Here is a 72,089-nt window from a genome sequence, read left to right on the forward strand (position 1 = left end):
CAGTTTTATTGCAGATAAGTAAGCAGCTGAAACTGCATAAGTTCAGAAGCTGCAGTAACTAAAATAGCCAATCTAGAGTAGGAGAAAATTGAATGCACAGTTCTCGGCAGCTTTGTCTCAAAGGAGAGAATGGAATTATTCTTCAAGTATTACCATGTGCCAGAAGAAAGCATTACTTGGGACTGACTATCGACTGTCTAATTGCAGCACTGAACCAAATAATTTGAAATGATAGCTATCTAAAGCCAAATTGTAAAGTGAATAGTGAACAAAGCAATAAATAATAGAATTACACATACTATATGTGATTGCTCATTGAATCAGATTGCCGGTAATAGTAAAAGCCAAAAGTAACAATCAGCCTCATAACTTCATAAAAGAGGAAATGCCATTAACTCCTAACTCCTTCTAACTCCTGTCATCAACATACATTAAGAAAGCAATGTGGTAAATCTCCTTTTGATTATACTGGACCTAACCTTAACTTTATTCCTTTCTTATTCCTAAGGGTGGGCTTTTTCATACTTTAAAATGACTTCATCACTATTTGGTGTCTCAGAATACTGGCTGTTTTCACTCAGAAAACAAGCTGCAAAGCACACCCAAAAGGAAAGAGCAAAGGCACTGGGAAAGAGGAAAGAGGAGTGTCACTTAGGTTGGGGAAGGTGGTCTCAATTTGTTCTGGGAGATGAGACTGGATGTCTCCAGTTAGATTTTCCCCAGGGACTTGGATGAGCTACAGATATTCAGCTGATATTTGCAATATTCATATGTCTCTCTCTCCCTCTGTCTCTCTCTATATATATGTGGGTGTGCATGTGTGGGTACATGTGTGTGTGTGTGTGTGTGTGTGTATACACAAAAAGAACCCAAATTCTGTCTCAGTTTGAAGGTCATACTTCATTTGCATTAGGTTTGAAAATGCCCGATTCAAATGCAACACAAAATAAATAAACTAGAGATACACTTTTCACATTGCAGCATGTGCAAATGGAATTCAAGTTTATTTAAGTCTTTCCAGCACAGCAGCAGGGTTACTTGAAAGAGGATAATTTTTCATTTTGCTGTCTGAAGGTTTTTTCTGTATAATTGTTAGTATGTGTGGCAACTGACATTCCAGGCACAGCAAGTCTATTCCTTCCACTGTTACAAGCAATGTCAGAGGAGGTTCATATGCATCTTTTCCTGTTCTCACTGTATTATTTATCAAGTGAATATGAAATCAAAATGTTGATGCACAGAACAATATGTTAAACACTCTAATGTGCAATCCCGGCTTAACCTTGTCAACCTTCCACCATCGGTCAAAGGTCAGTTTCCTATTCTTTTAACCAGTATTTACCAGTCTTCCTTGCCCTATTATTTTTTTTTAAGCTTTCCCATTTTTTCCCTACACTTCATGTTCAGCCAAAAAAAAAAAAAATACCCACATAAGCCCTTGGTGGTACACTTTATTTTATAGCTGATGACAACCATACCCAAGAGATTTCAGCATATACACCCTTGCTCCCAACAAACCTGGAGGCAGGCTGAATCTATAATTTACTTCTAACCTTGCCTGAATCCTGTGTTTTTAATGAAGTGCTTTTTCTTACTCCCTAATATTTATCTATCTATTTCCTGACATCCCATATCTACTCCACACTCGGTTTCACATTCAGGTTACTTTCTGAGCAGATCAGGACCTGTCATGACTAGGATAACCAGATTGTAAGAACTTAGTGGACATCTTAACTGAATAAATTATATTCTCACTACACTAAGCATACCCTATGACCAGGTTCTCATGATATATAGGTTTAAAAATCCCAATCTTGAAGAACAAGTATGCCAACATAGATTTCTCTAGTGGTTGTTGTGCAATTCCTCTTTCTCATCAAACCCTGTTTTACTGATTCCTCATACCATGAGTATTGAAATTCATGAGGACTGGGGCCTCATTGTTACAGGTCTTGGGGGGAAATAGAAGGCGGCATCACTGACCCAAAGACCACATTACAGATGGCAGCTGCATTCAAAGTCCCACAAGAAGCCAAGAAAAACATGTGAGAGAACTGATTGTGATTATAGGCAATGATTTCAGATGATTTGCCTAATAATTTGTGGTGGGTTGACTTGGATGGACACCAGGTGCCCACCAAGCTGGTCTATCACTCCTCCTTCCCAGCTGGACAGGGGAGAGAAAATAAGATGAAAAACAACCATAGGTTGAGATAAGGCACTTTACTAAAGCAAAAGCAAAAGTTTGTGCATGCACAAAGAGGAAAAACAATAACTTTTTTCTCTAATTTCCATCAGTGAGCAATGTTCGGCCACTTCCTGGGAAGTAGGGCTTCAGACGTGCGGCAGTTGCTCAGGAAAGCAAACATTGTAAATAACTAATACTCTCCTTTCCTCTCCTTGCCTTAGCTTTTATATCTGAGCTGAGGCCATACAGAATATCCCTTTGGTTAATTTGGATCAGCTGGCCTGATTGTGTCCTCTCCCAGGATCTTGCCCTTGATGGCAGGGGGAGGAATGTTGAGAGACAGTGCTTATGCTGTGCCAGCTCTGCTCAGCCAAAACACTGGTGTGTTTTCAACACCTTTCTAGCTAGCAATGCAAAGCACAGCACTGTGAGGGCTGCTGAGGGAAAATGAACTCCATCTCAGCCAGACCCAATACATAATGCCAAGGGTTTTGGGAGGCTTCAAATCAAATTAAGAATAAAGTGGATTAAAAAATGCCCACTATTTCTCTGTAAAGTATCCACTTCTCACTGTACCTGTTAATTTTAGTCCAAAGTTACTTTGTCCAAATAAAAGTTCATACAAGCTCTTGTCTATAGACTTTCCGAAATTGCAGAGTTTGAGTTTGTTTTTTTCATTTTATTCCAATATAGAATGAATGAATTGCCACCATCAGGTAATTTTTACCTTTAGCTTGCAGAGCTAAATGCCTTGTTGTGGCCCTTTCTAGGCTAATTGAAATAAGCTTCCATTTTCTCCATACTGTTTGAACACCAAAGACTACCTGATACCATGTCGTTGGCATTCAGACTATACTGAGAGGTTCAGATAATACTACTGTTATCTTCACTAGGTGAACATATTCCTCTTTAAGTCCTAGGCATCAGTGATGTCTAATTATTACTGGCATAAATTTTGCCTGCGAAATCCCAAGATGCATGTCATTTAAAATTGCCAGTGTCACAAAAAGGCAGTGACAAAAAGGAAATTAGGATAAACCAATTAGAACTGAATGCTAGATTACAAACTGTTTGGGAGAAGGAACAAAGAAAGCTTTGATCGTGTATTGCTTTGAGAGAGACCTAAGGAGGATATGGGCTCATCTCGGACACATTAGCACTATGCCTGTGACTTTAATAAAGTTATGTTCACTGAAGGCAGTTCAGAATCTGCTACTACATACTTCCTAACCCAAATTTTAGGTAGATTTGCATTTTAGATGCTTTTAAATGTGCTACTTCCCGTGTATGCTAAAGGCAGTCCTTTTATCATCTGACTATACATAAAAGCAAACAAACGCAGGAAAAAAACAGGTATATACAAATGGCCTTAGAAAACATGGATAGAAAAAATCCAAGGGGAATTCATTGCACTAGCCAGGTTTCACAATAATTCATTAAACATCTACCACTTGTCCTGTCATTGACTATCAGTCTGGAAATTGACAACATTCTAAATGTGTCTGCTTTCATCACATATTCTCCCCCTACCATAGTTGGTAACATTAGCTGTGCTCAGGAAGCACTTTGCAGTCTCCATAGCTATCTTATCAATACCACCACAAAACTAAGGAAATAGATGGGGGAAAAAAATAATCACAACAGTCTACAGTTATAGTTGAAAGCATAATGCTTCTGTCTAGAAGATGGAAAAAAAAACCTTGCCCTATAATCCTACATGACTATGGAAAACTGAGCTTTAATAATCAGGTTGAGACATGCCATTTAAGTTTACAGCAGCAAATCTGTCATATTTGTTGTTAACATTTTGAATAATCCTTAAAACCAGTAATCTGTTTATCATTTATCTTTTAATATAGCATTATTATTTCAGGAAAGCGTGCAAAGAGGTTGAAATGGCCTTATTCCAACAACAACAACAAAATCAATTCCTTTCTACAAATTTGATATAGGCAGGCTGTGTACTATTTGGAAAAGTTCACTGAACCATGAAGACTGGCATATGCACCATAAAATTCAAGCTTTATTTGATGAAGTTATTGAACATTGCATTTACCTCAACTAAGGTTTAGAGCAATCATACATGTTTTTACTGTCCCCTCAAGAAGGAAGCTTTGAATATGAACCAAATCATATTGCTACTTCTGAGAATTTCAAAGTCATCTGAGGAGGGGCATAGAAAAGATCCATGGTGTTTAATGAAAAGTATCTGTTCGGTTCAATTATGATACTAGAGGCTCACCACAGTGCCAAAAAAAAAAAAAAAGATGAAAAAATATAAAAAATATATAGTGCAATAATAACATGAAAGAATTTCGTCATCTGGCTTTCTGATTAACAGTGTATTTTCATGTCAGCTTTAGGAGAAATTATGTACAAAGTCTGTTTGCAACAGAGTCTGTTTTAATTTGTCAAAGGTTTACACTGTATAACTCAATCACATTAATTGCAAAGATTGCCTCCTCTATTGTTCCACTCCACTCTTAAAGACAAACAAGGAGAATCCAGCTCCTGTAGTATCACTAGGTGTGACAAGTTGTTTTCTTTAGACCAATACCTGGTCATCACAACCTAGTGGTAACTAATCATAATGGGAGCCTTGTAGACTCCAATGTTTTATTATTGTTAGTGTCAGCCAAAACACTGGAGGCATCAGTTTTTGGGATCAAACTCAGAGCTCAGGAGATGTGTCTTCCTCATGTGACCACTTGACATTGACACCAACCTAAGTGAGAGAGCAGAGGAGTGATTTAGAGATTATATTCCCCTGCATTAGAGTGTCATATAAAAGACTCATCCCTCAGATGGTTACAAATAAGCTTATATTAATTGAGTCTTGCACAGGTTTAGATTCAACACAGTACAACAGGGCACAACAAGGTCAATGTGCCTTCCAACACCCTCCTCAGTAACAAATTAAGCATATTAGGGAGAACATGTCTAACAGCCTCTGATAGCCCTGAACAAACATCATCTTTTCTCCAATAATCTGGTCATTTTAGCAATCGCACATGAGCCCAGTTTTAATTCACTGCTCTGCCAGAGGAGATTCTGAGTCACCTCTTCCTTCTACCTTTTACAAGAATGTCCAAACCACCAAATGATACAGCAGGCTGAAAAGGGCTGGGACCATTTGTCTTTAACCTTGTTCATGACAATCTGCCATAGAACTAAGAAGAACTACAGAGATCTAAAGGGAATAAAACATAGGAGAGTGAATCTCTCTAGTATAGAGGCTAGAGACATATTATAGCTAGAAACTTTTTGTGTCCACTTCCTCTAATGTTCCATACTAAATAAAATTTTGGATTTTTCATCAGAGCCCAGAACTCAGGACTCCCCCTCTGTATTCAAAACACTTAAGCAGGCATTTGAGCACTAGCAAAATCCCAGTACCCCTGTTAGTAACTGGGCCTCTGGGAATTATCACAGTATCACAGCAATAATAAATCATTGTACAGCAATGCCTTTTAATTTTAAGAGTGACAGAAGCTTTGAAGTGAATTTTATGAACCAAGAAGGTAAGGAGCAAGTGAGGATTTTGGTAATATAGTAGTGCTCAAAGTTGAAGAGTTCACTAGAAGCCACAGTAGCTCTGAAATGACTTTTCATAGACAATATGTTTTCATGGTAGAAACTCCAGCAGGCAAACAGAAACATGACTCTTACTGAGAGGCTTTGTCCACTCTGCTGAGAAAAACAAGACTGAGCCTGAGTGTCCATCTAATTGTCCACATGACTTAGCTGCTAGTTACTCCTTAGTACTACACCATGACAACTAACTCCAAGAATTTTCTAGTATAAGGGTTGTTCTAAATAGTGTTGACAGGAACTGGTCAGTGACACTTGAATTGGGGGTCAGAAGTCAGCCCAACTGTCTTTTTTGCCTGTTGATGCACTCAAGAAGTACCCATCAGTGATTGTGAGAGCAGAGTCCTGTGTCCCTAGAGTAGTGTAGCAATGGGAACTTTCTGAGTGAGGGAGTGCAAACGAGCAGACTCCAGAAAACTAACAAGAATGAATTAGGTGGCAGAAGAAGGTTCAATACAAACATCAGTAAGTAAATAAATGGAGCTGCCTGGAAACAAAGTTGTATATCTGATGGCCTACATTGTAAACCATCAAACCTGTATCACACCCTCCCCCAGATCCAATACATGGAATAAAGTGTTCCTTCGAGCTCAAATCACTAATTTATCAGCTGACAGGAGCAAGCAAAAGCAGATACAGCTCATGACCACATGTACATTGGGACTCTGAGCTAATATTCTATCCTGAAAGATTACAGAATATGGTAATGTCTCTGCGGAAAAAAAAAAAAAGTTTGTTTTCTGACTACAGCCAGTTGGAGAAACAGTGCTTTGATGTTGCTGTCCCATCATGAATTTAAAGGATATGGATAATTTACAACCTTGATTAACAATCTCAGAGCTGAAATAGCTCATCCTCTTCACATCCCATCCTTTTTATTGAATGTGTTTAAGTATTCATGAACACATGATGGTAATCTTGTTAACACTATGAAAAGCAATGACATCCTCATTATAAACTGCTTGAAAATGCTCATGATCCTTTCACTAGAATGAGCTTTGTACAATTAGAAGCCTGAAAAAGTCACAGGTGCGCAACACAGGGTGATAAAATTGTAATTGGAAGATACAATGGCACTGTAATGTCCAGGACAGTAGATTTTGCAGCTACAGACAGAGGGCAGGACACACCAGTGCTCCTTGTAATACTAATTTCTCTTTGGTGCTGTGCAACTGCATCTTCCTTGCACATTCAGGCTGAAAAAAATCACAGATTCAGGAGCAGGTAGGTCCTTCCATCCAAATCCAACAGATGGGAGCTATTTAAGTCTCCTTGCCTTTCTTATCATGTTGGTAAAAGGTTTATATCCTGGGATCAAAAATTACCTTAGGATGGTTGACCATGATCTATCTCTCTTGGGTTCTCCAGAGAAATACTATATATTTGTGACCTTTTCATCTTTTCTATTGTGGTCTTTTCATCTTCACTATAGAAATGGGTCTGGTGGGGTTTTAGTTGTGGAAATGGTTTTTGGGCTACGTTCAACAGGAGGTTCAAGTGGAGTTGACATTCTGTCAGTCCTTCTGCATACCTCATATATAGCTGTTCTAGAATTTCAAAATATCTTCCTTTCCCTTCCTTTATTTTTCTTACCTTTGTGTATCAGATCTCTGAATTGCTGGATATCGATGAGTAGAAGAGGCTGAAGTAACGTATTATAGTCTTCCACATTCTCTGGGCCTACAACTCAAGACAACCAGAGGCTGGCCTTAAAAACACACACATGTTGTCACATGCACCTACACAGATACATAGGAAGATAAAGACAGCAGGCATGGACTAGATTTTAAGAAACACTGAACCCAGGTAGTAGTTGGTTTGACATTTTGTGATGCCAGTGAGTCTCTGAGCTATGAATCCCATTTATCATGTTGGCTTTTCAAGAACTGATAGGAAAAGAGAGGATTTCAGCTACAGTTCAGCGTTTCTACCTAGTCAGTTAATCAAGACACCGTTAAGTGAGATAAGTGACAATGAAGGAAGAAAAGGTACAACAGATGTGTCACACTCAGCCTGGAAGTCATATTTGACTTAAATACCTTCACTGCCCTGAAAAGGGACAGTTAGGAAAAGATTTCATTTACCTCACTGGAGACTTTCTGCTTAACAATCTCTGCAGGCAAATCAAATGAGACAATGTAGTATAAAAAAATGTAGTCTTTTAGAAAAGACCTGCTTCTCTGCTGTCAAAGAAACCTGCATAAGCATAAACACTTCTGGAAATAGGTGGGGATGTAGCAAACACTTCTGCAAATGTGTTGCATGTTGCATTTTTTTGGCACTTAGCCTGAGTGGATGTACACGAGCACATAAAGCAGCGCAGAATTCGGCCCTGCACTTCCGGTAACAAGAATATACTTTGCATTCAGGAAAGCTTTTAAGTGCACTTTTAAGGTTAAGTGTGGGATTCATCACTCTTCTTCAGCCTGGAAGTCATTTCTAGCAACATTTGGGTGCATCCCTGCCAATATAATCTGCCAGAGCTGGGCACATTTTTCTTCCGTGAATGAACTATTCATATCCCCAAAAAGCAATTTCATCCATTCCAAAACAATTTTATGAATTCAACATTAATTTGACAAATAGTTTCAGCTGAGAAGGCTTTCTGAAACTTAGGTTGGCATAAAAAATACCTGAAAGAACGACTTCTTTCCTCCAGTTGTCACCAACCCAGATACAGAAAACCTGGAGCTCTTAAAATGGACTAAGACCCCTGTCTTCTACCTCTAAAGACAAGTTCCTACACAGCACAGGGTACATTATCGAAAATTATGGGCTCAATATCTCTTCTTCATACTGTTTAGCCTTGCATAAACTGCTTATCAAATTCCCTGGAACAGGGGCTGGAAGCCAGGTGTCAGATCTGTGTGCTGGCTCAGAGATGCTGCCGAGTGGTCTACTGCAAACCAACATCCAAAGAAGGAAATTAAAAAAGAAGAATGAATGCTTCAGTGTACCTCCACCCTCATTCCTAAAATTGGCCTTCCTAGATATGTAGATGTTTCACGCCTTCTGTCAGGACCATCTCCAAATAGCATAATTGAATTCTGTTATCTCCTTTGTTTCTCACATCTGTCTTCTTATTATTATTCAGTTATTTATTTATTTATATTCATTTTATCCAAGCTGGTAAGCTTGGATCCTAAAGCAAACTCTGATGTCACTGACCCTTGAGAGGGAGATCCATTTAATCAAACAGAACTAAACATAGATAATTGTGCAAAGTTCTTATTAGCCATTAAATGGCTGCCTACTTCACTCCTTAGGTACTTGCCCTAACAGTCACTAATTCTTTTACATACCTAAGATCTTTCCAGAGGGATCATCTGGATTTATTTTCCTCAGTCATTAAATACTGATGTAGAGTGATTTCATTAGGAAACCATTTTGAGTGTGGAGCTAGAAAGCAATGTTTAATAATTACAGCTATCCACAAGGAAGAGAATCTGTATTTAACATGTTTACTGAAAAAGAAGATATTAATGTATTTGATTATCTATTTTAAAGGGAAGTCTTTATCTAGAGGATTGTTCTGTTAGTTGGTTTTGAGGTTTGGGCTTGTTTTCAGGATTTTATTCACAAATTTTAACTTAACCTAAAAGCAGTGAGACTTCCAGAGAACAATAAGTTGAAGACATAAAGACATCTCTCTGACAAGTAGGTGAGAGGGAAATATCTCCTCTGAGCTAATTCAGGGTCACATTATGCCAAGCACTCACAGCAGCTGCTGTGGAGAAAAGCCCCTGTTAACAGAAGGTGCACATCCAGAGCCGAACCTTTTTCAATCACCTCTTAGTGTTGTCCCTAAGATCTCTTGTAGCAGCCCCACCTCATCTCAGGCTGGAAGTCAGATTGCATAGGATGATTAATTCACTGAAAGTCTGTTAAAAAGAAAGTGCGAGTTTATAAGTATGTCTGTCCACCGACTTTTGTCTTTTCCTCTTTAAATCGAGCACCTTATTCTGGGCAAATTTGGAGTTGAAGGTAAGATGCATTTCAGATATTATAAAGCCAGCAGGCCCAGAATAAAGAAGTTTCTCAGGTGAAGAAACCAAATCTGCTTATACAAAGAAAAAAAGTCTTATCCTGCAGTGTCAGAGTAATATATTCTTCAAGTCCTGACCATTATGCATCGCATTTATACCAGTTCTTTAATCAAAGCTGAACCTGGTGAATTGCAAATAAGAACGAAAACATTAAATGTGAAAGGCCAACTCGCTCATCTATATTTTTTGTCAAAATGACAGTTTTAAAATTACATAGGTAAAATACTTCACTAAATAGGGTTATAAATGTGTAATTCATCATGGCAGAACATTTTTATGTGGTTTAAAACTACTCTTTTATTTTAAGAGGTGAGGACACAAAATGGTAGGCTCATTCTTCATCTTTTCATTTTGCAGTTTATTTTTGACATAGGAAAGATGCAGCACGGTTGGAAAAGCTCTTGGAATGGTATTTTTACCCTTCTCTTTCTAAGTTGTTGTTTACCAGAGAGCATATTTCAAAGGTGAGTGTAAGTTCCTAACCTGGTTAGTGTATGTACATACACACAGCAAGCCTGTTACTAGATAAAACCCTCATTGCTTCACAAAGCCCTTATGCTGGTAAAATAGGGACACTATTCTATATACTGAGCTCTCTGCCTGCCTAAGTTCCCCCCTCGCCTCCTGCACCTCTTTCCCCAATCCTCTAGTAAAGTACTGTGTTGCTGAAGCAGGAGAATCAGATTTCTTATCCCACTCTTTATGGGAATTCCTGAGTAATTGTTTTGCAGCATAGTGCTAGGTGTACAGTTCCCCAGTGGCAATGGATTTGTTACCCCTTTAAACACGAATCACTGGGAAAACTTAGAGGAAAAGGTAATCAATAAAGTTGAAGAAATAAGGCAAATGCTTTCCTAGGAACTCTCATTGTTTTGATGTAATTTACCTGGAATCCTTGTTCTTCATTGCAAGTGTGAATTCACATGCTGAGATTGCAACAAAGGATTAAGATAAAACTCCTGGCCTGGAGTAGGGGAAGAAAAACATCATTGCAAGGTCATATAGAGAAGAAGATCACTGCATCCAGGTAGTCTGCTGCATATGATGTTTTTGAGAGGCTGGAAAGTACAGAGCTTGAGGCAGGAGGAGGAACTGTCAGAAAGAAAGAAGAAAGGAAAATGTGATCTGACTCCTATTACATCCTGGGGAGATTGTCTCCAAATTCCACACCGGTACTGGGTCAATGACAAAGACAGTGACCCAGAATAATGTACCTCAGGTCTGACATTAACCCCAATGCCTCATGGGTCATGGTTCAGAGCATTTCACCCATGTAATTGTGAACATCTGTCAAGGAACTAATTTCTTCCTCTCATTAAGTTCCCTGAGTGTGAGATTGAGGCCACCATGGAGACCTGAGCAATAAAGTTAACCAACTGCTGCACTTTGATTTCAAGAGTTTTCAGTTGCATATTCAGTCCCCATATGGCCCCAGTCACAGAGGGTATCCACCAAAAAAATCCCAGGTATAAGAAGACTGTGAATCCCTGTGCCCTTTGACATACATTTAGAGAAAGATGATCTCAGTGCTGCTGCTTTGAACCCTCTGCAGGTAGTCATGATGGCCAGGTCTTTGAGGAACCTACTGCCATTCCAAAGTCACCCAATAGTTTGCTGCTGACCATGCTTCTTGCCTCAGTTTCCCCTTAGTTAGGAGTTAATCACAAGAGTGGTTTCCATTTCCCTGTGGACGCATTCTTTGGCTGGACAGGCAATCTCAGGTGGACAGGATTTTCACTGTAGGTAGCAAGAGCTTTCAAAGTAAATGGGTTGACATCAAATGTTTTATTATGAAAGGAAAACAAAAATATTTTTTGTGTGTTTTCTGATGCTTTTTTACTTACCTCTGGTAAAAAAGCAAAACAAGCTGTGATGAGGGAGTTGCATAAACCCATAATTTGGCAGCCAATTAGTCTTTGATTTAGACAGTTGCTTTTTGAATATACTTTTTTTTAATGTGATTCCTTGCAGCTGAGAAATTTACATTTGAAAAAGAGCTTAATGCCAAGGCAGTAGTGGAATCCCACATTTGTCAAAGAAGTAAACCGAGATGAAATCCAGACCTTGTTAACACCCTAGGCTGGGACTTACAGCAAATGAAAGAGAGGAGGGGAAGAATTTTTCCTCTACTGATACGAGGTTTGTGGAGACAAGCAGGGGAGCCAGATTCCTTGTTGCCTTTTCACCTGGACTACAATGGGACATACAGAGACATGCACAGCAGGCAGAAATAGTCCCACATAGCTTAGAGCTACTGTGAAAATTTGTTACCAAAGGTGGAGATTGGGCAGTCTAGAGCAGAACAGAAAGGAGGACAGTGTGACTGACCTCCTCCTGATGACTGTCCAGAGACACTGCAGACACAGGTGTGACACTTGAGCTGTCTTTACCATCCCCAGAAAAAAACAAGGCAGCCTCTAAATTCAAACAATACCAGTGCAGGCATCTCGTTTGTAGTCTGGTTACAGTCAGCTCTTTAGGCTGCATATAGATCTAGTGGCAAGAACAAACTGCAGCTTCTTTCATAAATGCAGATGCTAGGGCTTGCTTCATTTTAAACTCAGTCATGTCAGAACCACACTGCTTTGTGCTGAATACAAAAGGAAAGAAAAAATACTCCCGTTCACTCTAATGAGACCAGTTGCTGGAAGAAACACTAGCTTTGCTGAAACACAGGAGAAACACCATGAGCGTTGAACCCTGCTAGAAATAACACTTTCTGAGTATGCAAACCTATCCAGAGCCAAACAAAGAACTTGGCAGCTTTTATAAGGGTGTACAGGTTGGTGAAGAATGTAGTTAGGAGTCAGCCAAGTCATAATGGAGGTGGATTAGGCATTGATATCCCTTGAAAATCTCTTAAGGCACATATCTATCTTCTTTTTTAGTTTCTTAACTGCAGGCCTGACACTAGAACACTCACAAAGCTTAGTCTTGATCAAGGCCAAAGTCTTGGTTCCTCACAACTGGGGCACATAGCACACATTGTCTTCCATGCTTGAAAATTTTGAAGAGGAAAACTAGAAGTCTTACAGACATAGAGATACTTACCTTAATAATTAGCCTGTCAGCTGCTGTTCTTGCTCTGCTCCTCTGGGAGACCAAGCAGGAGATCTGTGGTCCTTACAGCATCCTGGATGGGGTTACTGGGAGTCCAGCTCCTGTTAGTGTGTGTGAGAGATATCTTGCAAGGCTGGACATGGGAATCAGTAACTCCCATTCTGGTACAGCAAGTTCAGCAAGGGGCTGCCGTGATGGTTGGGGTGGAGTACTTGGCCTGTGAGGAGAGGCCAAGGAAGTGGGTTTTTCCAGCCTGGAGAAGAGAGAGCATCAGAGGGACCATACAGCAGATCCCAGCACCTTTGAGGAGGTCACTGAGAAGATGGAGACAGGCTGTTCACAGCAGTACATGGCAGAAGAGCAGGAATTTCTGAGCAGGTATGAGGAAAGCATTTCTCATTCCCAGGGGAAATTAGGCAGTGGAACAGGTTGTCCACTGCAGATTTTCCAGATCCAGCTGGATAAAGTCCTCTGCAACCTAGTCTGACCCCACAGCTAGCCCTGAGTTGAGCACTATGTTTGACTAGAGATCTTCTGAAGACTCCCAGTCTGAAATATTTTATAACCTACCCAAGAAATTCTGGAAGGATTTTCTTTTGTGGTGATTTAAGAAGCAGAGGGCGGCACCACAGAAGTGCCAATATCTCTGGAGTACAGCTATCATCTAGGGGATATTTTTTTTTTTAATTCCTTTACAAAGACAGTATGGAGTTCACCTCACTGGCTGTGACACCCTCAAAGTTAAACTTGCAGTCTCAGACAGCTCTGTGAGCCCCCTTCATAATCAAGCAGAAGAAAGGGAAATTCATCTTGTCATAAAACAGGGTCTGAAATGAGAAACTAGATAGGCACCATCACTTTGGAGGTGACAGTGTCTCTTGTCTAGAAAGAGGATGCCCTTGAGCATCTACCTTTTACACAGTTAAAGCTAAAAGAAATGAGCCCTGTTCTAAATCTGAGGGAGATGCTGGCTAATTTCATGCTTGGATTTGATCAGGGTACTGAGTTGGCTTTGACAGGAATTGCAGGAGCTCAGAGACACTCTGAGACAGCGGCAGCATTTGCTAGAAGTCTGAAAAGCAGAACATGTGAGGGCATGACTCCTGCTATGATCCCCTCCAGCAACTGTGTGCAGAGTGACGTTCTGGTTAAGCTCCCAGAATTAGGCACGGGAATGTCTACACAAAAAGCGAAGGGGGAGCTAGAGAATGCAATTTCAGTGAATTGGCTGGGATGGGATTTGTCAGATTAGCACAGCACGTATAACTAATTGTGTTTATCCTGCCCAAGCAGCAGGCATCAGTGTAATGTGCCTGGAGTTGTTATGTACTATATGTTTCTCATCCAGGTTTCCCTAATCCGTCCTACACACACATCCCTTAGGGAATCTGTCTGCTCTAGGTGTAATACGCTGGTCTAATCTCTGCTATCCTTCTGCCAGACCATGCAACCCAAGCCCCTCTGGAGTCTCCTGTATCTTCATGAGCTTCCAAGTAAATAGGAGGGAATGTCTGAGTAAATGTCTGCTCAGTTCTGGTTAAGCATATTCATTAATTTCTTCTGAGTCCTTATGCTAACCATTTAGGACTGGTCCAAAAGAGAGCTGTTGGGTGTCTGCAAGAATCAGCACGTATACTGTAGGGTGGAAAGACAAAACCTTCCCTCAGTTTCTCTTGGATTCTACTGGTTACAAAAGTATCCAAATGCTTTTTTACATCAAACCTCCCTCAGTGCCTAAAGATCTTCTGGGCGTGCACAGATAAACCTTCAATTCTGACAGCACTGATGAGCTCCATCTCACACTCAACCTCAATTAGCATTTAGAAACCCACTCTAACTCCCCTTCAGTTTCGTGTTTTTCACCTAACACACCTACACAATTAGGGCCTTTATAAAACACTGTTGTTTCCACAGCTTGTTTTGAAAAGGCACCCAGAAGAGGAGGGTTCTGTTCCTGCCCTTGCACAGTACTTACAGCAGGTCTGGATCAGAGGCAACCTGCATTCAATCCCCACCATTGCCCAAGGGGGTTCAAGACTAAAACAACATCCCAAAGGAGATTCTGAAAAACACAGCCTCTTGTAGTCAGGTAGTTGGCTGCTTATAGTCCTCAGCCTGGAGGTTTTCCACTGCATAGGAAATAGTTAACTTCGTAAGTGCTGGAAGCAGAAAGAAAGACTGGCATGCACCCACTTAGCAGAGCACCAGAACCCACATCTCTCAGGGATTGTACTCTTGTTCCTGCTCTGACCCCAGTGATGTTTTTTGCTGTGCACCATCCACAGAACAAGTGAAAAGAGAGTTTCCACACTCAAGCACCCCACAGTCAGGTGTTCACAGTACCTCCAAGGAGCAGTGAAACATGGATTGCAGTCTCCCCAAGGAAATGTGGGAGCTGAGTGTGGGCTGTTCCTTCTTGGGTGACTGCACTGGTCTGTTACGTAAGAAGGTGACACAGTTTCAACAGCATATTTGGATCTGAAAAAATTAAAATTAAAAAGAAGTGTGAGAACAGTATACCACTTTGGAAAATAGAGGTAAAAACATTCTGAGAGTAAAATAACAAAATGGAGGGTCCAAGTGGATGAAGGCACCTGATGCTATAGTAGCATATTAGAGGGGACAAGACTGATTCCTGTTCTCAAATTGTCTCTGTTGGCTGGTTCGCAGTGCACTGCTTGCAGAAATAATAGCTCAGGTCTTGGGAGCAACTTCACCACCCAACCCTTTGAAAGCTAATTTCCCCAGACAAAGCATTACATGAACTGTGGCCACTCTGCTCTTGCTTCAGAGCTAACCCAGCTGTCTCTAGCTGGAACTTTACCTGCTCCAGGTAGACACACTCCTTCCTGGCAAATAAGTTTTAGATGTGATTGTTAGGATCCTAAAGACAGCTAGGCTGAAAAATGTCGCTCCGTGAAAAACACTTTTCATTGATTTCAGGGAAGTCAAGCCTACTTTCCTGATTTCTTGCTCTAGACAGAGCACAAGCATCCAAGAATGAAATCGATGTTACGAGGCAATAATTTTCTTTGCACCCATTTTTACTCACCTCTGTAAAAGTATTTAAAAGGGCTCACAGAGACCAAAAAAATGGCAGGTTTGTGATATTAGACTGAAAGCAGCACAGAAGTGAAAAGCACCTTTGTCACATATTTTTAAATCAAGAGACATTTCTCTATTTTTGCCTTTTAAGTATTCTTTATGTGTTAGAATATTTTTTTTTATTGCCACTACCTGGAAATTGGTTTTAGAAGTGTGTTCTTACTCATTTATGTTTTGATTCCCTTTTTATAAATGGCTTTAATAGACTTTTACTTTCTTGTATATTTTTGCTTGTAATTTGAAACGATGAAACAAAAGCTTTAAAGAAAACTCTTTTTTTTCAGCCAGTAGTTTTTATTTTGTATAATATTTTACACATAGAAAACTTAAGAAAAAAATGAAAATACTTTCGCAAGAAGCAACACAGAACATTACTTTTTTTTTCCCCTCATAAATAGCTCAAATCTGCCACCTACCGATATAACATAGAATTTAATGGAACCAGCCATTTCAATTTTTCTCTGGAAAAATCTTGCTTACTGTCCAGCTATGTAAAACCAGTGCCATCTAGTGGCCAGTCCCAAGACTACTCAGGCAAAAAAATTATATTTATCAAAATATCTATTGCTGCTTGCTGCACAACAAGCTACTTAGCCATTTTGAAATGGATTCAATAGGCTTAGTGTCCTGTGACTCCAAATCTTTGCAGCTATCCTCTGCGGTGACATATAAACCCCTACATTCATTTGTACTTTAACAGCAACAAAACACAAGGCACTGTGCAAATTGCTTTCCAGGTTAAATGCATCCTTTATTCTTGCTTATTTTGTACTTTTGTCTTTTTGCTACTTTTATAGTCCCTTTATTGGATAATCTAAACTTTCAGGGATCTTGGAAGGATAAAAAAAAAATTGATTGTCTTTAAGCTTGCTTTAAAAGGAGAGAGACCTAGCTCTTTTTTTACAATAGTAGATATAATTTGTGAAGTCAAACAATCTGTGCTTTGTAGTATGCCACAATAACAAACAAAAGACATAAAAATATCTACAATTTTGTTCAGTTTCGTATTTCCTTCACCATTTGCTGAGTACTGCTTCAAAATCTCAAATGCATCCTGTCGAGCTCAGTAAACATGAAAAGAGTAATTTATATTTATACACAAGTCCCACGCTTTGAAATACATTGTTAAAAACAGGGAAAAGAGGCATTGCCATAGACGAGGACTGCCCCTGGGACTCGATGCCTAAGTACCTGAAGAATCAAGTAGTCAATCACTGGGATTTTCAGATACCTACCTTCAAACATGCTTTTAACATTTAGGCCATCTTGCTTAAGGGCAAACAAATTCAGATTCAGGTCTGATGATACAGATCTTTTAAATGCACTTTGGTAATGATTCCTATGGAATCCAATGTGCAGGGAGCCTTCTATACATGTGTTGATTTAGAGGCATATGAAGATTTCAGATTACTCCCTAGTGTGCCTCTGATCACAAAGAGAGGCTCACTGCTCACATAAGAGTGGTGTGAGGTTCATTCTACAGTTAAGATAAGAAAGGACTCTTCCCTGGATTCATTTTCCTTAGCTTCAAGCTTGCAAAGAGCCAGATTCTCACATCTGATCCAACTGCCCAAGCGTTCTTCTAATAGTTAAAAAAATAAACAGGTATTTTGAGGGACTTTTCACCTAGAATTTATATGCCTTCTCCTTCATGTCAAAGTGAATTGAGGCACAAAGGTGCTTACCACATCCCATCAACTACAAAAGAGTGTAGAAGCAGTACTCAGACATAAACACCTCCAGACAGCCACAACTGATCAGGTGAAACTCTGTTTGGGCATAGACCTAATTGTTGTCAGGAAATAATGATATTAGTTTTGCTCTTAACAAGTTCTCATCATTAGTCTCGGATAGTTCCACTGCTTTCCAAAATCTTTCAGTGTTGTACATGAGGGACACTCTAGATAAACACTGGACAGAAAATCTGGAGCCTTTATATTGGTAAACAGTTTATCTGGATACAGAAAGTATAAAATATGATAGGTCCCTCAGTAGGAATCACCCAACATGTTGAATGTCCCTTGAAGATGATTGTGAAAGCCAAAGAGATATACAAAAAAAAAAAGGCATTTTATCTTACCATTAAATAACCTTCATGCAACACGAAGCAAAAGTGCATCTTTAATTCCACCATCAAAAAGACTTTTCAAGCTCACAGGAACTGATAAAACTGTATGTCATTTAAACAAGTGTGATGCCTCAGTAACACAGAGTGGGATGTGTGGGGCAAGAGACTATGTGACCATGTGCCTTCACTCCCATGGAAAGCCCATCAGCATTTGGAGAATCCAAGCTGTTTCCAAAGGAAGTAGTTTGCTCTGTCTCAAGGCAGCCAAGAAAACCTTCCAAAGATGACCTTGGCAGAAAACAATGCTACACTGAGCTCACACCAGGCAGGCAGACTAATACAGCTGCAGCATGGGGATCAGGACTCTTTTCATCCATCTCATGAGTCTCATCCTAGGAAATACTTTCTTTCTGAGCAACAGATACTCGGAATTTTTCAGGCATTTGTTGACAGTGGTGACAACGGTGTCAAAGACATTTAAAATGTGGTCTCACAAAGGCACAGCTCATGGGCAAGACTATTCAGAATGAACTGGTGGAACATACTGGTCAAGAATTAGGAGATGTGAACTGCGTCAGCAGTCAATAGTTTGGGGAGGAAGGATGTTTGTATATGTAATAGTAATACCAAAAATGTGAAGGAGAAAAGACATTTGTGATCTGCACACTCCAAGTACTCACACAATGTTCCATCAGAAGGTTGTGGTCCAGAACACATGCCACTAAGGTAGACACTGAAGTGAGTTATGGCTGTTGTGTGCTTAGCCCTGGCATATAAGAAAGATTTGACTGGATCTCCAGCCCTTCCAAAGTGCTTGCCTGCTGCTGTGAACAGTGCAGTAAGACACCCCTCAGCAAGACCGTTTCAGGTAGCCAAGGCAGTGCAGCAAGCTTCCAGCCTCTCTTCAGTGGCCCTCTAGGGCTGGCAATTTTTTTAAACCAATGGGCTAACAGAAGCAGCTGTTGGCACAATTTTGGAGAGAAAACAGCCTTAGCCTGGGAGGATCTTAAACCCTCCATCCTTGGAGGGCATTCCAGACATTGTGGACTCCCTGTCAGCACAAGGGAAAAGCCTCCCTCACTGTTGAAGTTGCAACACTGGATGGGTAAGAATGCAAGTCTTCAGACCAGAAGCAGAACAAGCACTGAAGAACCTGTCTGTCATCTGAAAGGAGGCACAATTGGAGTAAAACAGTGCTTTTCATCCCTTACTTCCTTTCTTACCAGCCACCACCATCATCTGATCCTGTTTGATGCTCAGTCTTAGATCCACAGTTTTGCTGCATTTTCAAAAAACATCTGTCACACTTTTACCTGTGCCTCCCTCATGACTGTGAAATGATCCCCATAAACTTTAGGAAGACCTCTTTTCAGTTCATTTTCAAGATTCCCTCAGTCTTATCTTATCATCCTTTTGTACTTCCCACTTGTCTTTAACCACCTCTTTTCTTCTTTTTATGCAGAATATTGTTTGGGGGAGTCTTTCTGCTCTGTGCTTATATTGCAGGCAGCATTGTGTGAATCCAAGTCCCTGAGCAGAGCTCCTGGGAGGGGAGTATTTGATGAATCCATAGATATAAAATGGTCATTCTGGACATTATGGAAACATCAAGTTCATCCATATCTGTTGGATACTTTGAGATGAAAAGAAAGATTGCATCTGGCACAGAACCAAAGATGCAGATAGTCTTCTTTCAAAAACTGATGGTATTATCTCTCTTGTCTTCAAAGTACTTTTGCGTGAGATAGAGAGGATCATCAACAGACTCCACACAGTTTTGCTTGGGGCCAACTTACAAAATAAAAAGGTGAAGCATTATAAAGCTGAGCAAGATGGAGTAAAGACAAATCATTCCTGTGGTGAGTAGCTACTCGCAGAATCAAAATTCATTTGGAAGCATCTTAGCATTGAGTTTTCAGGGCCCTCTATTGACAAATGAGACTACCACCAGCAGACCCAGGGCAGGAGTTTTATAAATGTTCACTGTTTATTGAAGCTTTGCTCATGCATCTAAATGACAGAACCAGAACTTGCTTGCCATTTTAGGACATTGTTGCCTGTATTTCAAAAAATACTTCTATAGTGACCTTGATCAATCAGTTTGTCACTACTCAGTGCTTTTATCTAATGATAAGTATCACAGAGAAAATGTAATGGTACTGAATCAGTGACAAAACTACTACTGCCTTGCAGTGACTTTGGATTTTTTTGCTCGCATCTGCTAAAATCACCAGGAGAAGCAGTCCTGGCAAGGGGGACTATGATTAATTTAGTCTGACCCAATCTTTTGTTTTCCAGTGTCAGCATGTTGCACTGTTGCTACTTTGCCTGTGTCAATAATAACTAAAAAAACCTCTTCTTCCAGCTTTCTTACCTAAAAAACATATTAGCACGTAAGGGAATACTTGAGTGAGGCATGTACAAAATGTGTTAAATGTATAATAAATGCAGTTGGGAGTTTTGAAAGAAATTTGTCATGTCAAATATTTTTAACTGATTATTTTTTTTCCCTTGGCATAATGAGTTAGGTGTTGTACCATTCATCACTTTCCATGATTCACTGAGCTTATATAATATCCATTTGCCTAGCACTGCTTATTTGAATACAAGTTCCACCCCTGCAACAAAACCTGCAAACTTCAAAAATATTTGTTGCTACACTCATTTTTCATGAAATTCATCTGATGTAAGTAGGACTGTATGAAGACCATGGCAGCCTAATAGAAATATTTATTAGAACTAGTGATCACAAAATAATAGTTTAAGGCATGTTGAATTTATGTTTTGCCAAATCTTATAGAAGGGAAAAATACATAGTGGATCCTGCTTCAAAATTTTTAATTCCAGACACATTTTCACTAAAAGTGAAGTATGAAACTTATTTCTTCTGCTTTCCCTGCCAAAAAAAAACACTGAAAGTCTTTTTCAAACCTTTTTTAATTAAAATAGTGTCTTTTACATTTTCAGTTGAATCATAGCATAGTCAAAATGTTTTTCCTTTAAATCTAGATTATATGATACAGTTCATAAACAAAAAGTATGGAATTCCTGTCATATTTTTAAATCTCAGTGCAAAATTAATAGCGAAGATACTGAAGAATCTCTGTTACACCAGAAGCTTAGATGATGGACTTGGACATGCTTTTATTAGACATCTTATCAAGCTTCTCTGTAACTGCAACTGCGTAATTGCCTTCTCACATCTCTCTGGTGTAGGTGTGGTCCAGTGAGCAGATGATGAGAGCCCCGAACAGAAAGCCAGTGCTTTTAGCTGCCATTGATTGACTTCCAGTAGTTGATATGGTACATGCAACTGAAACCCCAGACAGACTATCAACTCTGAGCAGGATGTATATTTTCCAAGTCTTGAGCATTTATCTCTGTCCAGCACTGATTCCCAGTCTTCAGATACCCCAGGTCATTTGAAGTTATCCTGGAGATCTCTACTTCTAAGCTTCTTTTGGCTCTTCCTAATCCAGCGCTAAAATTGGAGAGAGAACTGGAAAATCCCCATGCAGAATTTGGACAGTTCTGTGTATATCAAGAAATATGCAGGGGTATCCTGTAGGACCTTACACAGCCCAAACACTGCTCCCTGGCAGGGAGCCCCTGCACACCACTTTACTAGGATAAATAGGCCATTCCTACCAGTGCCTGTAAGAATCCTTGCTCCGTCAGCATTTGGTAAGATCTCTAAATTACATCTGTAATAACAAGCCAAAAAGGAATAGGAAGCACTCCTGGCCCCAAGATCAAGGATGGAGTTCACACTGCATTTGATTAGCCTCTTACAGACCAGTCCTTCAGAGAACTGACTGGAGCAATCCAAGACAGAGGCAGGGACTAAGCTAATAAATGTGGATAATCAAGGTTCACTTCCTTAATTTGTTTTCAGGCACTCTTTATTGTACTGATTTAGACACACTCCTTGTTCTTGTGCTTTTTTCAAGGAAACATGGAAAAAGGGCTAGCATGTTACCCAAATTAATAGCATGGTCAAAGTTGTATTCCTACTCATTTAATTAGAATAAGCACACCAAAAGTGCATGTATTTGTTCATATGTAGGACCATGTTCAGTAGTATTTTGAAGCAGCCACAAGAACAGGGCTAGACTTCAAGTATGAGATTAGCAGAATCTGCCTCCTTGGAGGTCCTGCCAGAGTCATAGCATGTAGTATGTGCTGAGACATCCAGAGCTGTCAAGACTTGAGCACTTCCACAGATACCAGAAAGCAAAAATTTACACAATACCAAATTTAGGCAGAAGAATAAAAGATCTAAACTATAGGTTTTAGTACATGCATCCCCTCTGCAAAGCTCTCCCCCTGCTTTCACATTGCAAGCACTGTAATCTTGTTCCCGCTCTGCCTCTTAAGATCCATAATTATATTAAAGCCTATCATCACTTATTCAGGAAAGCATCTCTTTAGCACATCCAAAGTGACTGATCCCCAAGGTTAGAGTTACAATGACAGAGAGGAACGTGTCTGTTTTCACAGAAGCACTCTTAAATGAGTTTTCTAACTTTTTTAGTGAGCAAGGTCAGTTCTATTGGTTTTGTTCAGCTGGAACTCTTTAACAGTAGAAAATTAGATTGTGTAATGTATACACTTTGCCACCTGATCTCCAAACTAAGTACACTACCTAGCTCCACTGATTTTCTTTAATGAGGTGGAGATGTATATAACAGTTTTAAATATTCAGGCTAACATTTTCCTCCATCTATAATTATGCAAATCATTATATAGTTGTCTTTGCATGACAGAAGTAATAACATCTTACAGAGACCCTGTTAAAACTCACTGAAATCATCTACACAGATGGATATGATTTTACAGCAAATACAACACAGACTCATTAGTTACAAACCACCACCACCATCTCCTAACAAGCTATGTGATACGCACAAAGGTGTGTATTGTGTAATGATATAATTTTGTGTTTGCAGTAGATGACTGAAATAGTCTCCAACAGTTAATAAGATCAAAAGTAAAAAGAAAAGTCACAAGCTGTTATTATTTTTCAAGATGTAAAAGAAATACCATATATTTTTCACATATACTTCTGATTTTAAGATAAGCAAGTACCATATCCATCCTTTAGCATTTTATGGGATGTTTTCTTCCTTCCTTTCCCCACTCTTTCATTCATCAGCAGTGGTGGAGTTTGTCAATTCATTCCCGTTTTGCACCCATTTATACTTTCCAAGAGAAATACTCTACCAGAGGATGCATTTTCAATACCTCTATTTCTACCTGCATGTCCTTTAAGATAAGCAGGAAGCATCCCAAACTCTCGTGCACATAGTATACTCATTAAAATAAAAACGTCACAAATCTGTTTTAAAAAATCAACTTCATTTAAACTTAATGGTAACATTTTAGAAGGAATTTCACTGATATAAACATTTTTATAAACGCTGGCATTCAAAAAAATAGCATTCAGAATTTTTAAATAGATCCCATGAGCCCCATTTAGAGCTCACATGAGATATGAGTTGGTATCTCACATCTCTTCTTTTAACTCTTGCTTCATTTTACTCTACAAGACAACTCATGGTCCTTCACAGACTTTAGAAAAGTCCTAAAGCAAAATCACCTGATGTCAATACAAAGAAAGAAAAGACCTGCAATGGCCCTTTCCTGGCAATGGAATAAACAGCATCTTACAAGAAGCAGGGATTCCCGCTGAAGGCATAAAAACTAGCCACAGGAGAACCTGCCCCTTTCCATATGCTCACAGTAATTATATTTTCCACTTTACATTTTTTGGACATGTTGCTCACCTTTTCCTGTTAGGGGAGAGTACAATCATAAGCGTTTCTGGAGGAAAGAGCTGCTAGCCTATGATTCAGACCTTCCTGTAGCTCCATGTCTTATCTGTGCACTCTCTCACCTGGGGAGGCCATAAAAAGGAGGTGTAGCTTCTTCTTCACTGGGGCCTTCAATTCATTTCTGTTATGAGTAGATAAATTCACAGATCCTCTTGTCCTACCCTTTGGCCCCTTGACCCCCTGGCTCCCTTGCTCTTCATAAAGTTCCCAAGCTTTATTCATTACCATAAAACCCTACATATTTTAGAAACCTACTCCCCTACTTTCCCCTTTTTTTCCTGTCCTGGTTCTGGCCAGGACATGGTTAATTTTTACAGCAGGGGGCATGGCTAAGACAGGGAGGTTATTCTGTACCACCTCATGTCATTGCCAGGGGAAGAGGAAAGGAACTCTATTCCAGGGAGCAAGTGTGGTGTATGGATTGGTTGGGGTGGGGGGCACCGGCTGTGGTCTTGTCAGATTGGGCTTGATGAGCATTTGGCATATGAATCACTCTGTCTTTTGTACACTTTTGTTGTTAATATTGTTGCTGTTAATGTTAGTTTTTCTTAGCTCATTGCTGTTCCCCATAAATTGTTCTTATCTCAACCCATGATCTTTGCCTTTTGTGCCTCCAGTTGGAGAGGGGAGGGGAGGCACCTGGTTTTAACAGGACTACTAAATGGGAAAGTACCATTCTTAAACCACAACATTCCCATTTCAGATTCTCTTTTTCCTGCACACATCTCCTCTACCCTATCCCTAGTTCATCTGGTGAACTCTAAGGGCCCTTAATTTCACAGCTACCTTCAAAAGAAATGCTGTTTAAATGAACATGACATGCCTATCCATGCGACAAACATTCGCACAAGCACAAATACACATCAAGCATGTAAATGCCCTCAAAATGCATGCAAATAATTTCTACATTGACTAAATTTTATATGCGTACTTTTCAGAGCCATTCAGCAAGCTACAGGCTGTGAGGAAATATGCACGCTTGGAAGGAGGGACGTGCTCCTTGTATGCCCACCAATTCAGGAGAAAATATGGGCAGAGGAAAGAGGTAGGAAACTAATGTCTGGGGACAGGCTGTTTCTGAGGATGAGCTGCAAGAAATCACAGGAAAAGGAGAGAGTCTGCACAGAGGGCACTTATCTTGTTCTCCACACCATATAACAGTGCCCAAATATTTAATGGATGAGAGTCCCGAACCTCAGTCATCCTGATCCCTAAATTAACCTGGCAACTAAAACCACTTCTCTGGTCTACCAAAAAAAAAAAAAAATAAGCTAACTATATTTACAATTTTTAGGGGCGCTTTCCCTGGGGAAACAAGAAAGATAAATGCCTATGTCACATACCTATATATATATATTTTAAAAAGTGCAGATATTTATTTCAGAATCACCTGATAGTCTCATGGTCCAGTCACACAACTGGGATGTGAAAAACTCACACCAAAAAAAAAAAAATCACTGTGGAAAGAAAAGAGAGTTTTGTTTGTTTTTTAAGGCACAAAATTTCATGGGACAAGAAAATCGCTTCTTGCAAAGATGTATTAAAGCTGCCCTTTGCGGAGGAAAGAAAAATCCCAGAGGTCAAGTAGAAGAGAATATGCCTCCAGCTTCAAGAAAAAGAACACAAACTTAATGGAGATCTATTGGAGGACACTGAAGTCTGCTTCAGAGAGACAAAAGCTACAAAGAAAGAGCAGTCTTTATAATGAGAAACCTCTGCTTGTTCTCTAAGTGTCAGGCACTTTGCCATTGACATGCTATTCCTCTTCCTTCTCCTGCTCATTTAGGTCAAGTCCATTGTGCTGCTGTTCACAGCTTTAATACCTATCTGCTTTGGAAATCATTAAAACTGAGGCAGTAATAAGTCTCTGATCTGTTTATTAACAACAGCAATCCATAAACAAATAAGTTTCATTTTGCCTGGAGACTTGTGGTGTCTTAAAAACACATTTGAGGAACATTTCTGCTTTAAGTTTCTGATTGTGCCGAGTCCTACTAAGTCACAGGAAAATATAATCTGCGCACTGCAGTGGTTATTCAGTGGTTAATGGGTCCCCACTGTTCTCAAAAAGTCTCTCTGTAAGTGCCCTCTTCACTGTAAAACTTACATAGCTCCAAGGGTTCTGATGCAGCCAGCCAGAGTAAAAGGATCCTCAAAAGTGACAGATTTAAAGGTAGAAATAGTGAGTGGTTTGCTAGAGGCAAATTATTTTAATGTAACACAGCAATGACAGCTCTCTACGTTTAATCATCAAGCTCCTGATTTTCTCCCCAGCACCTGAATTTCACACAATTTAGGGATTTAGGTAGATGCTATTTTACATTCCCCCTCCTGGCTGTTGAGCATACCTGCCAGGTTCATGTTGGGAGCCATGTTTATAACTTTCCCGGTAATTTTAAACAAAACCCTAAATAATTGCATGCATGAGAGACAGGCCTCAAAAGAGTAGCTGATATAGGTTTTCCAGGCCATTTGACTGCTCTGGCATTTTCAGCACGGCTGAGACACACTGATTGCACGTTCTTATTCTTGCCTGTCTAATATAGCATTTTAACTCTTTCAAATATTTCTGTGATGTCTCTCAAATATAAGCACAGCTATTTATCTAACTAACAGCTGCTATGAGCAAAGGGAAACAAGAGTCTGGGGCTTCTGCTCTTGAGTTTCACAAGATTTATACTGCTAATCACTGGACTTCATCATGATTTGTTATGCCAAGTAGAATACAAGAATACCTTGGCTTGTGTACCAGTGTATGTATGTTTGTGAATCTCTGGAAGAAGGGCACACGTAGAGTCATGAAAAAAATTTAAAATTCCCCTACATTTGAGAGGCTAATCAGAAAGAAAACGAAGTGTATTAAAAATAAATCACTGTCACTTCCTCCTTTTGCAACTCTTAGAACTAATTTTTGATACTTGAGAGTATCTCACTGCTTTCTGTATTGTTTTATCTCAGGTTCCAGCTAAGTCAGCTGGAGAGGCCAAGGGCCCTAATTAGCATAGAAGAAAACACTACAATACTTTAAAAATGTCACATGAATGCATCTTAAAACCCCAAATCCATGACTTTGTGTCTTTGAGGCAGACCAGTAAACAATCCACTCAAGCCAGAACAGTGGCAGTCTGCTTCTCATCTAGAGACTCCTGGAGTCTGTGGACCAGACCTTAGCAGGGACCAGTTCCCAGTAGGAACTAGTTCTCAGCAGAGAACAATCCTTCAATATGACATGACCAGTTACCTTCTTGATTGATCATGCTCCAAGACAGGAAGATTTCTTATTTCCTTTAGGTTGATTCTATCAATTCTTTGAGCTGAAGCACTTCCAGACAAATCATGAAGCTCTCTGTTCGCAGAAGGCCAATCTCCAGACTACCATGAGTATTTTCTACCTGACACTCGGCCTCAAGGGAACTAGTCCTTTATTTCCATATCAATTCAAAAATTTTCTTTTCCTTAGAAGCATCATCATATCTTTATTGATTCTTCCACTCACCTCCCTCATAAAAAATGAATTAGTGTGATTATTTCTGGTGTCTTCCCTCTACATCCAATGTCGAAAGATAAAAACAAATTACTGAGAAGCCCTACAAGTTTTCGAGGAATTGGACTTTTTTAACTGCTGTAAAACATTGCTCCTGTAGCAAGCTGTGCAAGCCTCCTGCCAGGACATTGAAGCCAAGGCTGAGGGGAGGAGGCCATAGCCCACAAACTGTTACAATCTGGGGAGGCCCAGGAGTGAGTCTCTGGCTGTGTGATGCTTATCTCTATGTGCCAGGCCATGTCAAAGGAGGCCCTCTGTGCATACGCCCACTACCCTAGAGAAGGCCTCACTCTTAGCAGGGGTGCGTCTGAAGCACACACACACACACACACACACACACAAGCCTAAAATAACTGTGCAAAAACCAGCACCTGCAGCCTCTGACTCATTCCTGCAAAAACGGCGTGGCTGTGCAAAGACAGCACCCCCACACACACACTGGGAAGGTACCAGGAGGGTTTCTGAGGGTGTATAAACCCACTGGAGTTTTTGTTTCATGGGCTTCTTTACCCCACCACTCTCCAATGGACCAAAATACCAGCAAAAACAACCAAGTTCATTGGAGACCTCTGGGTGGTGAATATAAACTCTTACTTTTCCCCTTTCTTCTCTCTTTTCCCTTATAACTCTTATTCTCTCTACTTCTCTCTTTTCTCTTACACATTTTCTTGGGTGATATCCTTGTGCTTTTATATCGCTATATTACTATACATAATAATAACCAAAATGGCTACATACCTGCTTTCCTTTGCAACCAAGTTGTTGTAAAATAAACTATATATCTGTAAACACTGATCATCTAGTATCTATTAACATTAATTCACCTCAAGGGATTTATTAGCAAAAGCAAAAGTTTCTTCTGCTTTGTGGGGCGGGCCTTAAGTTACAAAGGTGGAGTCCATATTGCCTTTCCTTTGATTTCTGCTGTACAGAACTGTTCTGAGACTGTCACTCTGGGCTTTCTTAGCAGACAAGTGCAAGAAAACTTTATTTGCAAAACAAGATTCAACTAACTCATTTTTTTCCTACTAACTTTAAGACAAGAAGAAGTTTATATTTCTCTCAATTTTTTTTTTTTTAAGGCTCCAGTACCCATGTGTACATTTTAAAAGTCTACAGTTGGTTAGACAAATCCCCCACTGGATGATCCAAACATCCAGAGTCAAATGTGGGGCTTCAAATGGGAGTACAACTCTGGGAACACAATGAATCACTGCCAGGGAGATGAGAGAATGGAGAGGTTGAACAAAATATATATATGGGCATCAGATATGTAGTAGTCAGAGTGTGAGGCAGAGAATATAAGGACAGAAACAGCATGACTCGGAGAAGTGAATGTGAGCAAGAGAGAGTAAGTAAACTCAAATTTGAAGCTGGAGTTTGACCTTTGTCTAGAAATTTAGAAGACTGGATGATATTCTTTCTCTGAGAATAAAAAATAAATCACAAGTCAATACAATATCATAATAGAATGCAACAAAATACAATAAGACTACAATGAAAGGCTTTTATCTTAACAAATTCTTGTGGCTTTTGAAGTCTGACTTGCAAATTACTTTTTAATTTTTTGAGGCTGGTAATACTGACAGCTCTAATAGCAAACTCTCCATTTAAACAAAGCAATATGCTATTGCCAGTTGTTGAAAAACAGGAAGGAAAAATAAAACTAAAGGCAAACACCAAAAAAAAAAAAAAAAAGATAAAGAAAATCCACATGCTGAGAGGGAAGCTATGCAAAACATTGCTTGGCTGTCACTGAGCTCAGATTGCAAAATATCAATGAGAAAAAAAGTCTAAGCACTCTCTGTTTCTGGCCCTCTGTATTCCATCATTTAACAGAGAAAGCTGTCCACATCTCACCAGGGGACTCAGCAAATTTGACACCAGATCATGTAACTTTGTAAGCTTCTATCTTCACTTCCATCTCAGATGAAATATTCCCTTGCACTGGTGCTGTAAAAATGGAGAAAGCACACAGATTACCATTTCCAGTCACCACAGCCTTTTTTTAGCACACTTCAGGCTTTTATGTCTGGTGCCAAATCCATTCTAAGGAATAGAATAGGAGGGAGAATTTAGACTGAAGTTTTAAGACATTCCTTTGTCTCTCATCTCCTCTTGCTGCTAAAACCTGATGACAAGGAAAATAATATTCTTCCATTCAGCCCTGCATTCCAACATCTTAAAACTAAGCTGCCTGCCTCCTCTTTGCCTTGCTCCTGAATGAGAATAATGGCAATTAATTTTGAATACTATGAGTTAACGTCAAGTCATCATGTGAATCTAATTTTCAAATTAATACCCAGAAGAACAGTAGCCTCCAAAAAGCTTTCATACTATGAACAAGGAATAGATGTTTATGTATCAGACCCTAAATAATCAAACATGATCAACCTCAATGTCAATAATTTTTTTATTTATTACTTAATATAATTCCTTTCCAGCCAAACAGGCTGACACCAAAAGTGTCCATTTCTTTATGCTACTGAAGGTTACACACATGCAACTCACTTCACTTGTCTTTGCCTATCTAAAAGTTAGGCAACCAGTCTCAGATAGCTGCCTAAGTTTCATCGGTTGAGGATCTGGAAGATTCATCTAATCTGTCTTCAAAATTTATGTACTGTTTAATTGAAGAATCTCTACTCCCTTGAGAGGGAACATGAGTGACTATGTAAAATTAGGGTAATCATAAGAGGGCTACTGTTACCTGAGATTAATCCTTCTATACTTGAGAAAATTTGCCCAATACCTATCAAATTCTCTCATACCTAATTTCTCCTTTCAAACATAGTGCAACATGCGACATTTCAGCCTCACCAACCACAGAATGTTGAACTAGAGATGTTGTGAGATGATGAGCTGAATTATCCTGTGAATCCATGCTTTTGTGACACTGGCAAATTCTGAGCTCTTGACCTAAGTGCAGAGTCAACACCACGCTTTGGAAAATCCTGTGTCTTTGACACATCTCCCTTTTTAGTTCTATATTTATCAGTCAAAGGAATGCTTTAAAATTCATCTACTTGTCAATACACAGAGAGACATTAAGAATTACTAAACCTTGCAAAAGTCAGACTGCGTATTTAAAACTTTCATAACCATGACCAACTGTTCATGTTCACTGCATTGCAGCCTCAATATGCAACCAGAAGACTCCTTCACCAAATGAACATTTGTGAGAAGTAATAACACATTTGAAGCTTCCACATTTTTCCAAGTTATTTAATACAGTTGCCTTTGTAATTTTGATGCATTAGGAAAAGTCATTGTGCAGTAAAACTCAGACTCTTGCCTTCACCTACGGAGAAAGGTGGCCAGCTGCCAATTTCTGTCTGCTGCCTGTTGAATGATACAGAAAGACTGGCTGACTCACAATCTTTTTCTTTTACTTAGCCCTTTCTCCTTTATTTAGCTAAATGCTTTTTTTAATTGTTCCTTTCATTTGAAAATAAAGATTAAAAGGAAACTAACAAAGGTTCTCTACATGGCTGACTTTGCAAGCACTGGGGCACATTTGTGGATTGCTTTAAATAAATTCATATAGTCTGGCTGTGCTTTCAACTCAGCTAGGAACGGATGAATGCTATTTATTCATATGCTGTAGTGTCTCCCTGGAATTCTGAAACATTATTTAAATGTATATTGCTAAGTAGATGAGGTTGGTAAGTTTTCAGCTAAAGCTATGTAATACACATTAATTATGCAATTACCATCTTGGGTCTGAATTTATATAAGCAATCAATTTATTTAATTCTTTCTGCACTATTATTGACCAGTACACCACAGATGTACATTACATATGCTTGCAAAATAGTGTTATAGGTACATTAAAGGCAGATCTTGCAACATTTCCTATTCTTCTTGCACATTTTCTAACATTAAAACTTACTTTATTCAACTTGAAAAATTCTGTTTAAAATTTTCTCTGCTGTCTTAGATTCAAATAATCCAGATAATCTGACCAAGAAAAATCAGCTTAAAATAAAAACAGGGGAAAATGGGGAAGCTTTTTGTAGCCCCAGGACAGACTTAGTCTTCTAATAAGAGTCACTAGGACTAGTGACTAGGACTAGTGACTAGGACTAGTGACTATGCTATTTTAATCCCAGTTGATATCCAGGATATTGAAATGTCTCTTAACTTTCCTTCTTGAGCCATAACCCTTTAAATGTGGACAATTTTCAATGCTATGCTATGACAAAAGTACATAAAGACCTCAGTAACAGCCAGTGCTCCTCAATGTGTTACAAAATCCAAGTCTCTGCCCTGTGAACTGGCGCAGTGGAATTTCTCCTGCTGCATGGACACACTGGGACATGTACTCCCACAAATACTACACACAAGTCATGCCCTCTATGCGCCTTTTACTCCAAACAAAAATCTGATCAACTCACTCCCGAGACCCCTGACTCTGAGACTAGATCTTATCTCTCTTATCCTCTTTTATTGAACAATGAATGCTTACTTTTTAATGATTGTTAAATGCTTAAATGTTTGGGGTTTTGTTTGAATTAGAAGCATCTTACTGGATAGTAGAATATGTGGATTCAATTGCTCCCTAACAGAGGAGCCCCTGAACTCACAGGCAACCAATGTTGATCCTATGCTTTCAGCCACGATCAGTCAGGCAACTCAGGAACAGGAGTTAAACTCTGGCCAGAATCAATGGATGGATGAGAAAAACTTATCAGCCATTTCAAAACTGCAATACTCAGTAGCAGTCCCATAGATCCATGCTCAGCTGAAGTGGCAGAGTACCTCATCTACCTGAAGTAGCACTACACACCAGTGTTCAGGGAAGTGGGTTAACCCATGAGTCCTCCAGTTAGGTATCTACAAGCATGATAGGTGCACAAGCTTCTGTTAAATATCTAGTTAATAGACCTATTGCCATAAAGTCAAATGCCTGTGACCAGTATAGTCAAGAGGGCCAGTTATCTGAGAGAAGACCATTTCTCACTGACGTGGCTTGGAATGAGAATGGTCTCCACATCTACAGTCCTGCAATCTACTTCCTCCAGTCCTACAATCTGCTTCCTTCCTACTTTGGTAACTTCTTTTCAGAGACATGGGCATAACAACAGGAACCAGCAGAGTTCTGGAAAACCTGTTGTATAAGAAGTGGGAGCACAGCTCATTCTAAAGGGTGCAATGGGTGCATTCTAAAGGGCACGGTGGTAACTGACAGAAGGGTATTTTTGCACAGGCATGGCTCCTGGGATTGAATTTCGTGTAAATAAAACGTGATCTACAGATGGGCTGGTTTAGGACTGGAGCCTTGAATGTTTTTGCAGCTACAGAAAAACTCTGGTAGGGGGATTCATTCCAGACTTGACACCAACCCAAGTGTTCCCAGAGGGTCATAGCATCATAGAACTATAGAACATCTCATGTTGGAAGGGACTCATAGGGATGGAGTCCAACTCACTGCTCCTCACAGGACTACCTAAAGCTACGCCATATGACTAAGGTGCCATATGCCTGCCCCTTGAACTCTGACAGGCTTGGTGGCATGAGTCCTAGCTCTAGCTTTACATTTTAACTGAGTAATTTAAAGCCCTGGGTTTAAATTTTAACCTGGAAGTAGGAGTTTAGGCATAGAGGCATTGACTAAGCTTTTTTAAGGAACTTTTTAGAGTTCAGTAATGAGTTACGCTGTCAACACAGATGTATCCCTGAGAGAAGGGAAGAGAAACAGAGAAAAAGAGAAGGAATATATTGCAAATAAAATTTATGTTTTAGCCATTCCATTATGGCCAAATTTCTTTTCTTTTTAAATAAAAGTAGAAAGGGAGAGAACGAGTAAGGATATCTGAAAATTAACAACTTACAGTGTGAATAGAAATGCTAGCATAGTTTGCTTCATATTAGGATAGCAATCAGAATCTGAATATCTAAGAATCATTAAAGAAATTCTCTGCTAGAGAAGATCTTTGCCTCTTATTAAGGCTATGGCATAATGAGGGCCTTGCTCACAGAGCCACACATCCTAAAACTAGATTACTTGTAAAATCCATTGCTCCCTCAGGTAAGGAAAATTTTAAAGCTTTTCAAGTGGCAGAATTAGCAAGGCTATTTGGTAGTGTTTCTCCTCCTAGGAGACTTTTCTTCTCAGCTGTTGCTTCAGCTCAGATGAAAGAACAGCCTAGGACAGAACAGATGAGGGACTCTACAGGCAGGGGTAAAAGGATCATTTTCACACCATTCACAAGAATTGGATCCCTCTGCTGCACAGGGAGCTAAAATTAGCCTTCTCTACAGGCCTTCCACTTTTCAAGCATTTCTAACAAGCTCACAGACTAGAATTGTGCTTCACAGATCTGTAAGAATCACCCCTACTGAAAATCTACTTGCATTACTGAAGAAAGAAGTAGAAGGGTGTTAGGATGTTAGCTTTTCCTCTGCTTTTTTTTTTTTCCCACTAGCTCCTTGCAGAAGTTCCCTCACAGCAAGGTAAAGCTTTGATTTTTCCCTCCCTCCCTACTTCTTATTGTCCTGACTCACTGTCTCTCTCTCTCTCCAAGTGAGAGATCAAAAAATCATGAAGATTAGTTGGTTTGTTGGAAGTTGTGATCAAACAATCACATTTCAGATCTCAGCAAAGATTAACTTAATGCCCCATTCAAAAAGACATTTGCCCAGTCTTGAAAGAACCTTAATCATAAGTTTTATTAATCAACAATTAATGAACATTATCCTAAATATTTTTGACAAAATGGCACGCATGAAAGTTCATCTGTTGTAGCAGAAGAAGCAAAATCAGACTAAAATCTTAATAAAAATATGAAGAAGAGGCTTGTCGTGATCTTCAATACACTGGAAGATTCCTTTTTTGAAAATCAAGCTCTCTCTTGCTGTCACATTACACTATGTTGTTAATGAGCCTTTTCATTTCTCTGTGCATAGCAATAGATTTAATCTTAGCTGCATATTTTAAATGATTGATGTTGCCCTAATTACATTTTATGATATATTGTACCTCTAATGAGTAGCAAACATGGCATTACCTCACTAGTACCCAACCACAGAAATCAATAACTGACATTTATTCAATGAACTGCAAATTGTGATTCACTAGCTTCTCTGTGCGTTGAGTAAATTCAAAGTGTAATTAATTTTCAGGCATATCACAAATAGCAAATGAGTGTGTGGGATAACTTTGAAAGTGATTTGCTCCTTCCCTGGCTAATTACAGCACAGCAAAAACTCTCAAGACATCATTCAAAGGTCTGAGAAAAATCAGTGGCTTGACAGAAGCCATCTCCATAGATGAAGAGAGCACAGTCATGGGTTACACTTTTGAGAGGACATAAGAGCCATTTCATAAGACGTCTTATTGAATGAAGATAGTATCATTCTCAAACAATCTTGCCTATATATATTTACTTGTATACAACAGTGAGAAGGAAATTCCTTGTTAGCTTTCCTACCAGGAAAAAAATATCCTACTGTAAGAAATATATAAGTGCCTTTTTCAAAAGAAAAACCTTATCAGGTGTCATCCAGAACTTGTAACAAGAGACCTGACTTACTGCTATTCACAGGTGATGGTTTTGCTTATAAGTAACATTAATGTTTACAAAATGAGTACTTGTTGCACCTTTCAAATCTTCTACCTGTGGCTTATAATTTCTTTACTGAAAATGTCCACTAAAATCAGAGTACCACGGGACTTTGCAGCTCTGTTGGAACACCAGTTCAGAAGCAGAGGAAAACAGATCAACCAAGTGTCAAAGCTGAAGGCTCTGAAATTAATAGAAAAAGATTAAGGGACACTTTAGGATCAGTGCAATCCTTTGCACTAAAACAGAGCCCTTTTTACACGGGCATGAAGTGATAGGACAAGGGGAAATGGCTTTAAACTGAAATAGGGTAGGTTTAGATTGGATACTAGGAAGAAATTCTTCACTGTGAGGGTGGTGAGGAACTGGAACAGGTTGCCCAAAGAAGCTGTGGATGTCCCATCTCTGGAAGTGTTCAAGGCCAGGTTGGATGGTGCTATGAGTAGCCTGGCCTAGTGAAAGGTGTGGCAGAGCAGTTGGAACTAGATGGTCTTTAAGATCCCTTCCAACCCAAACCATTCTATGATCTTTTCAGAGATAGTTGTACAGTTCAGGATCTTCAGTCTCCAAGAGGCTATGCCAGCCTCTTGGCTATTCCAGTAAATGGAAAACCTCTGGGACTGATCTCAGGCACTGAGGCCAGCTGGCATGAAAGGGCCAGTATCCACATGGAGTTCCACTCTCTTGCTCTTCAAAATGGGCTCATCACAGGCAATGTGCTTCTTGGAAATACCCATGGCGCATGTTAATTCCCAAACAGTGCCCAGGAATTATGTGAGAGGCTGCTACTAGGTCTGCGCCAAACCTTTCTCAATGACTACATTGAAAATACAGACGGTCAAGTGCCAAACCCAGGAAAACACTCTGACACCACTTAATTCACCAGTAAAGATGCAGCCAATATTTTCCTCCTACAACACAGCACAGATGTCAGCTTTTTTCCTAAACAACTCCCCTTCATCTTTAAGACATCCACCTTAAACTTCTGAGGTCACCTTTCTGTGGTAGATATGATTTGCCCTTACAGTCTTTGCAGGGTTCTGTGTGTGTTACTGATGCTGGATTTATTGAGGTGATTTAACATAGAATAAAAAGGTGCTATAGAATATGCTACATTAGTATACACAAATTTAGTTGTAAATTGCACCCCAACTTTGATCTTCAGTAATTACTGCCAGTGTTATCCTAGTGTCCCAAAATATGACTGCAGACAGATGACACCAGATGACAACTAACCTGACCAACTCTAACATCGTATTCACACCTAAGTTCCAGGTGCTTAGAGAAGGAGTGCTCCTAAAGCACATGCCAAAATTCCCCACATAGTCAGCGAGGACTGGCAGGTACCTTTGAAGACCTGCCTGCCTAACTGATGTGTCCAAAATTAAGCAAGCAAGATATTTCTCTAAAGCCCCTAAAGCAAAACTGCATCCTTCCATGAGATAAAAACTTAGAACACCTGATTTTTGAGGTAACTAAAGTGAATGTGTGCATTCAGCACCTCAGGCAGAGATTCCTTTCTGCCCTAAAGAGACATTGAATTCATACCTGCTCTGGTTGTCAAGCTTGATTCTTCACTACCTAGTTCTGTGCAAAGCAAGAATAAAGACAGTAAAAATTACTTCTACTCAAAGAGTTCTTTCTAAATTCTAAAGGGGAAAAATGTGTTTATCCAAGTTTCATTTAAATCTTTATTTTAATGGTCACTTGCAACAAATAATAAGAATCCGTTGGTTTATTTTTCAGTTAATGAAAAGAACAAACCCCATTTGTATAATGAATTGACCACTGCTCATTTCTCACATTTGCATCAAGTTCAGTGATTTAGAGGAGGCTTCTGCCTCAAGTCTGTATCTGCAAATAAACCAGAATTTTCTTTCTCAGCCCATATACAACACAGAGCTATTCTTACTTTCAAGAAAGACACTCTTGATTCCTCTTGGCATCCTTTGGGAGCAAAGAAATAAAAACAGACAGGTGGAGAGGTCTAATTAATGGTGAAGTAGAGTTATCACTATGATTTTAAACTAATTGATTGGAGTTTTTTTTCAACCTTGCCTCCATTATTGTCTTCTTTTATAAGTGTCTCGAAGACAAGGATGGCTGAGGGTTGGCCAGAACCCAATTTTAGAGCTGACAAATGGCAGAAGAATAATCATCTTAGACATGTTTCCATACTATCATTGGAGCTTCCACCAATATTTAAGGCAGATGGACAAAAGAGTAAAATTACCAAGCCATAACTTGCATTCCTGATTTTTTTTTAGAGACAAATCCAGTTTGATGACAGTTTTGACACACTAATTAAGCCACAGTGAACCCCTGCCTGGCCTTCTAAAACCTGGCTGGGCTGTGATAGAAGAAAATTACAGAACTTTATTTCTAAAGATCCTCGAGCTTCTATAAAATATAAAAATAATATGAATTTATGGAGTTAATTTAACCTACCCTGGCCAAATGCAATCTCTGTCAGTCTTGAATGGTTAATCCATAGACAAGCCTGCTAATGAGTCTGCTGTTCTGCTGAGGTTAATGAGCCCTTGAGCATCTGCTGAAGGCACAGACACTTAGTGATTATTGTCTTTTATTCAAACCAGCTGACAGGATAGACAGCAGCTGATTCTCCATGTTTACTGTATTGTTGCCAGAGTACCTAGCATGCCAACTCTGAGCCTGGATGTGCTGGTTATGTTGGTTAAGAACGGGTTCCTTCACCTTATGCTGAGCCCAACAATATGGCCTTTATGGACTGGATTTGAACCACAAAGTCTTCTTTCAAGTCTTTATGGCTTCTATGCATGGTCCACAAATCTCAGAAATTAACTCTTCCTCAAGTGAGATCAATTCAATTCAGTTCAACCATCAAAGGTCAAACAAGATAGCTAGTGTATCAATACAATAGGCTCTAGAAAACTATTTTCTATTCCCCATTAGCAATACCAAGATAGCCAAAGACATTCATACTGGAGCAGTATTCCTTCCCAGCATTCATTGGTCACAGGATATGTTCGCTCCTAGAACACAAAGTATGTATGGGAAATGCAGGGTTTTAAGTTGCCTTTGTGCTGCTGGAGGAGTTGTACTGAATAACAATTAATTTGTAATGAAATAGTGGGGGGAGAGGAGAAAAAGAAATACTATTTTCCCCCCTTAATGGATGAAGAAAATGAGGTTGAGAAAGAGGTAACCACATCATCCATTTTCAGCTACTTTAGCATCTAACTTGCATGGTCTGAATTGCCCCCTGGAGGATCCTACTTCTTGTCATTGGCTGTACATGGAAATTGCCTGCCTTACTTATTACCTTTAGACTCAAAATTGTAGCTAAGATAAATCACCACAGCAGCCTAAAATAAATGTTATATATATATATATATATATATATATATATATATATATATATATATATATATATATATATATGCTTCAAACAAGCTAAGGGTTCTGTTCCAGAGTGACAGCTTCTTCCCCTGGGATGACTCTAGTGACTCTTAATCCTAGTTATTCATCCCACCCTTCTCTCCACTTTTACACGTCTCATCTGGGACATTGCAACTGCAAATGAGGTAGCAACTATACTGTCATACTTCACAGGCTTGTTCAGGTAAATTGGCTTCCCTTAATAAATGAGGCTGGTACCTGTGACAGTCAAGCCTTATTTAATAACGATACTCTGGTAGAACACACATATCAACCAAACCACATTTTCCCGGCCCTGGTCTCTGTTGCACCATACAGGCTGCTAGCACTCACAAGCTATCAAAGAGGGTTCATATACACACACCTGAAAGAAGACTGAAAACACTAAAAATTATCCCATTTAACAGCAATCTAATTTTTACTGTGACTTAGAATACTATGTTTATTGAGGGACATGGATCAAACTTCTGACTCTAGACTAAGATTTAGGTAGGTATATATTTTCCCTGAGAAGCATACTTCAAACTGCCTTTGGTGTTTGGGGAAGTTTTTATTAGGAGATGACTCTCAGAATTTCTGAACTGTGTATCACCCTGAAGTTAAGAGCCAGTGTTTATCTCAGTGGTTTTAATTCAAGAATCATCTCAGTTTTCAAAAAATCATATCTAAAGTGCCTAAGTAAGTACACAATGTAACTAAAAGCTAAAAAAAAATATAATTTAGAAGAATATGCAGCCAAAATGTAGCTACCTCCCCTGGAGTGCTTTAAGCTATACAAGTGGTGTGTAAAGAGCATCCTAACTCATCCACTAAAATAGCTTACTGGTCCCAGATCATCGATCATTTATATTATACTTTGGATATTTTTTTATCTTTTTTGGTGATGTGAAGTGCTTGAATTATGTCTTTCTGCTGTGAAAAGCAACTCCTTCTAAAATGATCCAGGAAAATACCAGGATCAAGTGTGCATTTACAAATAGAAAATCTTTGCTCTATTCCTTCTTTATTTAGTTTGATTGTGGAGATCCCAAAGCCTGTCCTCATATTATCTTCATCTGGATCAATTGGCCTAGTGACAGCAGTTTGTTGTCCAGTACCCAATTTTAATTAATCTTTTTTAACTAAAATCACTATTAAACAGCTCTCAGATATTGCTTTTCATCGAAAATTGAGTTAGCCTTGTCTGAAATGACCAGAAAAAGTTTAGTTCTTCACCAAACATTTTCAGGTGGAACTGATATTATATGGTGTAGAATATACCTTTGGGAATTCAACTTGGAGAGTTCAAATCAGCTGTCCTGGCTGTGCCCCCTGCCAACTTCTTGCATATCACAGTCTTAATTACTTTGGGGAAAGAGTGGCAAAAAAGAGAAAGTTTTGAAGGTGTGCAAGCATTGTTCGTTAATAGACAAAGCATTGATGTATTATCAACAATAATAAATTGCTACTTTATCCACAAATCCAAACCACAGGTAATCATAAGGGCTGCTATGAAGAATGTTAACTCCATCCCAGCCAGACCCCCTACAATCATGAAAAGAAATACTGAAAAGTTTTATCTTTTTGCATACAGAGAGATGTATATAATTATGTCTATGTCCAATAATTTCCTAAATAACCTACATTCCTCATGCCTCCAGCACAGCTATTTTTATGATTTTCTTAGAGATCTAATACAGAGCTTTTGCTCATTCATTAGCAGAGAACTCATCCAGCCATGTGGGCATTAAAGTCTACCTGCACTGTTAAAGATGCAGACCTGAGGCCAATTTGATGCTATTTTTAAATAGCAAAAATATAAATAGGCCATCTGATATATCACACAATAAGTACTTCAGAATATGTTTGACTGTAGATGTACACTTAGATCTTTTTATTTACTTACATAATAATTTCAGAATGAAGTCATGGCTTGGTTTAATTTACTTTCTAATTCCTAGCAGCAGTAATTGCATACTTTCACATGGTTTTCAGGTTCATTGATAAAATACAGAAGATGATTTTAAAAAGACGATTTGTCTAGACACTGATTGATTTTGCCATAATTTAAAGTAACATTTTATCTTGCTGGAATTTTATTTACACAACTCAGTTGGCAACACTTTCTCATAAACACAGACAAAAGTACCCAGTACAATTTTACGATACTTTGTGATATCTTTCCATTGCTCTTTCAGAATGATATTCCTATATCAGAGGCACTTAGGGGTAAAGTGTTCTGTGAAGGGTGATTTAATCCTCTCTGCTGTCTTGACGGGACAGTAACTGAGCTGGTCTACCTGTCATTTAGAAATCTTTTAAATATACTCTGCAGTCTTTGGGGTTTAGGAATATTTGCTTGATAATTACATTCTTTCTGCTTTGGCTGCTGGGAATGAAAATGAGACTTTCCAAACTGGAGGTATGGGCTAATAAATTGGTATTGTAGAATATGTGATTGTATGATCAATTTCATAATGTAGAGAAAGTGTTTTCCTTGTGTTCAGCTGTAAGGCATAAGAACTGTTACAGCTCTTTGCGTACTTGTATGTGTTTTCCTTTGCAGAGGATACAGTATCTGGAAAGGAAGCAATATTTTGAAGTCCTTTAAATTAATATGAGGTATTTTTCTAGAATTCAATCATCTAATATGTTTTACTAAATCATAAACAATATATTCTCATATATCAGCAATGGCTGAATGTAGCAACCTTATGCTTGGGACAGCAACATCACACAATAGGAAAATCTTAGGTGTTTTTACTCTATCAAAATCTATTTATTATAGTTACAAATAAGTATATCTACATTTCTTTGGGCTAATTTTCCAGGCAATAAGATATCCTAAAATTATGCTAGGTCACCAGGTATTATGCTAGGATCCTAGAAGCACCTGCATGAAGTGAGCTGTAATAAGCATATACCTATGAAATACATGTGCTTCAACACTCAGCAGTTCAATTGTTCATATATCTCATTCATTTATTTATCAGTCAGTCAGTCAGTCATGGCCAGTCTTCACGAATGAAGATTTGGGAAAGGTCTCTGCCCATGTTTGTTACAAGCGCGCTGGTGATACAGGGCTTTGCAAATGCGGGTAAGGCTTTCGAGCCTGCGCAATGGATTTTTTAGGTGAGACACAGTGTGCGCTGAACTGAGCCCACCCTTTAATCCTGAGGTTCATCTGCCGGGGCCGAGCGAGCTTGGATGGTGGCAGCAAGGTCCTCAGGACGTGGGTTTGTTTAGAGTGACCTTCTCTTAGATGGATGGCCTTACAGGGCTGAACGAGCTCCATCTGCCCGGGTTTAGAGTTGTCCTTCTCTTCTGTGTGTTCCAGGGCTCCCCTCTCATCTCCCACGATGGCACTGTCCGCACAGGTGAAGCTCCCATTCTCTCGCTCCTTTCCGCGCCCAGGGCCAGGCCCCAGCGCCCAGGGCCGGGCCGCCGCACACACGCCCAGGGCCGGCCCGGGCCCACGCCACCACCTAAAATTAACTCTAGGAAGTATCTAAGGCCACAATCTTTTATCACCATTCTAGATTTTGATCACCCCTTATCAAACTTTAGACTAAACTATTAGAGAACACCCAGGATCCTTGAAAGAGGGCCAAGCAGGACAGAGAGGGATGATGAAGATGAAGGAGGGACCAACTATTGTTTTCTTGGGACCACCAATCCAACTTGGGGAGGCGTGCCTAGGGGAGGGCCTGAGGGCGGGTGGGGGGATGTACAGTTTTTGGGCCAGGATGTAATGGTTAGATAGGATAACTAGCCAGTATTATAAAATTGTAACAGTTATTCTGCATGTGTGTGTTGAATGTATTTTATGCACCTTAAGGCCTTAATAAAGACCTGCTCTCTACCTTACTTTAACAAACTCTCCAGACAATTTTTCTTTCATTTTAGGCAAATAGTGCCCATACATATGACATGCACTTCGCAACACACATGGACAGACATGGACCAAACACCTTAGGAGTATTCTGCTACTCAGCTTCAAGAAGCCTTATGAAGCAATGCTCAGCACTTGCTCACTCTCAAGCCTCTCTGAGGTGTGCCAAACTGAGCACCCAAAAAAGAAGCACTCAGAAGCCAGTAACTTTGGGGTTCGAAGGTGTTTATCATGCCACCCTGTGATTACCTCATGTCTGTGTAACATCACTGAGATGTTTTACTGGTGAGTCAGGGACGATGATGACTAGGGGGTCAGACATCTCTACTTTTCAATCTATTCCTGCCTTTCCTCATCCAGGGCCTTTGTAAAGGAGAATTATAAGGTTTGTTTCAGTTCATTGCCTCCATTTATGTCTTGCACTCCAAAACTGAGATGTTAAATTTTATACTTTCCAACCTGATTTTCCATCATCTCTGAAGGTGGCTTCTTTAGCCTTTCTCCACTGATAACAGAATGACTGTCATTTAATTCACTGTCTCCTCTTTTGCTGTCCTTCATGCTCAGTTGATCTGCAGCTGAATGGACACTAAAAACAAAAGGAAACCATTAAAACTCTCTTTTCCAGACACCACAAGAAAATTAAGGACAATATTTTCATCTGTTAATTTGGCAAAATAGGCAAATTTACCTTAAATTGGAAGTAGACATTTCCTCACACCAAAGAGATGAAGAATGAAAAGAAGAACTTGGCTCTGAGGAAAAAATATCTTTGCTTATTTATTTGCAAAGATTTAAATATCAGTGTGGTGCAAACATAACTCAGATTAAAAAATACCGAAGAGGAAGAACTAAAGAAAAGTTCAATTGTAATGTAAGTACAGCACAAACTTCTGCACAATACTTAGCTGCAGTATAACCTGCATATTTACAGAATGAACAAATCTGGTTTTCTCTCTTTACATATAAAGAGGCTGAAGTTCAGAGGAATCAGTCATTTGGGCACTTGGTATCCCCATCTTTGGGGACCTTCTCAAAGTCAGAAGCATTCAGGTCAAGCAGCAGAGAAGAGGAGCAACACATCTTCCATGGAAAGAGCACCAAAAAACTGCAGAAAACCTTTAGCTCACTCTGATTTCAGAGAGGACTCTCACGGTTGTACTGAAACACAAATGACTGAAGAGATTAGTCACAGCTAGAAAATGGCAGAAACTTAGTTTTATGAAGTGATGCCAAAAGGAGATGTGCAGCTCCTTTGTATTTGTCTAGTTATATCTGAATTATCCTGATCTTATGCAGTAATGCACGTACTGGGAAGCAGTTACTCTGCCCCACTTGTTGGCCTCTGGTCCTAGCAACAGTGGCAAAATTATCTTTGAACAAGGTCTTTTTATAGGAATCATGAATATTTCTTTATTCTATAAGCTCTATACAGAAAATCTCCCATCTGTGAATGATTTGATTTTTCCAATATGTCTTTTTTACTTGATAAAGGCAGGAGGCTTCTTTTAGCCCACCAGGGCTGACAACTACTGTAGCATTTCAAGATATGCTTTTGACAATGATGGTTTAGCAATTAAGGGCCAACAGTGCATGACTTATTTCTTGGTCTTATTTTTTCATAATCAAGCCTGAGATGGCAATGTTTTCTGTTAGCTCTTCTGGGACTTTCTTTGATTCTATCTCAGATTACACTTGCTCTGGGCATCACGCCCCTGCAGGTTGACTGCCCTGGGTGCATGGTCATCCCGTTATTTTCTTGCACATGCACCAACCATTTCCAAACAAAGCAGCGTGTGCTAATGAAGGACATCTGCAGTTTAAAGAATGACATTTTCTGAGGCAAGATCAACGCTACACCCGTGAAGTGACAGGCAAGTTAGAGCAGACATTGTAGATGTGTCTCCTGGGGCATCAGGCATTGACCTGATGTGGATTACACACCCTACAGCTTAATCATAGAATCATAGAATAATTTGGGTCAGAAGGAACCTTTAAATGTCATCTAGTGCAATCCCCCTGCAATGATCAGACATCTTCCACTAGATCAGGTTTCTCAGAGCCCCATCCAACCTGACCTTGAACATTTCCAGGGATGGGATATCCACCAACTCTTTGGGCAACCTGTGCTAGTGTTTTACCACCATCATTATAAAAAACACCCTCCTTGTATGTAGTCTGAATCTTTTTGTTTAAAACCATTACCCCCTTGTCCTATCAGTACATGTCCTGGTAAAAAGTCTGTCTCCATTTTTCTTAAAAGCCCCCTTTAGGTACTAGAAGTCTGCTGCAAGGTCTCCCCAGAGCCTTCTCCTCTCCAGGCTGAGCAATCCCAGCTCTCTCAGCCTGTCTTCATAGGAGAGGTGTTCTAGCCCTCTGATCATCTTCGTGGCCCTCCTCTGGATTTGCCCCAACAGGTCCATGTCTTTCCTGTGCTGAGGACTTAGCAGGCCTACTTTATTGCCTGCTGTAGATCTCCCCATCAGAGCCCTGGAGAAGACAGACCTGATGCGTCCCCACTCGGGTGGTGCGGGGAAGCCCCTAAGCCCCCCTGCCCCGCCCCCAGGCCGTTGTCCCGTTTGCCACACGCACGCACGTACAAACGACTCGCCCTCTTGGGTTTTTTTCAGGACGAACCAGCTCCTGGAGGTATATAGAATTCCCTGCTTGAACTACAGAGGGAGCCCGGGGCTCTGTTTTGGAGAGCGCGGACGCCCGGGCTCGGCGGGGGCTCGGCGCCCGCCCCCGCCGCGGGACAGTCCAGCCGCCAGCGGGTAAAACCGCAGCCCAGGTGCGACCCGAGGATGCTTTTCCCTCCTCCCTGTGAAAAAATAATAGGACAGCAGACACTGACAGGGGGAGGAGAGAGCTGTGACTATGCAAGGTTACGCACCGCAGATTTAGTTGCTCTCTCGAGTCTACTCCCAATCTCATTCCACACGTTTCATATTCGCTAGCTCTAATCATGAAACTGTCATTAGCATGTTTTGCGAACAAATGAAACCGCGGGGAGGCTGCTTCAAGCTCCCCGAATGTAACACAGTGAGTGGTGAGATGGCTGGTCTTAATGGAGGCATAAACTTCTGCAATACCTTGGAAACTTCTCCTCTTTTTCTCCTTTGTTTTCCCTATGAGATAAACAACTTCTGTCTGATTTTATCCCTGGTACAGGTTCTTGTAAAACCTGAATACAATTTGCTTTGCTCACCTGTCTGGACATTTTGTAGGTTTTATGGCAGCATTCATGTGCAATGGTTTTAAGATTTAAACACCAGGAATGGAAACCATAAGAAGAAACTAATATATCTGAGAAATAAATCTGAAGGATAGAGTTTGTGGGCTTTTGTTTTAATTTTATAATCATTCCTTGAAACAGAACCAGGGTTAATAATCTAAACCAAAATCAAATAAATGAGGGACATCTCAATGTCATATTATCTCATCCTTATTAAAATCTTTAATATTACATTCTTTTGTGACTGAGACCAGAGAGTTCAGCCTGCTAAAAAGAAAGATATCAGTAAAAATACTCGTCTCTTTAATAAAGTATATTCCAAGAAGATAACTCAGGTTCACATAGTGCTAAATATGCCTTATATTCAGTACCATCATGGCAGGTTGAAATATAGTTGAGATTACTAAAGTGCAGCAGAGTAGGAACAAATCATCTTTATCAATTCAAAGCCATCTTTTCTTTAACTTAGTGTAAATTAAGGAAGAATCAGAATTAATGTTATCTGGACTAGATGTAGAAGAAGATTTCTTGAATTACATCACCTTCATCTTATCTCTAATCTTTTAATCCTTTTTTACCCAAAGGGCCCTTTCAGGCACATGCTAAATTGGCAGCATTATAAGGCTGCAGCAGGACAATATTGCTATTCTAATGATTTATAAGCAAATACTTTACTTATTAGCAATGCCTAATACTGGATCCATCAGTCCAGACGCAAGTATATTAGCCATTAACTTTCTGACACCTAGCATAAAACAACCAGTTAGGTCTGGCCGTCCAAGCAATTAATTTAGGTTCTCTTTGTGGACACCACAGGGATTTTAAAGTGGTCTGAAACTACTCGTGTATCTCAGTTGACTAATTTATATTAAATGCCTATTATTTAGATTGCTGAAGCTAGGGAAAATTAGCTCCCCTAACTTAGCTATAGTAGGAGCCAGTTGCACACAGGTACAGAGATGTCTGCTCCTACTGTTTTCAGTGGGACATACTTCAAGGTTTAGGCCTAGGCAGCTCCTACATAACCCTATTCATCTTTAGATCATAAATGATTTCACATAGGAAAGCAAGGACTCTATTACTAATTATTATATGGAGAAACTAAGGTACAAAGAAAAATTAATTCTGTAAAATCCTGGGAAAATGAAAGGAAATTAATTGATCACTCTGCTTTCCAAGACTTGAGCATCCAGGGGAACTGGCATACAAGAGGTCCAAAACAGGAGTGAGAGTTGCATCTTGGTGAGTGGAACACTGCCAGGGCACAGCCAGGACTGCTCCACAGCAGGAGGGAGGCTGGAAGTGGAGAGTGGCAGCAAGGCAGGCAGAGGCACAGTGTCCTCACTTGCAGGGACACAGTCCGTTGATACCCAAGCAGAGCAGGTCTGGGGAAGCAAGGGTCATCTGAGAGCCCAGCAACTACCAGACAGGTTTGCAGCAATAAAGCAGGTCTGAGGGAATTCAAGGCAGAAAGCCAGGGCCAGTGAAGAAGTACTGAGGATGCACAGACATATATTCCTTTGCACCATACGGAGGTAAACTGAGGAGCTCCCTGTCACTTGATAGTACAGATGCTGAAAGCTTAGCAAGCTTAAAGAACTGACAGGCAAAACCCTAGGAAAAAACTTACCAAGAGCTGTTAAATCCAGCACTCCCATCTTCAGTAAAGGAAGTCCTGGCATTTTGGCCTGTCAGAGCCTAAGTGAAATCATTTAGGAATATCAGTTACACACTTATCCCAACCCTATAAACTTCCCTAGGCTCCTGCCATCAGCCACTCTCACAAGCACACTATTGCACTGGTTTGGTCAGGTGGGCAGAGCTGAGACACAGCACTGCCAGGTGTGTGCCCTTCATGCAGCTCAGGAGTGGCTACAAACATCTCTTCACCTGACTCACTGCTCATGATCCATTATACTCAACTCCTTCATAGTCTTAAAGAGAGAAGAAATACCTACGCTACAACTAGGCTTCATTTTCTGTGGAGTATTTCATCTATTCTAACTGCTGGGGAGTGGGCATTGGGGTGGCTTTTTTTGGTGTTTAAGGCTGTTTTGACTGCCTGAGGTGATGATAATTGCACAGCCAAACTGAAACCTTGATATATCTATATAAAAAAAAGTGTATATGTTTCTTTTTTTACGTAATTAAACCAATTATTTTTATAATTATGATCCCACGATACTGTCTGTATGTTTAAATGCATGTAAATTGATCATGATTATAGTCTTTCTACATTTATTTTGTCTATAAGTTTTTTTTTTAGTGAGAGGGGACACAGCAGTGCTCTTTTGCCGCTTCCCAGTCCATTGCAAATACATTCACCAGTTACAACTACATCTGAAAGTCAAGAAGAAATCCCAAAACATTGCATTTTTGCAATAGATAGGGACTGGAAGAACAGCCTGAAAGCATGGGAAAGGCTGCAGTACCAATTGCTCCACTGCTTTTCTGGTGGCTCCATATTCTTCTGGATTTTTGTCATCTATCAAGAGTAATCAGGTTGGATTTTTTTCATAGCTTGGCTTATCACAGGAGATTATGTGTTTACAAGGAGATTGTAGAGATTGTAAATGGATATTCTGCTTCACTTTCCCCCCAACTAATTTGAGAAAAGGTAAAAGCTGTCCTTCATCAAGAGAGGCATTATTTACAGAAATATCACAAATTTAAGTGCTTTATGTGTTGTTTCTTTCTTAAATCAGAAGAAGAAGAGATGTTAAAAGATATTCTAGGAGTACTGTCACCCATTTTGCTGCGAAGGTGAGTTTATTTCTATCACATATTTGCTAGTGCAATGGTACTCAAATAACAGTGCTTAGAGCTGCTTCTGTCACAGCCATGAAGCATCACTCACTCTTTCAGCAGTGACACCTTCTGCTTCTTATAGCCCAGAATAAGCTTCTTCCAGGGTTCCCTGTAGATAGTTAAACCAAGTAAATTCAAAATAACAACTATTTGTCTGCAACCCGCACAGCTGCTTCTTGTCTTTTGTGTTGTCTTATCTTTTTTTGGTATAGCTCCAGCCAGGATCAAAGCTGGGGACTACTACATATTGTGCAGGACCAGACTTACCAGGATGTCCTCAAAACACTACATCTAGGAGTACTGCAGGCCACAGGAGAAAATAAAATGTTAATAACATCCTTCACCTGGAAAACAAGCAAATACAACATGGATCAACAAACTACTTCAGTACCATCCCAAAATTACATTTGCATGTATCAATGGCAGCATGGATTTTTAGGAATAAAACCTGGAGGAGATGCATCCTTCATCAATGAACTTATTTAGTCATATTCATACTCATAGGAAACTCATATTGGTTTCCTGTGTATCTTCCAATGCTTGGTGGTTTACTTAAAAATGTTTGTGAGTCCTGAACTTCACATCATTCTTGTTTCTCATTATCAGTTAATTGCCATCATTAATCATTGTTTTCTTGATTAAAAAGTAACAGTCAGTTCAATACCATGTGATATGGATGACTAATCACAACTCAAGAGTAATAAAGAGTTGAAATAAGTGTTCACGAACAAGTTGTCATCTGTAATTTGTCCTCATAAACTAGTTGGCAAATACTTATGTGCAATGAATACTTCCATACAAATTAAGATAAGCTTGAAAATGATTTATAAACGGGGGAAATAGTTGAATTCATCTCGTATTTCTTTTGCAATAAATAATTTGGACAAATACAGTTATCAGAGGGGGGAGCAGAAGGTCTTTATGGAAAGTGAGTATCTACAATGCAAATGAGTTGAAAATCACTTTTGTTATTGCCTTATGCTATCAAATTTTTAAAGTGCAGGTGCTGATGTAATTTCTATAGCAAGACTCTTTCATAATCCTAATAGCATTCCCTCTTCAGAAAGTTTTGTCAAAATTTTTTCTTTCTTATTTCATTGCTCCTTTTACCACTTCATCTTTCTCTTGTAGTCATAGGGTAGTAGATGGACTCCATGCAGACTGTCCTTGCAATTGCTTCAGTACACTTGGTTCCGCCAGTATTAAACACGTTTTAAGTAGGATTCAGTTATCTCTATTAATCCATCATCTATGGCAGTTTGAGATGCTCTAACATACCTGAGATTCTCAAATGGAGATAGCAAATGAGACAGAGAACCTGTGGAGAATCTATTGCCTGTTGGAGAGGAGGTGTAGACCAAGAACAATAACTTAGGCTTCTCAAGTAGTAGTAGACACCTGCAGGGGGGCAGATGATTAGAAGAAGAAATCTTCGTTGCCTGTAGTTAATCTCAGGCAACTCCACCTGCATGTGGAAGGCATACTTACAAACCTAATTTTAAGTGCCTAGAACTAGGTGACATGAAACTCACCCAGGGAGACTGCCACCTCCATGCTATAGTCCTGTATTTTCACATGCCACCTAAAAAAAAATTCCATCTCCGCATTTTCAAGTATTTTCAAAATTATCCAAATTTTTGCATTCATTCACACCTAAGTTAGACATCTAGAGTCATTGACTGTATGGGCTGTTTTTTATTTTTCCCCAAATGAATCACTCTTTATTCCATTTTATCTTTTTATCTCTATACGCCTGCACTCTCAGAATCATTTTTATTCCTCTATCCACATGCAGCCAGAGCATACTTCCCTTCCCATCCTGGCATAACAAACTACTGTGGAAACAAGCTGTCTATGTTGTCTCTTAAAAATTAATTAAGCTATTAGATAAGAGCATGGGTTATGATAAGCCAAGTGATAGATGATGCACATCTCTGAATTAGAACAGGATTCTCCCAAAAGCTTCCAAAATCTCATCGGGCAAAAGGAAATTCCTTTGCTTGTATGGATCCATAGAATAGTCAAGTGTGGGGAACGGTGACAGAGACATGGAAAACAGGAACCCTAACAAATATGAAATATGGAAATCTGAACAAGAGGATTCAGAAGAAATCTGTGGAGTTTCTAATAATACTACCTTTTCCACCTTCAGAGAATGATATGGTTGTTTGGACTATATGTTAAAGTTATACCTTACAGTTTGTATTTTACCCCTTTTTATGTACTTTCCTCTTATTAATTTTGTAAAATCCCTCATGGTCTGTGCCCTTGTTCCTTTCCTTGTTGCTGATTGGTTCTCAGCTGGTGCAGTGCACCATACCTTTATTTGGATGTTCCATATATGGTAGTCTCCACCCAGTTATTCATAAAACCCTCCCCTTTCTCCCTTATATGGTCCTGTTTAGAATGCTCCACCCTCACTCCACCCCTTTTTCCAGAGAGTTCCCTCAAAACCCTATATAAGTCCCCGTCCCCCATTATAAAGGTTCCCTCTGTTCCTCCTTTGCTCCGAGTCAGACCATTTGTTCTCCAGGCTGCAATAGTCAAGAGTCTAGAGCAAGTCAAGAACTCACCTAGTATTTTGATTTTAAAAAAGGGAGTGATCTAATCCAGTTGACTTGGATGCCTCACTTGTACCCACATTTAAATTTCCAGGTGAAGCAATCTTTCTATAGGAAGTTTCTACATTCTCTGGAGAGACGTAGATACCAGTTAAGACCTCTTGAGGAAGAAAGCTGCTTTCCTGGGAGCAGGCAACTTGGTTTGCTGGAACTGTTCTGCCCCTGAAACCTTCAGGGTCATCTACCTCTCTTCTGTGAGTACACAGTACTCTTTGGAAACATACTGAAGCACAAACGGAATAATCACCCAAAGAGTCTATGTCAATCAGTGCTGGAAACAGGCAAGCTGTGTCCAGCAAAGCTTATTCTTATAGAGAGGGGGCTGTTACCATCTAGATAGCTAGTGATTAATTTCTCTTAATACATTGGTTCCATTACTTTCACCATGGGAGCAGCAGTTAGATTCTGGCAGCAGCAGTTACCAGACTTGTGATTTTTTTTTTAAATTTTTGAGCACAGGCACATTTGCTCTGATACATTTACTATGGCAAAAGTGAAAAATTGATGTGATACCTTGGCATTCAGGCATTTAAAAAAAACATTCCTTGCTCTGGCATGTTCTGTTCTATAAGTTCAAATTATTATCACAAAAATAGGGAAGAAAAGTATGTGACTGAGTATGGGCACAAGTGAGAACCTGTGAGCATGTGTGTGTAATTTTTCTAATTACAGATATCTTGTTCAAAGCTACCCCTAGCACAGAGATTAGTAATACTATCCAAAGCATAAATCAAGAGATACAAATAGAAAGAAAACACCTTGCCCTCTTTGAATAGCTGCTACAGAAGATCTTTTTGTTGGCCTACAAATTACTCCAGTGTCTCTAAGGGTTGAGATACATCATCTTTTACTATTAGCTATTATTGTTACATGCCTGAAGGGATGGAGTGGTGTGTTTCTATTTCAATTACTCAGGCTACTTTAGTGGATATGGATTGAGCTGATTTTACCCTGTAAGAACAAATGCTGTTATTACATTTAATGATCAAAATCCTGTTTGTACTCGGCTAAAATATAAATCAGTAGTTTGGACAAGCAGGCTTCAAGCTAAACAAAATTGCTTTGGGAGACCAGATAATTCAGGGAATTACCAATGGGCTATTCAGGCTTTCACCTCTGTAGCAGGTCACTAATTGGATTTTGACCAGGTTCATAGTGGTGACGTGAATTTGGAACCAAAATTATTATGTCTGCTGGGCAGCCTTCAGTGCCTAATGGTCTCTATCCAGTTCCTAGAAAGCAGCTGTACTGGAATGGGCATGACAGGGAATGACTCACCCAGCCATGTTATTTAGCATAGTCTGAAATGTGTCATATTTTGGAGATGTCTACCTGTGTCCATTAAACAGAAGTAGTATCTAGATTACAAGCCCAGAGTTACACTTTTTATTTTTAGGTATCTGACATTAGAAAAAGGTATAGAGTAGCTGATTGATGAGGGAAACTTTGTCATATGCAGAAGTTAGAAAAATATATTTTTCCTGACTTTCTAGAACTCAAAATTCAGAAACTCTTTTCATAATATGAAAGAAAAAAAAAGTTAACTGTGTATGTACAAAAAAACAGTAATGCTGGTATTTTCCTTGTCTCACTATGAAATACTGGATACTAGTAGGATGCTAATAATTTCAGACATAGCCTTTGGTTTTCATTTTCCTTTCAGGCTAAATTTCAAAAATCCACAGTGATTCAATGTGGAGATGAGGGAAGAATATCCCTCTTCAATATGAGAAACACATTTATAGCAGGAGGCAGGTTGGTCCATAATACTAAGAATTTATAATTTCTTTATCTGTTGTATCAGCTGATATGTCCTATTTTCCTCCTTCAATTCAGGACAGACTCATGAGACAGGAAGGGCCCTGCAGGACTATTTTATCCCAGGGGAATGCTAGTATTTCATATCATATCTCTTCAAGCTCCTTTTGATTATAATTGCTTTGTGATTTCATGAAAAACTTCAGCTTTAGTCTGTATTGTTCATTATATGAAGCTTTACTGGAACTATCCAACTGGCTTGCTCTGGTTTTTGGTGGGTTTTGTTCAGCTATCAGTAGCTGTGCTTGAAAGTTACATCTTGGATAGATGCACATTTCATACTGGGGCAAAGCGGTTCACTGGGTAATCTGAGCTCTCAAGATGAGAATGGGGTGAATATCCATTGAGAGATACTTAAGTGGTAAACATTTGGTCAATATCTCGTTTTCTTTCCACTGTCTGAGTCTGATAGTTTTCCCTGCCAGATGGTGTGCAAGAATTATTTCTGAGCTTCTAGACTGGGACGAAGCTTTTGAGCTGCTTTGAGGCCACATCTTTTCTCCAAAACACTTCTAAACAAGGATTTCAGAAGTCTCTGTTGTAAAGATTGAAGTGGAAATCTTTTCTAATTCAGTTTGCTCCATGTTTGTGGAGGAGTTTTTCCAACCAAAGCAGTTTAAAGGAGCAAAACCAAAAAAATACGTTGCACAGTACAAGCAAGTGCATGTGAACATGCTCAGAACTCAGTAGGTAGACGGTCACTGCTGATTGAACAGGTCCAGCTTTAGGCAGCATCCTATTCTAAATAAATACAGCAAGATAATGCAGCTCTGAACAAACATGCCAAACTTTCCTCAGGTCTTCTGACAGCAGGAGCCAATTACTTTGAAAAGAATGGGTTCTGTCTTATGACTGCCGCAACAACACAAATGCATCTCCCTTGATCCCAACATCAAGGTAGAGCTTTGCATTTCCAATATTTTAATTCAATACAAAACAAAGGTTTCAATGTTACTTATTTTTTTTATAGTGAATGGCAGCTTGGGTTTTTCTGCAATCAGATTTAACAGCGGCGAGGTTAAAAGAGGTATGTAAATAATAGATGTCTTCTCTTTCCTAAAGAGAGATCTGCCAATTCTTGCCCTCCTTTTAATTTTGGGAAAGGAATATAATTTAAAAGATGACAGATTTTTTCCCATCAAGTCAGAGAAGAAGGAGGTCTCCAGAAGAACAATGGCTGATGCCATAGCATGACTGACAGGCTTGAAAAGCAACTGTAAAGTTGCCAACACAACGAGCCTTTTATCTTTGATGATAGTATTTGAAGCTTGTGAATTTCATCCAAGGAGTAGGAGGAGGTATATGATGTCCTCCAACCACCTCTTTTCTTGCTATTTTAATTATCACTATTTAAGAAAAAATATAAATATTCACAAAATAGACATCCTTTTTTAATTCTTCTAAGTGAGTTACAGGAATATCATCACTACACTGCTGAATTTGGCTTTATTCCTAACATAAAAATACAGTACTCTTTTCAAGCTTCTTTGCCTTTATTCTTATTTTCTGGGCAAATGAGTAGCCTTACATGCAAGTAAATTTCTTTGGAAGCTTAATCACAGGCCCATTCAATTAATGGGAAGGCTTGCCCCGTTGTAGTAACACAGCCAATGTCTTCTTTTTATGTGAGTGACCATCATGGGGCTTTCCTAAGCAGGCTGTAGCCTTCAGCACTCAAGGGAACACACTGAAGCCCCAACTACAATCTGGATTTGTGTTACAGTAACTGGAATCTGGTTAATTAAAAGTTTTTCCCTCCTCCTGTGTGAGCATCCAGCTGATGTTGGCAGACCGCCACTGTGCATATTCAGCTCAGGCAGTTTCGCAGTGCTCGCGAGGCTCGGCTGTGGCACTCACCGGGGTGCCTCACTCCACTCAAATGCATCAGGTACTGAGGTTCCCTTTGAGTAAAACTAGGTGATTTGGTTCCTACACTGCAGCCTGCCACAGCAAAGATGAAGGGGAGGGTGCATCTGAAACATTGTCCCTTGCTAAGGCTTGAGCACTTGTATCAGACACAGCTGTCAACATGCAATTCAGAGACCTGGTACTAGCTTAAGCTTTTGGATTTCCCTTGAGGAGTAGGCCTCCACAACAGCTCTCTTCTGCATAACATCTTATCCAGGAAATAATAAACCTGAGTTCAGTGTCTTCCTCAGACTATCAGGTTTTAAATTTATACCTCCCAGAAGTACTGGAGGGTGCACGAATGGCCATCTGTAGGCTTACCTGGGTGGAAAGATGCCTCCACATCTGTTCAAGCTGCATTTTTGTACGGCCAGGCATTGGAATTCATGGCCCTCATTGGAAGAACAGCAGAAGAGCCCAATTCTGTACCTGGGAGTAAGGACAACTGTGTATTTGGATACAGTTACAGGATGTTGTGTGCACATCCTACCTGACATAAGCACTGAAGGGAAAAAATCATCCAAGAAAAAGAAAGAGGCTTTTCCTTCCCCTGATGAGGCATCTAAGGTCTAAGCTGCAAATATACTCTGTCCCACCTCTTCTGACCCTGTAAATTTTTCACTCCTGCTTTAAAGAGGAAGGATGTAGGGGATCATCTTAAGGGTATGTCTGAATTATAGCAAGGATATCCTTCTCAGCAGTACAATCCCCTGTTTTAATCTGAACAATGTGGACATTAATTTAAATCCTTGGTCTTCTACTTCCTGACCAAATGCTCCACATTTTGTGGAGTTAATGATCATTTATACAATAAATTTCACAAGTTCTTAACTGAGGTCAGTGTTATCCAAACAACTTCATCATGGACCAAGCAAACTTAGTAATTAGATCTTACCAGAGAGGATGTACATGCTTCCACACATGGTCTAAACCAATATAAAGTCTCATTGCTCTTAAAATACTGATTTCAGCCTGTGCCCCACATTCCTGCTCAGTAGTATGCAGGTAGCCATATGGTTATCATCTTGCTGATCGAGCTGACTGTGTAGCCACAGAAGTGCCTGTGCTTGCACAGGGAAGTCATGTGTCCATGTGCCCATGATGGGAGGGGGAAGAAATAGGAACAGACTTCCGCTTGTGGCACTGAGACTTAAACTGCCTGTGTCCCATCATTTAATGTAAACCAGCAATTATAACTGTTGGACCTCCATCATAAGAAGTAGGCACCAAGGGAGTTTGCTCTAAAATACCAGTGACATTCTGGGACATAAGCAGGAACTTTTCAATCAAGCCCAATAGGCTTGGAAAGGGTTTTCTGTGATCACTGTCCTTTATTTGGCCTTCCTATATGATATTTTAAGTGCCTGGAGCTGTTCTCTTGAATTTGAATCCTCTGTGGAATAAGGAAAGTTAAATGGGATTATTGGCACACTTCATGCATGACGGCAGTATGCTGAGCTATCGAGGCAACAGGAAAAATATGTGAACTATTCCCTTTCCAGCTTTAAAAGTAACAATGCACAGGATTATCTGTGATTTCTTTTACAAGAACATAAGAAGAGAGTCACTGAGTTAGACCAAAGGCATGTTTAACCTAGTTCTTGTTTCTGACAGCATGCAATAGCAGAGGCATTGAGGAAGACATTAGGAAAGAAAGAAAAAGCACATCAATAACAAACCTCTGTTTCCCTCTGTCAGCAGCTTAGGATCCTCCTCAGCCACAGGTTATATCAGATCCTTATGTTTAATAGACATTCTATTACAGCTTGAATAAGCTGCAAGAAAGATTTCCCCCACAAATCTGCCCCCTACCCATTAGTGTTTAACTCTGGGCTCTCCCAGTATTAATGAGATATCAATTATGGACAATGCATTCCATAATTTAATGATGTGAAAATACCGAATTTGTTTATTACAAGTTTCTCAGGCAACTTCACTGGATATTACACTAAATAATTATTGTATATTCACTTTTTCCACAGAATTCACTTTTATCTATGCCCTTTTTCCAAGTCAGTTCCTCCCCAGACTGCAGACTCCTTCTACAAAATAGTGGGACCAAACTTTTGACTACCACTGATCACCCCTGTAAATATTTTCCACCTTTTTTTTTTTGTCCACGAGTGATAATGAACATTATTCATGAGGAAGAAGAACTGTAAATGATCTGTAACTGAATCCTCACAATCAAGAGACCTACCCGTTCAGCTGAAAACTTAGACACTCTTGCTGTTCTCTTCCTAGTCCTGTAGCTCTTAGACACAAATGCTATGATGCATGTCAACAGATTTAGCTCTTCATTATATAAATGCCAACAGATTTACCTCTTCATTTCTCTCCAACACCCTATCTGTTTACTTACAGCTTAGCTTGGGATTCTCCTTTGGAGCGAAACAACTTGTTTGCTGCTAAATTTGTTTCTTCCTACTCTTAGCCCTCCCAGGTAAGACCTCAGCAGTGACACAGGTGAAACTGCATGAAGTTCAGTCCTCCACTGCTGTTTTAGATAGCACCAGCTATCTCCAGTTCTTGATTTTAGATACTTGAAATACTAGGCCTACAATGAGTCCAGAAGAGCCTGAAGACCAGTGCAGAGGGGCTTGGCGCTAAACAATAAGAGTGCAGCACATGGACTTTGGCCTTGACCACAAGCACTCCTGTATGTGGATGCTGCTGTGGTCTCAGTTCAGGAGCAGAAAAACCCCTCCAGGAGTGCTTGCTACTGTTTTTTTTCTATTGAGGCAACCTAGATGTGAGTCTCTGAAACAGAAGATTGAATCCAAGTCTGAGGTTAGTGCTCCAGTCTCAAGGTTATTTCTACCTCTCTGAGCTCTGTATTTTGTGCAAAGACCATCCTGCTAGCTGGGTGGCTCAGATCATGACTGCCAGACCTGACAGAGGGATGGAACTTCATTTCCAAACCCTAGATAGACCGAGATCCAGAGCATTTGGGCATCTGTGCAAGCAGAACTTAGACCACTGAGGAAAACAGGGGAGCCTCCAGCTTCTAAGAGAGCTAAACAAACTCAGAGGAGTTTGAATGGGCAGCGGGTCAAACTCCCCAGAGTCTGAGGGTCTGACTGAGGGACCGTTGAATCCCTCTGTTAAGAGATCAGTGCTTAAAGTTCAAGTGGCAAGTGGTGTCTAACTATTATTTAATTCTTTTTTTAAAAACTCTCATTGATTTAGGATTGTACTTATGTAAAGGGGAGGGAGGTATGTCTGCATATGTGTACCCAATTACTGTGCACATAAATCTACTAAATATACATTTTATATTTGTATGCATGTGATATATATAAGTATATCTCTTCATACATACACACATGTGGTTTATATGCATATATACATTAATATATATGTACATAAATAGAATAGACTTTATCACTTAGGTATCTAAGGCAAGATTTTCTGAAAGAAATGGGGGCCAAAGCCCCATTAAGTTACCTGTCTTACTCCCTTTGACTTCTCTTAAAACTCAAGGCTCAGACAACAAATATGGTCATAAACCCCTCTATATTCCATTAAAAGAACCTCCAGCCACATATTCCTAAAGTCTTCATCTGTACCTTTTCATTTTTTGTTTTATTTCTTTTCCTCACTTTTTCTTGAATTTCTCTACAAATATTTTTAGTGAGTTATTATTAGACCTCATTTTTTATCCAGGCTATTCTTCATATCTTTTCCAGAATATTTGCATTTGTAGTTCTGATTTGCACCTAGCAATGGCAATTTGGGTATAAATGCTGAAAGAACTATCAGAGACAGGGAAAAACAGTTGCACAAATGAGAGGAGATACTACATCATCTTCTCTGGATCTCTCATTCAAGTTTTCTAAACTATGGACTTCATCTCCTCATGCCCTGGAGTCAGTGGAAAGAATTAAACCCTTTCCTGAAGGAATTCAGGACATTAGCTCTTGAAGTGCTTACCTGTTTTCCGTATGTACAGTACCTGCAGAGCTGTACCACTTCACTTAGACACCTACAGTGGGATGCATAAAGCAGAGCTTGACATTTTTTAGCTGTCTTGATGACAGTAACTTTTATTCTGAACTGAAATCCTAGACTAAAAACAGGTTTAATTAAAACAGTGCGAGCTTGTGTGTAAACCAGCCCTTAGGCACCTTCACAGAGTCATATAAATCAGAGCCATACAAGACACGTTATGTTCCTGAATGCATCTGCCTGTCAGAGTGAGCCCACCCATGCAGGATATCTTGTAGCATTTTATTCAGCCTAGTTTTAAAAGCCCAAATCATTCCGCCATTTATTCCAACTTGCACAACACACTCTGAGCAAATGCCCTGACTACTTAAGGTCATTTAAAAACCCTACAAAACACTGTACATAAAATTTGCTACCAGCAGTGTCCTGGTCAATTTACAAATAAGATATTTGCAGCACTTTTTAAATTCTCTTTCAGCTGTTTGCAGCACTTTTATTTATTATGATTGATAGGATTTTATAATAACACTTTGATTTTAGTTATGGTTATTTGTCACAGAAGTCTAAATATATTGCATAGGGAAGTAGGTAATATCATTCCTTATTTAAGGATTGGGGCAGTGCTGCAATGGCAGTGCAGAGCTAGAACTGAATACCAAGACAGCAGTAGAGTTAGGAATTATGTTTGCTCTACCTGAACTTCAAGACTCAGTCTAGATGAGGTTGATGTGAAAAGAGCTGCTTCCAGCGCTGCCTCTGCTGTTTATCCACTTCTCTGTCTTCCTCTCTTTCAAGAAGTAGGTGCCCAAAGAGATTTGCTCATGCATTCAGATTCTATGTTTCTTTTCAAAATGCTCATCATCGGGTACACAAAAAATATATTAAAAAAAAAGACTTCAGCAAGATACTCACAAAAGGGTTTTTTTTTTTTGATAGTCAGAGAGGGGATGCCGAAAGGGGTAATAAAAAAAAAAAAAAAAAAAAAGCCGAGATGTACTTCACAGTGGGGCTCCAAAAAATGGAGTCTGCAAAACCCAAAAGGGAAGAGAGGTTGTCATTTTAATCTGTCCTATAGCACTGAACAGAAGCTGTTTTCCTTGCAGATGCTCAGAGAGGAAATTATTTTTGCAAATAAACAGTCTCTGAGCCATGACTTAAGACAGCGTGTAAGCATGGACATGTTAGAGTGCAGTCACTCCAGATTTTGCTTTATTTGCATTTAGCATATTGTGACCTACATTAAATGGTTTCCATGCACTGACCACAGAACAAGCAGGCTGCAATGACAGAGCCCATCATGCAGACAGCTCCATTTCATTAAGAAAGCAGTGCAGAATGCATGCTACAGCTTTGCTGTTTGCCGTTTTAGAACAGCAATATACATCTGCCGCAGTACAGACACCCCTGGGCAATATCAGCTGGGTACTGCAGCACCATGAGAGGGGCTACAGCTCTGTGCTCATGCCCAAAGTCCCCACCTCAGCTAACTACTGTCCCAGGGATGATGCTGTGCCTTGTAGTGCCATGTGGCATATCAGATGCTAGTGCCCTACTCTGTCTGTTTTCTGCTTCTGTCTTCCATGGAAGCTTACCAGTGGAGGTCAAGTACTGGAGGCCGCATGGGGCCTTCATGTAGTATAGTCACACATACACAGTACCATACATGAGGCAATAAACATCTATGCCTAAGCTGGCTTCCATCGTCGCAGCTCAAACTTGTATGGGTAAAAAAAACTATTAACCCCTTCAACAGATAACAGGGAGTACATAGCAATAATAACAACATCCAGGTGCTGGTCAACATGCCTTTTCCATGGGAGGACTGCAAAGAATTGTAAATCCCAGTTTTACAGAAAGGAAACTGGGATAGCTAAAGCTAATTGATTTTCCTGCACTGTAGCATAGATATACCAAAAATGAATTATAGTCTTTAATATGTTTTTTTAAATAATGGAAAGAAATAAAAAATAGTGGGTGTGGACATGAATATATATAGAATAAAGTGCATATGTATCTCACAGACACACACAAACAAATGAGTAGAATATAAGCCTGTATAAGAAGAAATGACTGTGTAAATTTAGAAAATGCCAACTCTAAAATTCCTCCTGTGAACTTCTAGCATTTTAAGGATGCAATCTTCCACTGCAACAGAAAATGTTAAATTTTTCTCAGATGTCAATAATGACTGTAGGAGTAAATACAGCTGTAAATATCAGATGTATGCAAAGGGTCAGAATTGAAATTACATGAATAAATTTAATAATAACTCTATTTATTTCTAAATACCGACCTTGCAATTGTTATTGTTCATTAGATGTGTATGTTAAATGCAAACAGGATCACCTTCTGTATTTACACAAATGTACTTAGCACTTTTCTAGAATAAGTATCTTTTGCAACAGACTGGAAATACAAGGTTACTGGCAGCTATGTGATACACAGCTGTTCTGCTGTGTTATTTATCTATGTAGAGATCCCAAGCCTCCTAAGTGTGGTCTGTGGGAGAGTTTGGGTCACTTTCTTTGTCCAAATGGTCCATCTAACATGTCCCTCATCACACAGAGTACCATATGCCAGCTATGCTCTGCGGGCTGGGATCAGGTGTTATCAAACTCTTGCGTTCAGTTTGCTTCTTCAGGGGAAAAGCAAACACCAGCATGTCCATTTGGACTCTGCTGTGGTATTTCTATTTACCACATCAACTCCAGGCAGCCATCATAATTAGCAACCTCATGAAGCTTATGCAGCATTTGGCTTCCTCCTGCCCGTTTGACTCAGAGCAAACGGAGGGGCATTTGGTGTGAGTGGAGCAGACAGGCAGCAGCTGGGAGAGGTGTCTGCATTACCACCTTCATACAAAGGTTCAAAGATGCCTTTCTCAACCCCACCAGCTCAGTTTACATGATGACACTGGACCAGGTACAGGGCATCTCTGTGAATATGACAGCTATAGCCAGCTCCAGTATCCAGTCTCCCACATGACCATGCTCTGGACACTGTCTGCAATGCCAGACATTTGATTTTACAGCATTGCCATTTCTGACTCTCAAAAAAAAGATTGGTTCACTTTAATCCTGGGAAAACTCTCTCTCCTTTGTCAATGCTTTTTGTCAGCCATGAAGACAGGCAGCAGAGATCTGTGATTTGCACAGTGTTGTCTTTCAAGCAAGGAAGGTGAGAAAGGTGCCGGCAAGCCCTACATAATCAAAACCTCTGGAGGCAGACTGTCCTGTTCCAGTGGTCCAGTCTTTCTACTGCTCATTATAGTGATTAACTGTTCTCCTTGTTCACCATAAAAAGAAAGACTTTTAATGTGTGGCAAACATTATTTAATTTTACATTTAAGAAGGCATTGCAAATGAGAGAGTAGTTGCACATCGGAGTTTGCTCCAAGGGGCAGTTGTGAAATCTAGGGTATATAATGGCTGAGCAATGGAGGGTTTGTAACAGTTGAGTAGACAATGCTCTGTCACCAAAGGTTTAGGTACACCTGACCCTGCCTTACTGCAGATAGTGGCAATAAGCAATCTTTTGAGGACCCTTGCAGTCAAACATTCTATCATTTTATCATCTTTCTATCTGTGATCTTTGTCTATTTAGCTGATCCTGATGAATTTAGCAGAAAGTTTCAGCTGTGACCACACCCACCCCTTGTTCCACAGTATGCTTCAAAACAGAATGCCACCCAATTCAAAGTCATCACTAAAATAATGCATCTATCTCCTACGCAACGTCAATGTGAGGAAGAGAAAATCCTAATGAATGTCTCCAAATCTTGGGGGATCTCAGAAACAACACAAGCCCTTTTTCCTTCCAAGCCCACGTAAAACTGAGAGGCTATGACTGCAGGGAAGTGGGATGGATATATCTGTTTGACAATGATAAGTAGACAGCAGAAGGTAAGAAAGTAAGGATCAAGATGAGCTTTCAGCAGTGCACTTTGTAAGAAGTCTGTGCTGTCAAGAACTCGAAGAACAACGTACAGGGACAGCTTCTCCATGATGCTCTGACAACAGAGTGTTGATCAGAAGACTAGTTGCAGCTTGTCAGATAAGCACTGAGCATTGCATGTATGAGAGTTTGGGACAGTTTTTCCTGATTACAAAATCCACTGTTAACTTTCACCAGACAGTTTTGCAGCAGCATCCCAAATACCACACAGAGTAAGTCCAGCACAGCCATACCAAAATATTTTGTCACATAAAAAGCCTACATCTCCCTCATAAATTTCTTTCCACCACCACCCACAACTTGCAACTCCTGATTCTAGAGGGATGTAGAAGCAACAGCAATCAATAAACTGTGGATATGTTTGGTCTTGTTTGGCATGACATACTCAAGAATGAGCATTCTTGCTAAGATGCTGACCTTGAAGAGCAGAAAAAATTCATATTTTAGTATTTACATGGACAGATACTTGCTGGCTAAGGTGAGAAGAACACTGAGACTATATGCCTCCTGTCTCTAGCAGTAACATGAGAATCTGGATAATCCTGCAACTTGTCTTCAAGGTGTACAATGGAGTTAAAATTTAATAGCCATACATCATTGTTTATATAAATCACAGGAGTAAATAAACCAGATCTTTTCCCCTGCCTATTGTAACAGTCAAACTATTTCCCCACAACTATCCTACCACTTATAACTACACCTTTCTTGCAAATCCTATATGCCCTGTATCTTCTTACTCTCTCCTCCCACCATGTAATTCCTCAGGAATATCTCTTTCCCCATATTTCTTCAACAGTGCCCCAAGGTGAACAAATTATTTTTCCTCAAAGCAGATAAAGATATAATGATGGCTTTAGCATATTGAGAAGTAATGCTGCAATTTCTTAATGGTTTCCAGGATGCTGATAATAGAAATACATGCTTCTACTGCAACCATTATGCCACTGCCTCTTGCCTATGCTTCAACCCTCTGTGATGACAGGCTGATTTAGATGTTATTCCCAGGCAGATGAAAGAGCAAGGAGAAGTTGTGAAATGGAGGTATGAAATCTGAAAATACAGAAGGTTGCTGTATCTGGATGTGGTCTAGTGAGTGCTGAGCAGGGGAAGATGATCACTTCCCTCAGTTTGCTTACTGGCTGCACTCCTGTTCATACTGTTGAGGAGGCTTTTGCCCTTGTGTGCTGCAGGGCTTGTGTGCAGTGTGCTGTCTCTCAAGTCCTCATTTTATAATCACATATCACAGAATATGCTGAGTTGGAAGGGACCAACAAGGATCATCAAGTCCAACTCCTGGCCCTACACAGGACCATACCCAAGAGTCACACCATGTGCCTGAGAGTATCATCCAAACACTTCTTGAACTCTGTGAGGCTTGGTGCTGTGATCATTTCCCTGAGGAGCCTGTTCCAGTGCACAACCACCCTCTGGGTGAAGAACCTTTTTCTAACATCCAAGCTAAACCTTCCCTGACACAACTTCAGGCCCTTGCCTCGGGTCCTATCACTGGTCATCACAGAGAAGAGGTCTGTGCCTGCCCCTCCACTTCCTCTCACGAGGAAGTTGTAGACTGCAATGAGATCTCCCCAGTGTCCTCCTCTCCAGGCTGAACAGACCAAGTGACCTCAGAGGCTCCTCATATGGCTTCCCCTCAAGGCCCTTCACCATCTTCATTGCCCTCCTTTGGACACTCTCTAATAGCTTAATGTCTTTTTTGTATTGCAGTGTCCAAAACCGCACACAATATTCAAGGTGAGTCCTTATATAAGGTTCCTGTCAGCTCATTCCTTTATCCTGTCTTGGTCTTTCTGTCTGGCAGTCCTGCCCTTGAGTATATCGACAGGTGCCTTCCAGTCTGGCATCATCTGCAGGCTTGAAGAGTCCCTCACCTCCTCTAGGTCACTGTAAACATGTTACACGGGTCAGGTCTCAGGACAGAGCACTGATAAACCTCACTGCAGATATGGCGGTAAAAAGAAAAGCCACATAGATCAAGGAACACTGAGCATCTCCTGCAGATGATCCACAACTTGCAGAATTGAGAAACTGACTGAAAACCAAATGACAAGCAAAGAAGAAAAACAGGGGAAAAGCAAGACAGGAAAAGAAAACAAGTAGAGAGGGAACAACAGCCAAACCTTTGAGCTAAGAGGTCAGAAATAAAGAAGCAGAATGTGTATTTGAAGAGATAGTCAGCCAGAACAAATAGAAACCCACCCACTGTGCCCAGGGGGTTTGTACCATACCTGATTCAGTTAGCATTAACTCAGTACATATTTTGACAGTCACCATGGTTTAAGTATAGATGTGATTGCCAAGCAGACTTTTATCACATTTTCCTTAAAACTTTGACGACTTTCATATGAAGGTCACTGTTTGAATATTTCAAAAGTAGCATAACAGTAAAAGGCATAAAAATAGTGGGTTTGTACATACAATTTAATGTATTCACATAAAGGCTGACAAAAGATTTAATCTTGAAGACCAGGAGCAAATCTTCCACTGGTTTCAGGTCCATATAGGTCGTTTTATTTCATTGACTTTATAAATGTCTTTTATAGGCAGTAGACCAAAATGAACACATCCAGAGAGTGATTTATTAGAGCAGTCTTAAATGCAAAACTCCTCTGGAGACTTCAATTTCTCTCTTCAATTTCAGTGAAAGGAAGGTCATGTGGCTAGCTCAGACTTGGTTGCCTAACTCAGAGCAGAAAACAAGAATCCTTTCTCCTGTAATTACACAGACCATTGGGGATCCCACCTGAGCCTTACTCAGAACAGATGATCCTTGTGGGAACAAGATTTTTATTGCATAAGACTATAGTAGGATCTAAATCCTACTGTCTGCTTTTTTTCATTACCTTTGGTTGACCGACACCATTTTAAAATATTAAGTCTTAGAGATAGTGGGGGAAAGCTTGAGCAGAGATGTTGTGCAAGAAGCACATTTAGAAAATTAACACCACAGATCTCACTATGGCCAAAAAAAAATTATATCCCTGACTCTTTGTATCTTAGCACCAACTTGCATTGGTCACAAGCCGCATCCTGTGGTTTTAGAGCATGTAGGAAGGCATAAGAATTGAAATCACTCCAGAACCACTTCAGCATGATTTTCACTCATTTTTGATTCTGTGTCAGAAATACCAGTGCAGAGACTATATCATGCAGGTGTTTTAGAGAAACAAACAATGTACTACCACCTTGGGAAAAGTAGGAATCACAGGTGTCTTTGAGATGCATGTGCCCAGAGAACCAGAAATGGAGTTCACTTGACCACGTCTAGGGATCTACCACAGATGTCTTAATATCTGAACTAAGTTTCTTTTGTAGTCAGTGGAGAGAAAGAGTATTTTCAGGGGAACTTCTGAGCTCACAAAAAAGCAGACATCTAATGCTCAAGTCAATTGCACATTACAGGCATCTAGTGCCATTTCAGGTGCCCTAGATGGACTGTAGTATCTACATGGGGTAGACGTGTAGATATGACAAAGGACCTATGTCCTCCTAGAATAGGAAATAGTAGCCAAATGGGAGTATCTCAAATCACAGTAGGTGCCACAATAATGTAGGTCCATTGAATTGGACTTTTACATAGCAGCAATGGAATTCAGGTCCAGAATGTAGAAGCATATTAGACATCTGTAGTTAGCTGGTCACATGCAGTGTTTCTTTTAAACTGAGACTATTGGCTCTAGACTCTACTGCATGACTAGATCTTCATCCACTAGACACCTCGTTTTCATGCAAACGCATAAATTTCAGTGTCTCAATGTGTCATTAAATACCACTCTCAGAGTGACACTGAGCTGTCTAAATGCCATAAAAGATGCCACAGAACCTCCAGCTGCTCCAGAAGAATTTGTACCTCTCATTAGTGATGTGCCTTTCATAAGAGCCTCATAGGGCTCTTTGAGATTTCTTCAGGCACCTCAGACTGAATTAGCCACCACTATTTTAATGACCAAATTGAGCTTGCTGCAAGTTAATGGGATGATTTCCAACCCCAGGGTTCACAACAGGAGAACACCAATAAATCCATCAGCAGGTGATGCACCTGTATTACGTGAACAGCCTGGCACCTCCTCCCATGCATGCACACAGCTGAGACATTGCTATGGCAAGCTGCAACAGCAGCAATAGTTGTACCTGGCAAGAGCATCTTAGGTACACTGCACTAGGTCCTCTTCACCCTTCCACATGCAAGGTAACATGGAAGAGGGAGGATTTGTACCATCCCATTTCAGAAAACACCAGTATCAATTTGATACAGATATGAACTGGGCACTGGAGAGAAATGGATACTATTAGGGCACAGTTCACCTGAACTGTATTAAACATTTTCTTTGAAATAGCATCATTCTCGCTCTGTAAGTGCCAGCTTCCCTTCCCTGACTGCCAAGGCAGACTACATGACCAGTTCAAATATAGATGTCTCTACTGTGAACATCAAGATCTGATCATATCCCACACTGCACAACACAAGAATCTCAACAGCAAGGTTGCCTCATGCATTGTCCATCTCCTGTGGAAATGGATAAACTGCCTCAGAGAAACTGTTTGGAAAGTCTCCAGTACATAATCTTGCCTACATTTCTGCCACTGCTGAACTGCCCCATGAAGCAGATCTGTCTGCCTTTGGCTCTTGCTGAAGTGCTTTTCCTTCAGGTTTTTCAAGAAATGCTGTATGAGGATGTCAGCTGTTGAGGAAGGACTGAGAGACAGAAATACATACATATAGTGTGTTTATATATATTTATAATGTTTTTCCCCACCACTCCACAATTCTGCCCAATCCTTTCCAATGGTCCAAAGTTACAGGACTTTCATCATTTTCATAGGAAAGTATTCTAACATTTAATACTTTAAAAGTTCACTCAGTAGTTACTCTGTGCCTAGCCTATATTTTATTTCTGTGAGAACTGAAAATGTATCAAAAGTCAACAGTAAAAAAGAAGGAGAAAAAAAGGAAAAAATGTGTAGAGGCATGCAAGAAAGAGCGAGCTTGTGGCATATGCATGAGCTTAAAACTTCAATAAAAAGTTAAATTAATGAAGGTAGTTCACAGTTTAAAATTAATTATTTTTGGGTTTCTTTTTCTCAGAGGTTCCTCTTCAATATTCCAAATATAAGCGGTGGTGGGATTATTTAGAAACTGAGTGCATTATATCTAAGGCCTATAGCAACCTCACTCAGCAGTGAAATTTGTTGTCTCCCTCTGATCCTCAGATTATGGAGATGAGGGGATGAATGTACATCAGTAAGATTCCCTACCGAGATAGCTTTTCAGTCTTTTCAGTAAGAAAAAGATCAAAGGGAAAATAGATAATTAACATACCAAAGGAGACAAAACCCCTAGAGCTTTATCGTTGTTGCAATCCAATAATAAACAGCCAAGTACAAAAAAGATTATTTGATAGTGACACACAGAATTGAAAGCCTTTGAAATGTCAGCTTCTCAAAAAAAATATTTTTGGAAGGAAGAAAATATCCATAATTATACAGAATAATGCTTAAACATTGGGGAGTAACACTTCATTCCTGTGAGAGCTTGCTTGTAAAACTACTGTGCTTAAGAACAACAGCTTGGCTTGCCTTTATATAAAATAAAATAAATTTTTTAAAAAATAGCACACAAAAGGCTTCAAATCCCTTCCTGAGCAAACAGTAAATTCTTTTATAAATTAAAAATTAAGTACAGTTGTTCTTGTTCTATTGAAAAATATCATAAATCTCCATTCCCAGACCAGCTTCCAGCTTTTACAGACTTGGGGGCAGTGGAACACCAAGGTTTCAAATGATGGCTGTCTCAGCTGGCAAAGTGCTATGCCATGCTGTGAGTTCTAGGTACTTTTGGGAAGCCAGAAGCAAAAAAGACAAATTCATGTAGCAGCAAATCATATGAAACTCTTCCCTGGGGAAAGCAACTGCTCCAACTACATGGATACATCAGTATCAGCAAAAGAAAGCGGAGCAGGGCACAGGCCCAAGTATATTAATTTGCAAGCAGTTTCTCTGGCACACTTTTGGCTCAGAGCAGCTTTCCTTTCACAGCACTGTTATGAAATTAGCACCACTCTGAGGCCATTCACAACAGATACCTGGGCACAGACAGCCTGAATTTGGTGATAATTTTAGCTGCACGGATGGGAACAGTTATGTTTGCAGGGCCAAAGGATGATCACCTCCCTGTCCCATTTATAGGTGCAGATGCAGCAAATCAGTAAACTGGCAGGAGAAATGAACCCAACTCGAGAGATTAGAAATCAGAGTTACAATTTACTAAAAGGAGTAAAATAAATACAATGATACAGAGAAAACTGGGTTTAACCCCCAAAGACAGATGGATAACCCAGCACCCTGGGACAAGAACAGAACAGCGTTTGTTAGCCCCTGTGCTGAGCACCACATGGCCCCCCTGGGTGCAGAGTAAAAGGGAAGGAAAATGGTCACAGTTCTGTTGAAGTAACAATCACAGTCTTGTCAAGAGTGGCAGTCACAATCCTGTTGGAGTTCTGGTCCTCCTCTCAATCTGATGAGTGGTACTAGAAATCCCAAAACCCAAAGATTATATATGCTCAGGTTCAGGCAGGAATGCCCAGTACCACCCCCAGGGCAAGGAGTTTCACAACAGGTGATTTAACTCTGAGTCATGGGATATTTTTTGAATCTTTGATGGTCTAGGTCATTGCAGCTACCTATAATGCCAGTCCAGTATGGCCCATTAGCAGAGATGACCCTTCAGGCTGGGTGGGAAGGTGCAGTGCCTCCCTGGAGGGGAGTTATCTCAGCTGAGTCAGTGGTGTGAAGACAAGGAAACACTCCCCTGCCTCCCAGGTTCTTTAACCCCAGCTTGTAGCCTGAGGTGTCAGGTGTGCCCTGGGCAGCTGCTGCAAACGATCCATTTATTAACAGTCCATCAGAAATGACACAGAGGGTGTAGAATATACAGTTTTGGTTATACCCACATAATGATAAACTGGTCCTGGCTCCTGTAACTAGGACAATGAGGAAAAGGTCCTCATGTAGCAGCATAACTGCCAAACCCAAATTCATCTGTAGCTGTACAAACTAGTTTCAACAACTCCCTTCTAGTTGTGACTGAGTGGAAACCCCTATTATAAAATCAGTCTAGGAAGAAATAAGGAGAAACTTAGCACTCAGCTCAGCTAGTAAACAAAATACTTCTATGGATTCTTTGTAGGCTTGATGCTTCAGGCAGGCTATGAGCACATCTCTGCTCTTCCAGAGTTAGTCATTGCAGTGTGAGTGAGAGGAAAAAAGTACCCAGTTTTAACCTCTACTGTTTTTCCACTTCAAAAAGGCTCTGAAGACTCTCAGAACTCCTGCAGGACTGCAAAAATTCTTAATGATATTTGGTTGTTCATCTCAATTCACCCAAATGTCACATTTAAAACTACTTTTGTTGAAGCAGAAACAAAAGTGTATTACAGACTAAGAGAGATATTGTGCCATGACGACTCTTTGGCAAGTGTTAAAGTTTGGATCTGGCTCCCCACCAAGTCCTCGAAACTATAGTGAAAACCTCCCCCCTCCCTTCCCCTTTGGGCAAAGGAAAAACTATAGAAACTGAAAAAAAATGAAACCAATTGAATTATATCAAAATATATATTTTTTTACATATATCACAGTTATATACAGTTAAAATACTATGTACTTATAAAAAAGGAACCCCAAACACCCCCCAAAGGGAAAGGGAAAAGGTACAAAAAGAAAACCAAAACAGATATGCACCATCGAAACCCAGGAACAATCAATAAAGAACTAGCAAAACGAAATCTCAATACTTTTCCTTGAGAAAACAGGATCACACCACGCCACCAGACGGCTTCCTGGATCGGAAGGAAAAACAACAGGCCACAGCAAGCCTGACCAGGCCTCACTCCCACACGAGCAAAGCCAGCTGTAGGGAACCTGTTGTCTTCAAGTCCAACCGGATAAGAAGAAGGGCAGAGCCTTCTCTCTTCTTATTATTTATCCCCTGGTTTACATAAAAATCGTATGGAATACTGGGAACGTAGGCTACTTTCCTGGTTACAAGCTGGTCTCCAGGAAGGCCTAGACTGAAACTATCACAGCAAGCTACCAAAATATAAAAAGCTTCTGACAAATAAATATAAGTGTTTTATAAAACATAATGTTTTCTTTATCTATCTACAAGACACTATTTTTATATGTCCATTATCTTTTCACTATATAAGCATTTGAGAATTTAGAAATATCATGTGTGTGTTTTCTTGTCTGACTATTCTCATGTGTTACTAAAAATAATCCTTTCATCGGTCATTTATCATTAGCACTAGGCCAATACTGCCTCCTTCCCAAATAAAAATCACCCATGTTCTTGTAGATGGCAAAATGAATTCACTTCAGTCCCTATTGTATTTACTTTCTTCCACTGTTTTAAGGAAAACGTTTCCAGGGGAAGGGGGAGAACTTTTGAGAAAGACAACTATCTATGAATATCAGAAAACAATCAGAGAACTTAACTTAAAACCGAAGATAGCCAAATATTTTTACTAGAAACCGAGTTCAGTGTGTTGTGACACATTGTAACATGCCACATTACTTATAAGATCAGTCCAAACCATTCACATTCTGAATAATAAACACACACAGAGAGTCGCTTATGAAATGGAGGATTATTTCCATAAATTAATTGGGAACAGATTTCTTCACATCTATTCACGCACAGAAGCAGCTTGTTCCACAGGCAGGTTTTTCTTGCTTCAATATGAGTAATCAGGAAAGAATTTGACCCTTGACAAATGATTTTGAATAACAAATATGTTTTTAAAATATTCTTATCTGCTTGTGGGTAAATTCATCAGCAAAACAGCAGGCAAAATATTCTACCTTCATTACTTTTTATTATTTAGCCATCTATTCTAGTTATCTCTTCAAAACCTCACCCTTTATAATGCCTCTGCCGCCACTCTCTTTATCTTCAGCTGTAACGGCAGAGATTTTTTGGAAAAACCTCCTTCTGGTAACATTTATTACATGTTACTCTGCAAAATGATGAGGTAGAGAATGCTTGGAATGAAAATGAGGAAAATTATTCCTACAGAGGAAATGCAATGGTAATAATTATCAAGTACACTAAGTTTTCACTGTTTGATTATGATTCTCAGCCAGCTACTATAATTTCTCATTCAGAGGCGATTGGGCTGAAGGAAAAAGAAGTATATTTTTTAAGGCTTTGTAAGGCTCCCTCACTTCCTTTTTATGTCAAGCTTATCTACACAAAAAGATACACTAAATGAATATTGCTCAGATTGCAAAGTCAAGCACTCCAGTGCTAGTAAATGCCAAAATTAAGATTTCCTGAAAACATTAATTCATTCTCTTATGCATATGCATTGTGCCACACTCTTTAATTACTTGATGACATACTATTTTTTCCACACAGTCCAGTACTCGTGCTTGATGGTGCTCACTTAATGAGTAAGCTCTTCAACATTTTCTTTTATCCTCCGCACTC

At 39.8% G+C, this 72,089-nt stretch overlaps 1 long non-coding RNA gene across 2 annotated transcripts; it reads right to left on the minus strand.

Annotated features, from left to right (window-relative positions):
* Window positions 1–40,265: 40,265 nt before the first annotated feature.
* LOC135409726 (uncharacterized) lies at window positions 40,266–46,065 on the minus strand. 2 transcript variants are annotated; one of them, XR_010428338.1, is made up of 4 exons: window positions 44,893–46,065; window positions 42,984–43,047; window positions 42,752–42,881; window positions 40,266–42,655 (listed from the first exon to the last, which is right to left on the minus strand). It is a non-coding gene; the product is annotated as an uncharacterized LOC135409726 (long non-coding RNA). The 2 variants fall into 2 exon arrangements; XR_010428337.1 differs by having other exon boundaries at window positions 40,266–42,881.
* Window positions 46,066–72,089: the final 26,024 nt, after the last annotated feature.

This window comes from Pseudopipra pipra, chromosome 2 (assembly GCF_036250125.1).
Source record: "Pseudopipra pipra isolate bDixPip1 chromosome 2, bDixPip1.hap1, whole genome shotgun sequence".
Taxonomy (NCBI): domain Eukaryota; kingdom Metazoa; phylum Chordata; class Aves; order Passeriformes; family Pipridae; genus Pseudopipra; species Pseudopipra pipra.